At 45.5% G+C, this 72,089-nt stretch overlaps 1 protein-coding gene across 1 annotated transcript; it reads right to left on the bottom strand.

Moving 5' to 3' along the window:
• Nucleotides 1-26,404: 26,404 nt before the first annotated feature.
• LOC123483326 (alpha-actinin-3-like) lies at nucleotides 26,405-67,923 on the bottom strand. Its single transcript, XM_045213130.1, has 23 exons — nucleotides 67,599-67,923; nucleotides 43,655-43,769; nucleotides 43,171-43,290; nucleotides 42,884-42,970; nucleotides 39,870-39,957; nucleotides 39,288-39,366; nucleotides 38,883-38,964; nucleotides 38,554-38,639; nucleotides 38,098-38,190; nucleotides 37,583-37,813; nucleotides 36,693-36,840; nucleotides 33,628-33,778; nucleotides 33,335-33,443; nucleotides 32,672-32,812; nucleotides 32,230-32,412; nucleotides 31,464-31,598; nucleotides 30,404-30,583; nucleotides 29,197-29,343; nucleotides 28,795-28,860; nucleotides 27,351-27,509; nucleotides 27,137-27,213; nucleotides 26,883-26,971; nucleotides 26,405-26,843 (listed from the first exon to the last, which is right to left on the bottom strand). Exons 1-22 carry the CDS (start codon nucleotides 67,731-67,733, stop codon nucleotides 26,890-26,892), a joined length of 2,694 nt encoding a protein of 897 aa, XP_045069065.1. The 5' UTR covers nucleotides 67,734-67,923; the 3' UTR covers nucleotides 26,405-26,843; nucleotides 26,883-26,889.
• Between the last annotated feature and the right edge of the window lie 4,166 nt (nucleotides 67,924-72,089).

The following is a 72,089-nucleotide window of genomic DNA, read 5'->3' as shown; positions in this document are numbered from 1 at the left end:
GGGTATGGGGTTAGGCATAGCTGTTGCTGGGACAGCAGCATTAGCAGGAGGAATAAGAGGGGGGATAGTAGGAGCTGCTGCAGCAGAGGATGCAGAGACACCAGGAGAGGCAGCAGAGAAAGCAGCTGAGGCAGTCTGGGAGGAGGGTAAGGCAGTCTGGGAGGAGGGTAAGGCAGTCTGGAAGGGGGGTAAGGCAATCTTGGAGAATGCTGAAGGTATTATAGACAAAGTAAGATATATGTCAGAGGGGTATGGCAAACTGAGTTTGAGTGATGGAAATTAGTAGCAAGAGCACTCTAGGTATTCAGAAAACAAAGGTGAAATGAGTGAAAGAGTGATAGCAACGTGTGTTTCAATAGTTTACTATACACACCAGTCAATACTATACACACCAGTCAGTACTCTACACACCAGTCAGTACTATACCACAGAAGAAGAAAAAAATTAAAACAATAAAACGTTGTGTCTTGTGAAAATTAAGTGACCGTTCAAACAAATAAAAATTTTTTCAGACAAATCAAATGTTAGAACATGTCATTGTTTTAACAAAATTACAGTAGCAAATGTTTAATTTCAATGTTTTAACAGAATTACACTAACAAATGTTTGATTTCAATGTTTTAACAGAATTACAGTAGCAGATGTTTGATTTCAATGTTTTAACAGAATTACCCTAGCAAATGTTTGATTTCAATGTTTTACAGAATTACAGAAGCAAATGTTTGATTGCTATTTTCTAATGATTAAAATTAAAATAATTTCCTTTCAATGTAAATGATGTAATGAGTAAAATAAAAAATACCACACAAAAAGAACACATTATACTGTATATAACATGCATGATTACATCCCTGTCTCTGGAGACACAGAGAAGTGGCTCATCAAATCATATTTACCACAATGTAGATTTTATATCAAGGTTTCCCTTTTCACAGCTTAATAGCTTTTTGTTTATTGTAATTGTAGTCAGTGACATCAGCTTAGTAGCAATTACCAGCGTTGTGGAAATACTAAGGTTATTCACTCAAAAATCTTCCTGTTTTTTTATGATCACTATGGTATTCTCTGTATTTACTATTTTTTATGATTAGGTATTTAGGACTGTGGACTGGCATGTATTCCACACTCTATTGATTGAATTACTTGCAAAAACAATAAAATAGCTAGTTGTTCACAATCTGTTGGATATTCATGTGTACACACAATAATTTATTTAAAAGCATAAGAGGTATTTAGAGCATATTAGAGTTTGACTTATTCAGTATCTTGTTCAGGGCAACTCTATCTCGAAGGCAGAAACTCATGTGATAGTTTAAGTTTAGGCAAGAAATGTAATTGGTTGAGTTTATGTAAGCAATTCCAGTCATCCTGCTATAAAAGCAGATCTGCCTCAGGGGCAGAAAATGAATGTGATTGGTTAAGTTTAGGCACAGGGAACCCACGTGATACCCCCCTCACCCACCACCAACCTAGCCTGGGCAGTTGTGTAAAGTACTTAAGTAAAAATACTTTAAAGTACTACTTAAGTCATTTTTTGGGGGTATCTGTACTCTACTTTACGATTTATATTTTGGACAACTTTTACTTTTACTTTACTACATTCCGAAAGAAAATTATGTACTTTTTACTTCATACATTTTCCCTGAAACCCCAAAATACTCATCACATTTTGAATGCTTAGCAGGACAGGAAAAGTAGGAAATATTTGATTTCAATGTATAACCGCGATCGATAATAGACAGTACTGTGCATCCGTCTTCATCGACCTGGCCAAGGCTTTCGACTCTGTCAACCACCGCATTCTTATTGGCAGACTAAATAGCCTTGGTTTCTCAAATGACTGCCTCGCCTGGTTCACCAACTACTTCTCAGATAGAGTTCAATGTGTCAAATCAGAGGGCCTGTTGTCTGGACCTATGGCAGTCTCTATGGGGGTGCCATAGGGTTCAATTCTTGGGCCGACTCTTTTCTCCGTGTATATCAATGATGTCGCTCTTGCTGCTGGTGACTCTCAGATCCACCTCTACGCAGACGACACCATTTTGTATACATCTGGCACTTCATTGGACACTGTGTTAACAAACCTCCAAACGAGCTTCAATGCCATACAACACTCCTTCAGTAGCCTCCAACTGCTCTTAAACACTAGTAAAACTAAATGCATGCTCTTCAATCGAACGCTGCTGGCACCCGCCCACCCGACTAGAATCACTAATCTCGACGGGTCTGACCTAGAGTATGTGGACAGCTACAAATACCTAGGTGTCTGGTTAGACTGTAAACTCTCCTTCCAGACTCACATAAAGAATCTCCAATCCAAAGTTAAATCTAGAATCGGTTTCCTATTTCGCAACAAAGCCTCCTTCACTCATGCTGCCAAACATGCCCTCGTAAAACGGACTATCCTACCGATCCTTGACTTCGGCGATGTCATTTACAAAATAGCCTCCAACACTCTACTCAGCAAATTGGATGTAGTCTATCACAGTGCCATCCGTTTTGTCTCCAAAGCCCCATATACTACCCACCACTGTGACCTGTACGCTCTTGTTGGCTGGTCCTCACTACATATTCGTCGCCAAACCCACTGGCTCCAGGCCATCTATAAATCACTGCTAGGCAAATCCCCGCCTTATCTTAGCTCATTGGTCACCATAGCAACACCCACCCGTAGTATGCGCTCCAGCAGGTATATCTCACTGGTCATCCCAAAGCCAACACCTCCTTTGGCCGCCATTCCATCCAGTTCTCTGCTGCCAATGACTGGAACAAATTGCAAAAATCTCTGAAGCTGGAGACACTTATCTCCCTCACTAACTTTAAGCATCAGTTGTCAGAGCACCTTACCGATCACTGCACCTGTACACAGCCCATCTGAAATTAGCCCGCCCAACTACCTCATCCCTATATTGTTATTTATTTTGCTCATTTGCACCCCCGTATCTCTATTTGCACATCATCTCTTGCACATCTATCATTCCAGTGTTAATACTAATTGTAATTATTTTGCACTATAGCCTATTTATTGCCTTACCTCCATAACTTGCTACATTTGCACACACTGTATATATATTTTCTGTTGTATTTTTGACTTTATGTTTTGTTTTACCCCATATGTAACTCTGTGTTGTTGTTTTTATCGCACTGCTTTGCTTTATCTTGGCCAGGTTGCAGTTGTAAATGAGAACTTGTTCTCAACTGGCTTACCTGGTTAAATAAAGGTGAAATAAAATAAAAAAATTAATAAAGAAAAATTACAAAATATGTTTTACAGAATTACAGTAGCAAATGCCTTGATTGATATTTTTAAATGATTAAAATATTTCCTTTCAATGTAAATGGTGTAATGATTAAAATGAAAACGAAAACTCAAAAAGAACACATTATATATACAGTACATTTTCCCTGAGACCCAAAAGTACTCATTGCATTTTGAATGCTTATCAGGACAGGACAAATTGTCCAATTCATGCACTTATCAAGAGAACATCCCTGGTCATCTGCCTCCGATCTGACTCACTAAACAGGCATGCTTCCTTTGTAAATGATGTCTGAGTGTTGGAGTGTGACCCTGGCTTTCAGTAAATAAAGAAAAAAAACAGAAAATGGTGCCGTTTGGTTTGCTAAATGTAAGGAATTTGAAATGATTTATACATTTATTTTTATTTTTGATACTTTAGCATCAAAAGTAAATGTATTTGCTAAAATATAAGTATATTTAAAACCAAATACTTTTATACTTTTAGTCAAGTAGTATTTTTCTGGGTGACTTTCACTTTTACTTGAGTCATTTTCTGTACTTTTTCCACCTCTGGCCTGGTGGAACCAGCCTGATCGCTGTGGTTTCTTTGGGGGGGCTTGCCTGTTTTGCATGTTATTTTGGCATTAATACGTGTCAGTAAAGAAACGAAACAATCATTGTGTTAATAAAGTCGCATACAAACATGGTCTTTTTTTTGCTTTCTTGAGTAAGGCAGCTCCAAAATGCAGGTATTTCAGCCAAGCTCATTGCTCATTGGGCAGCCAGTGGAAAATACGGAGTGTAGGTGTTGGTAATGTTCTCTATTGTCTGAGTAGCCAGGCGCTAAAATAAAACGTAGTTCTATATTTGACACTTGACGTGCTGAAGGGCTCGCCTCTCCCATTTCATCAATGGTTTAAAGGAGCATATACCCACGTGGATGATTGAAAGATGAACTGAGGTCTGTTGTCCTTGGGTCAAAATTACCCTCCACTGTGTTGAACCAACTTTTATTTTAAAGTTGTTTGCCAACCGACATATAAAGTCCACAGAAGAAGAAGAAGACAACGACGACTCCTACTACTACTACTACTAATGAAGGAGGAGAAATTACTAGAAACTAACCAGGTTTCCCCTTTTATCTGTGGATTAATTGTCGAAGTAGAGAACACACAATTTTGTGTGACTTAAAATGGGTCAAAATTCTACAAAGATCCAGAAAAAAAGGACTTTGAGCATTCCAGGTAAAATAACAACCCAATGTTTATATCCCAGGACAAATTAGCTAGCAACAACAAGCTAGCTAGTTAAATGTCTATGAATGATTAATGTGTTTCGACCTGTCCCAAAATTAATATAGTTGATTGGCAAAATGTTGGATCTATGCGTGCAGGAGGTTTGGGGGAGGTTTTTCTCTGAAGCACAGGGCATCAAATAAATGCAGCAACTGATCTGTGATACTATGCCTAATTGTATCAAAACAATTTTAATAAACGAGGCAAAATATAATCTTCATCAGATTACACTATACCTTTGTCTTTAAATAGCCAAGGCTTATCCAAAATAGTAATACAATATTTATAATCACGTACTTCTATTTCTAAAACAATTATCTACACATGCATATTAAGGAACAGTAATTAATATGTGTGCAGTTTTTGTCAGGATAAACGTGTATGCGGTGAACGAAGTCAAGCGCAGGACACCGAGAAACTGGCAGATGTACTTTACTAATAACCGTAATGAAAAGTACAAAACAACAAAACCTCCAAAACAGGGAGGAACAATAATCGCAATACACAGTCCTGCTGAAAACAAACGGAGAACAATCACACACAACAAACTAATGACAGACAGGGGTTATAAAGGGAAACCATACAACACTAATGGGAAACAGGTGTACACAAAGCAGACCAATCTAGATGATTGCTGAAACCTAGATCGGTGGCAGCCAGTACTCCGGGGACGACGAACGCCGAAGCCTGCCCGAGCAAGGAGGAGCAGCCTCGGCTAAATCCGTGACAGTACCCCCCTTGACACGCGGCTCCAGCCGTGCGCCGACCCCGGCCTCGGGGACGGCCAGGAGGACGCGATGCAGGGCGAGTCGGATGACTCCGGTGGAAATCCCTCAGCATGGAGGGGTCTAGGATGTCCCTCCTAGGGACCCAGCACCGTTCCTCCGGACCGTACCCCTCCCACTCCACGAGATACTGCAGGCCCCCCATCCGACGCCTCGAATCCAAGATGGAACGGACTGAGTACGCCATAGCCCCCTCGATGTCCAATGGGGGCGGAGGAACCTCTCGTACCTCACTCTCCTGGAGTGGACCAGCTACCACCGGCCTGAGGAGAGACACATGGAACGAGGGGTTAATGCGGTAATTAATTGGCAGTTGTAATCTATAGCATACCTCGTTCAATCTCCTCAGGACTTTAAATGGCCCCACAAACCGCCGACCCAGCTTCCGGCAGGGCAGGCGAAGGGTCAGGTTTCGGGTCGAGAGCCAGACCCGATCTCCCGGTGCATACACCGGAGCCTCACTACGGTGGGGATCGGCGCTCGCCTTCTGCCGCCTGATGGCCCGTTGCAGATGGACATGCGCAGCGTTCCATGTCTCCTCCGAGCACCGAAACCACTCGTCCACCGTAGGGGCTTCGATCTGGCTCTGATGCCAAGGTGCCAGAACCGGCTGATAACCCAGCACACACTGAAAAGGCATAAGGTTAGTGGAGGAGTGACGGAGTGAGTTTTGAGCTATCTCCGCCCAGGGGATATATACCGACCACTCCCCCTGCCGGTCCTGGCAATAGGACCTCAGAAACCTACCCACATCCTGGTTAACTCTTTCCACCTGCCCATTACTCTCGGGGTGAAAACCTGAGGTAAGGCTAATCGAGACCCCCAGACGTTCCATAAACGCCTTCCAGACTCTAGAGGTGAACTGGGGTCCCCGATCAGACACTATATCCTCAGGCACCCCGTAGTGCCGGAAGACGTGTGTAAACAGGGCATCAGCAGTTTGAAGGGCTGTAGGGAGACCTGGCATAGGAATGAGACGGCAGGCCTTTGAAAACCGATCCACAACAACCAAGATCGTAGCGTTCCCCATGGGAGGGGGGAAGGTCCGTGACAAAATCCACCGATAGGTGAGACCATGGCCATTGTGGAACAGGTAGGGGTTGTAATTTCCCTCTGGGCAGGTGTCTAGGCGCCTTACACTGGGCGCACACCGAGCAGGAGGAAACATAAACCCGCACGTCCTTAGCTAAAGTGGGCCACCAGTACTTCCCACTAAGGCAGTGCACCGTCCGACCAATACCCGGATGACCAGAGGAGGGTGACGTGTGAGCCCAATAGATCAATCGATCACGAACCTCGAGCGGCACGTACTTCCGATCCTCTGGACATTGTGGGGGAGTAGGATCGGTACATAACGCCCGCTCGATGTCCGCATCAACCTCCCACACCACCGGTGCCACCAGACAAGACTCCGGAAGTATGGGAGTGGGCTCAATGGACCTCTCCTCTGTGTCATACAGTCGGGACAGGGCGTCCGCCTTAGTGTTCTGTGACCCTGGTCTATAGGTGAGTTTAAATACAAATCTGGTAAAGAACATGGCCCACCTTGCCTGGCGAGGGTTTAGCCTCCTCGCTGCCCGGATGTACTCCAGGTTACGACGGTCAGTCAAAATGAGAAAAGGGTGGTTCGCCCCCTCAAGCCAATGTCTCCACACCTTCAGGGCTTGGACTACAGCCAACAGCTCCCTGTCCCCCACGTCATAATTACGCTCCGCCGGACTGAGCTTCTTAGAGAAGAAGGCACAGGGGCAGAGTTTTGATGGCGTACCCGAGCGCTGAGATAGTACAGCACCAATCCCTGCCTCGGACGCATCCACCTCGACTTGGAACGCCAAAGAGGGATCCGGATGTGCCAGCACCGGAGCCGAGGTAAACAGGTCCTTCAGATGTCTAAACGCCCTGTCCGCCTCAGCCGACCACTGCAGACGCGCCGGACCCCCCTTTAGCAGGGAGGTGATGGGAGCTGCTACCTGTCCAAAGCCCCGGATAAACCTCCAGTTGTAATTGGAAAAACCCAAAAAACGCTGCACTTCCTTCACCGTGTTGGGAGTCTGCCAATTACGCACGGCTGAAACGCGGTCAATCTCCATCTCCACCCCTGACGCGGACAACCGATGCCCCAGGAAGGAGATGGACTCCTGGAAGAACAGACACTTCTCTGCCTTCACATACAGGTCATGCTCCAACAGTCTACCAAGCACCCGACGCACCAGGGACACATGCTCGGCGCGTGTAGCGGAGTATATTAGAATGTCATCAATATACACCACTACACCCTGTCCATGCAAGTCCTGGAAAATCTCGTCCACAAACGATTGGAATACTGAAGGAGCATTCATTAAACTGTATGGCATGACAAGGTACTCATAGTGACCCGAGGTTGTACTAAATGCTGTCTTCCACTCATCTCCCTCCCTAATGCGCACCAGGTTGTACGCGCTCCTGAGGTCCAATTTTGTGAAGAATCGCGCCCCGTGCAATGACTCCGTCATACTAGCAATCAGAGGGAGAGGATAGCTGAACTTGATTGTGATCTGATTGAGACCACGGTAATCAATACACGGGCGTAAACCACCAGCCTTCTTCTTCACAAAAAATAAACTTGATGACACAGGGGAAGTGGATGGCCGTATGTATCCCTGTCCCAGAGATTCGGCGACATATGTCTCCATAGCCGCCGTCTCCTCCTGAGACAGAGGATACACATGACTACGAGGAAGCGCAGCGCCTACATGGAGGTCTATCGCACAATCCCCCTGTCGATGAGGTGGTAATTGAGTCGCCTTCTTTTTACTGAAAGCGAGCGCCAAATCGGCATATTAAGGTGGAATGTGCAGGGGGGAAATTGGTTCGGACTTTCCACCGTCGTTGCCCCTACGGAAACACCTACACACCGCCCGAAACACTGATCAGACCATCCCTTGAGAGCCCTCTGCTGCCATGAAATGTTGGGGTCATGTGACATTAACCAGGGGAGTCCCAACACCACGGGAAACGCAGGAGAGTCAATCAAATACAACTGTATTATCTCCTCATGGCCCTCCTGCGTCTTCATCTTAAGTGGTGCTGTGACTTCCCTAATCAATCCTGACCCCAAAGGACGGCTATCTAGGGCATGGATGGGGAAAGGCACATAAACGGGTACAATAGGAATCCCTAACTTTTATGTGAACTGGCGATCTATAAAATTCCCAGCTGCGCCTGAATCTACTAGCGCCTTATGCTGGGAATGAGGAGAGACCTCGGGAAACATAACAGTAATACACATATGCGCACCAGAGAGCTCTGGGTGAGTTGGGTGCCTACTCACCCAGTGCGCTGCCTACCGCCTCGAATCCCAGGAGACCCTCCCCAGCACCGACCAGCAGTGTGTCCTCTGCGGCCACAGTTGGTGCAGGGGACGGCCTCCCTCCTGGCCACTCTCCTGGTCTCCCTAGCACCAGCACCTCCGAGCTCCATAGGGGTCGGCTCAGAAGTGCTGGGGGATGGAATGGACGACCCTGAATCCGGACGTCCGCGGGTAGCCAACAGGGTATCCAGGCGAATAGACATGTCCACCAGTTGGTCGAAGCTGAATTTGGTGTCCCTGTAGGCCAATTCCCGACGCACGTCCTCCCTCAGGCTACATCGGTAGTGGTCGATGAGGGCCCTCTCATTCCATCCCGCGTTGGCAGCCAGCGTCCGGAAGTCCAGCGCGAACTCCTGTGCGCTCCTCCTCCCCTGCCTGAGGTGGAATAGACGCTCACCCGCCGCCTTACCCTCTGGTGGATGATCGAAAACTGCCCTGAAGCGGCGGGTGAACTCCGCATAGTTGACATTAGCGGCGTCTATTCCCCCCCACTCGGCGTTGGCCCACTCCAGCGCCTTGCCGGACAGACAGGAGATGAGGGCGGACACGCTCTCGTATCCCGAGGACCCCGGAGGAGAAGCGATGGGTAATGCCGATGGTGGTGGTATCGTAGGAGGAGGTGTAGGCAGACCCCCTCTTTCCCATCGCTCCATAGTGCTCACTACCCGTTCCATGGCGGTGCCGAGAGCCTGGATCATGGCCGCTTGTTGTTCAACGCGTTCCTCCACTGATCCAGCTGGCACCGCCGCTCCTGCTGACTCCATGTGAGGTGTGTGATTCTGTCAGGATAAACGTGTATGCGGTGAACGAAGTCAAGCGCAAGACACCGAGAGACTGGCAGATGTACTTTACTAATAAACGTAATGAAAAGTACAAAACAACAAAACCTCCAAAACAGGGAGGAACAATAATCGCAATACACAGTCCTGCCGAAAACAAACGGAGAACAATCACACACAACAAACGAATGACAGACAGGGGTTATAAAGGGAAACCATACAACACTAATGGGAAACAGGTGTACACAAAGCAGACCAATCTAGATGATTGCTGAAACCTAGATCGGTGGCAGCTAGTACTCCGGGGACGACGAACGCCGAAGCCTGCCCGAGCAAGGAGGAGGAGCAGCCTCGGCTAAATCCGTGACAGTTTTATGCAAGAAGGGGAAGTGAAAGCTAAGATGTTTTACAGACTCTAGCAACTGTTTCAGTGTTCATGATGAGACAATTTACATTTTACATTTTAGTAATTTAGCAGACGCTCTTATCCAGAGCGACTTACAGGAGCAATTAGGGTTAAGTGCCTTGCTCAAGGACACATCAACAGATTTTTCACCTAGTCGGCTCGGGGATTAGAACCAGCGACCTTTCGGTTAAAATATGTCTGGCAGGATATGAGAAGTCATGTGATTACGTGAACTACAGAGAGGACAAACCAAACCAAGAAAACAAAAAGGGCAGAGGAGGAGATGCGTCCGTTTTCTTAAATGTCTCACTTCAGCACAAACATACTCCATTAGCCATGTGCTCTCATCAAATGAAGCCGGTACATGCTCAGATAAAACCTGGGATCCACCATGAATGGAAACCTTGAAATGATCTTCTGTGCATCATGAATGTATATAATTGTTAAATATTACCTACAATATCTGATTTAATCTGAACAATATTTAATCTCAACAATACATGCAGAAGGCTATTTCATCTCAACATCTATAAATGCAATTCCTTGTAAATTGTGCACCGATAATTCATTTTAAAAGCCTGTTATGTTAAATGAAGTGCCCTTTAATATACACTACCAGTCAAAAGTTTGGACACACCTACTCATTCAAGGGTTTTTCTTTATTTGTTTGCGCAACTTGGAGAGGATATAGCACCGAAGAGATGTACCGTCATTCTGTACTCCTCCAATCTTTTGTTAGTGTCACCATCTGGCCACCATAGGAATTGCAGGAAGTCTAAGTCATCTTCATGGACACGTACTTGATGGAACATTCCTTCGATATCTGCCATCATGGCAACGAGGTAGGGAAATGGTCTGTCTGCCCAATATAAAGGATCAAAACTGGTAGAGGAATAAAAATAGCATAAATAGGAAAGTATACCAGTTTCATTTGAGGACCAGGATGTTGACAGCTGTGCCATAAAGATTGCAAAATAGTTGTGAAGATATTTTTTATGTACCGATTCCATGGTACAGGGTATATGAGTTGATATATAAAACGACACAAGATTCAAGACTTCATGCTTTTCAGCTAAAATTATTGTACAGAATTCTTGCCACCAACAAAATGTTGAATATTTGGGGCATGCAATCATCGCAGCTCTGCAGATTTTGTTATGAAGATACAGAATCAATAGACCATTTGTTTTGGTACTGCCCCCAGGTAGCCTGTTTCTGGTTACAGTTTCAGAAATGGCTGAAAATGCATAACATTGATCTAAAATGGACCCTAGAAATAGTATTGTTGGGAGATCTGGAGAGACCGGGTCAGTCAATTACTAATATACTAAATGTATTTATCTTTAACTCGCAATCTGTGGATTCTATTCGATTAGATATATTGAAATTGTATGTTAAACATCACAGCATAGTTGAAAGATATATGGTGTGTAGAAATCCGAAGAGGGTGGCCGGCAGAGATAGGTGGGATGGGCTTAGGGAAGCTGAGGGTTGGGATGTGGAATTGGAGACAAGTGGGAGTAGAGTTGCTGGGCGGGGGATAGAATGATGGTCAAAGAAAACAGTGGTGGCTGATGGGTCTCTGGTTCGGGTCCCCGTTTTTGACCATATGGGAGACTTGTCGACGTGTGCCCTTGAGCAGGTCGTTGACCTTGGTTGCTTCTGTGGGTCGCTCTGGATGGAAGTCTTTTAGATGACTAATATGATGTAGATGTTGAGCGGCTTCACTGAAAGTAGATTGTATGTTTTAAATATTCAATAAATAAATATATATTGTGACGTCACGAGAGGCTACACAGCTTTCAGCGGGGTTGCTCAAGTAGTGCAAGGAGACAAGGTTCAAACAAAACAAGGATTTTATTATAGGTCTTGGGAAATTAACGAAAATATAACAAAATTCTGTTCTCTTGTGGCTCTTTAAGGGTTAACAGTTCAGGGATGTCTCTTCCACATCCAAAGTCATAATTCTCACTCGCTCAGATAACTTTTCCCCAGCCTTACTGTAGTCCACGTTGCAGCTAGTGGCCAACCCAGCAAAAAGTCCTTCCAAATGTCTCTCACGTATTTCCACCGGTGCATATATCCAAAGGTGAGTATTTCCCAAAGGTAAGTATCTCCAAATCCTTGTATTCCTCATGGAAGTGGACGTGCAGCACTCTTGTCCTCCAGAGAGCCCAGGTTGGAGACTGTGTCTCTTCACCCCCCCACACACTCCCTCAGTGTGTCTCTTCCCTTCCCAAACCTTCAGCTCATCAGCTCCTCATTTGTTTCAGCTGCGTGGGAAGATTGGCCATAGAGGGGTGGAGTTCCCGACCATACCAGCAGATGGAGCCATAGCTGTCTGGGTTTGCAGCCACCTCAGGGGGATGTAACGTCCCTCCAGGACACAGCCTCTCGTGACATCACACATCCCCCCTCCTCGGGACCGACGTCCTCGTCGGGGTAAAGGCAGCGAAGAAGGCATCACGCCGGGAGAGGGCGTCCGCATTGCCGTGGTGCTTGCCAGACTGCTCTCTCTTCAACTCCTCCAACTCTAGGACCAGGGACTCAGCCTCCTGTTGTCTCTCCTTGAGTTTCTTACTGAACGCATCAGCCTTGGTTTTAGCAGAGTTTAGCTTCTGTTGAGCAGCTTTCAGTTCCTTCTCTCTCTCTGCCTCCGCATTCTTCATCTTGTTCTCCAACACCTTGTACTTCTCCTCTGCCTTCTTCTGGACCTCCTTACTACTGCGCAGGGTCTCCTCACACTCCTCGATGGTCCTGCGCAGCCTCTCCAGCTCCTCCTGTTGCTTAGGGAAGGAGCTCTGTTGGAGTTTAGCCTGGAGGATATCTAACTCTTCTGTCTTCATGTCTAACTGTTGCTTTAACAAACGATACCTCTCAGCGGTCCCCTTCAGACCAGACAGTTCTTTGTCCAGATTCTGTAGCTCCGTCTCTGTGTCGGTCTGGGCACCTGCCATCCCTATCAGAGCCCGGGCGGGAGTGAGTAACTCGGAGGATTGCACCGAGCCTTCCCAGGATGAGTCTTGCCTCTCCGTTTCCGAGGTACTCGGGTTATCCTCTCCTGAGACTCTCTCCAGAGTGGGTAAAAGGCTGGGCAGTCTCGTCCAATTAGGACAGGGACGGGGAGGGAATCAACCACCCCCGCCGTCGTGTGTATGGTTCCCCGTGTGCTGGTCATTGTAAGTTCAGTAATGGGGTATTCTCTGGTGTCCCCATGGACACAGGAAACTGGGAGGACTTTCCCCGGGGGTCAGACACGTTGGGCCCACCAAATCCTTACGCACCAGGGTGGCCCGGCTACCAGAATCCAGTAAGGCCTCCACATCATGGTGATTCACAGTTACCGGGCAGGTGGGGGGTCGATCTGGGCCGCCATCTACGACTCCCAAGAGCGAGGCAAAACGGTGTGTGGGTGCTGAGCTGGAGGACTCCGCAGTGGGCATAGGTTCATCGGCTGGTTTCCCACACTGCCAGGAGATATGTCCCATCTCCCCACACCGGTAACACTGTCGAGTTTCCCCCCTCCTGGTGTACTCTTCTTGGACCCGCCTGGTTTCTGGCTCCCCCTGGAGCCGGGATAAGTCCTGACGTGGCTGGGTTCGAGACCTTGGGGTCCTTTGGACGGGTTCTTCCCATTTGTGGTGGGGCCGCACTCCTGGGGTCTTTTCGGGAAGCATTCAGCATCTCCGCTGTGGCCTGGTACTTTTCCACAGCTTCCACGGTCAGATCAGCCGTGGTCAAGGCCTGTTGACTGATGAACCGTTTTGCCTCATAAGGCAGGGCGCGTGAGGTAACGATCCACCACAACGGCCTCCACCACCGCCGCTGCTGTATTCCTCTGCGGATCCAGCCATTTCCTTGCGATTCGGACAAGTTCATGCATCTGCGCCCGAGGAGGTTGGTCTGGTTGGAAGGTCCAGCTGTGAAAGCGCTGGGCCATACCAAACTTTGTGAGTCCATATCTGCTGAGGATCTCAGACTTCAGGGCATCATAGTCAGTAACCTGGTCAGGGCCCAGGTCCCGGACAGCATTCAGCGATTCCCCGGTTAGAAAGGGGGCTAACAGACCAACCCACTGTTGCTTGGGCCAGGCTTCCCCTAGTGGCCGTGGCCTCAAATGCATGCAGGTATGCCTCAATGTCATCGGTAGCTCCCATCTTAGATATAAAGTCACTTGCCTTTATTGGGCGGGTATTTTGGACAACCCTCTGTCTCTGCAACTGCAATTCCTCTGCCTTCAGAAGGTTGGCTTTCTTTTGCTCCTCCAAGAGAGCCACGTTTGCTTGCATCTGGGCTTGCTGGCCAGCAACAAGGGCTTTCAATATGTCCTCCATTTCAGTCGGCGGGGAGCCTACGGCCAACTTGGAAAACTGGGTGATCAAACCTTCGGTATCCTCCTCTGACATGCACTATTAACGCTTGAGCGTGCCCGTTTTCTCCACCATCTGTGACGTCACGAGAGGCTACACAGCTTTCAGCGGGGTTGCTCAAGTAGTGCAAGGAGACAAGGTTCAAACAAAACAAGGATTTTATTATAGGTCTTGGGAAATTAACGAAAATATAACAAAATTCTGTTCTCTTGTGGCTCTTTAAGGGTTAACAGTTCAGGGATGTCTCTTCCACATCCAAAGTCATAATTCTCACTCGCTCAGATAACTTTTCCCCAGCCTTACTGTAGTCCACGTTGCAGCTAGTGGCCAACCCAGCAAAAAGTCCTTCCAAATGTCTCTCACGTATTTCCACCGGTGCATATATCCAAAGGTGAGTATTTCCCAAAGGTAAGTATCTCCAAATCCTTGTATTCCTCATGGAAGTGGACGTGCAGCACTCTTGTCCTCCAGAGAGCCCAGGTTGGAGACTGTGTCTCTTCACCCCCCACACACTCCCTCAGTGTGTCTCTTCCCTTCCCAAACCTTCAGCTCATCAGCTCCTCATTTGTTTCAGCTGCGTGGGAAGATTGGCCATAGAGGGGTGGAGTTCCCGACCATACCAGCAGATGGAGCCATAGCTGTCTGGGTTTGCAGCCACCTCAGGGGGATGTAACGTCCCTCCAGGACACAGCCTCTCGTGACATCACAATATACAGTACCAGTCAAAGGTTTGGACACACCTAGTCATTCCAGGGTTTTTCTTTATTGTTACTATTTTCTACATTGTATAATAATAGTGAAGACATCAAAACTATGAAATAATACATATTGAATCAAGTAGTAACCAAAAATGTGTTAAACAAATCAAAATATATTTTATATTTGAGATTCTTCAAATAGCCACCCTTTGCCTTGATGACAGCTTTGCACTCTTGGCATTCTCTCAACCAGCTTCACCTGGAATGCTTTACCAACAGTCTTGAAGCAGTTCCCACATATGCTGAGCACTTGTTGGCTGCTTTTCCTTCACTCTGCCGTCGGAATCATCACAAACCATCTCAATTGGGTTGAGGTCAGGGGATTGTGGAGGCCAGGTCATCTGATGCAGCACTCCATCACTCTCCTTCTTTGTAAAATAGCCCTTACACAGCCTGGAGGTGTGTTGGGTCTTTGTCCTGTTGAAAAACAAATGATAGTCCCACTAAGCCCAAACCAGATGGGATGGCGTATCGCTGCAGAACGCTGTGGTAGCCATGATGGTTAAGTGTGCCTTGAATTCTAAATAAATCACAGACAGTGTCACCAGCATAGCACCCCCACACCATAACACCTCCTCCTCCATGCTTTAAGATGGGAACTACACATGTGGAGGTCATACGTTCACCCACAGCACGTCTCACAAAGACACAGCAATTGGAACCAAAAATCTCAAATTTTGACAAATTTCCACTGGTCTAATGTTCATTGCTCGTGTTTCTTGGCCCAATCAGGTCTCTTCTTATTATTGGTGTCCTTTAGTAGTGGTTTCTTTGCAGCAATTCGACCATGAAGGCCTGATTCACACGGTCTCCTCTGAACAGTTGATGTTGAGATGTGTCTGTGACTTGAACTCTGTGAAGTATTTATGTGGGCTGCAATTTCTGAGGCTGGTAACTGCAGCAGAGGTAACTCTGGGTCTTCCATTCCTGTGGTGGTCCTCATAAGAACCAGTTTCATCATAGTGCTTGATGGTTTTGCAACTGGACTTGAAGAAACTTTCAATGTTCTTGAAAAGTTCTGTATTGACTGACCCTCATGTCTTTAACTCATGTCTTTAAGTAATGATGGACTGTCGTTTCTTGCCATGATATGGAAATGGTATTTTACCAAATAGGGTTATCCCCCCACCATGTCACAACACAACTGATTGGCTCAAACACATTAAGAAGGAAATAAATTCCATAAATTATCTTTTTAGAAGGCACACCTGTTAATTGAAATGCATTCCAGGTGATTACTTCATGAAGCTGGTTGAGAGAATGCCAAGAGTGTGCAAAGCTGTCATCAAGAAAAAGGGTGGTTGTTTGAAAAATCTCAAATCTCAAATATATTTTGATTTGTTTAACACATGTTTGGTTACTACTTGATTCAATATGTATTATTTCATAGTTTTGATGTCCTCACTATTATTCTACAATGTAAAAAATAGTAAAAATACAGAAAAACCCTTGAATGATTAAGTGTGTCCGAACCTTTGACTGGTAGTTGGTATATATAATAACTCTAATGAATTTATCCTCTGCAGCAGAGGTAACTCTGGGTCGTCCATTCCTGTGGTGGTCCTCATGAGAGCCAGTTTCATCATAACGCTTGATGGTTTTTCAAACTGGACTTGAATAAACCTTTTAAGTTCTTGAAATTTTCCGGATTGACTGACCTTCATGTCTTAAAGTAATACATTGACTGTCAGAGGCCTTTGCTTATTTGTGCTGTTCTTGCCATAATATGAACTTGATATTTTACCAAATAGGGCTATCTTTTGTATACCACTCCTACCTTGTTACAACACAACTGATTGGCTCAAACGCATTAAGGAAAGAAATTCCACAAATTAACTTTTAACAAGGCGCACCTGTTAATTGAAATGCATTCCAGGAGACTACCTAATGAAGCTGGTTGAGAGAATGCCAAGAGTGTGCAAAGCTGTCATTAATGGCAGCTACTTTGAAGAATCTCAAATATAAAAATATATTTTGAATTGTTTAACACATTTTTGGTTACTACATGATTCCATATGTATTATTTCATAGTTCTGATGTCTTCACCATTATTCTACAATGTAGAAAATAGTAAAAATAAAGAAAAACCCTTGAATGAGTAGGTGTGTCCTAACATTTGACTGGTACTGTATATTTAAAACCAAATACTTTGACTTTTACTCAAGTAGTAAAAACCCACCCATTGTTTTTGAGATGATTCTGATTGGACTGGCCATTTTCTAACTTATTCCAAACGCTCATCTATTGGAGAAAGGACAAACTGATTTGTGAAGTGAAACATAATGGTGGACGCAGTGATCAGGCTGTTTCCACCAGTCTACCATCAAACTGTCTCCTAGCAAGGCCTTTTCTAATTTTCCTATTTTCACTCTCAGAGGTTGCTGTAAGCTCCACCAATTTACTGTTTTATTTTCATCTAACCAATCACATTAATTCTGCCCTTGAGGCAGACCTGCCCTTAGAACAAGATTGAATAAGGAAAACTCCACTGAGCTATATAGAAGTCTAGAGTGTTGGTTGCCATGTCTGTCATGGCTATACAGTGCCCCCTACTGTCATCATTGATGTATAGTGATACCTACTGTAATCATTGATACATAGTGATATCTACTGTCATCATTAATATATAGTGATATCTACTGTCATAATTAATACATAGTGATATCTACTGTCATTATTGATATATAGTGATATCTATTGTCATCATTGATAAATAGAGATATCTACTGTCATCATTAATATATAGTGATATCTACTGTCATCATTGATACATAGTGATATCTACTGTCATCATTGATATATAGTGATATCTACTGTCATCATTGATACATAGTGATATCTACTGTCATCATTAATATATAGTGATATCTACTGTCATCATTGATATATAGTGATATCTACTGCCATCATTGATATATTGTGATATTTACTGCCATCAATGATATATTGTGATATTTACTGTCATCATTGATATATAGTGATATCTACTTGTTATATGACACTCTACCTTGGTTTCTTCTGACTCTAACCTGAAAGTGTTCAAAAGCATCACCTCCACCATCTTCTTCTGCCGGTTTGGTTGAAATATAGCCTACAATCAATTTAACACAATGGTTGTGATGCAACTGATATTTTTGTCATGCATCGAATAGTTTATCTGTACAAAAATAATTACAATACCATAGTGCTGTGTCTCCACAACACTTAATTATTGGTGTGCAGAAGAACTCTCTGTTGTATCGCAACCGTTGTATCAAATGTGTGGTAGGTCAGTTGAACAACCTGAGGGTCCGTTGTGTGTTTACACATTCAATGTAATACACAGTGTCTTCCTGGTCCTGTTAAGACTGAGTCTGAGCGTCTGGTTGAGGTGCTCTGCTAATGTCCACTGATACTGTATTTCTTCTATATACCTATATACCTACTACACTCTGGGTTTCATATTATATTTTTGTCCTTGAGTGTTTATGCTAAATAACAAGTCTCAGTAGTCTTGAAGGCTCAGTAGGCAGTTTTTCTGTTATCATCTCACCCAGACATAAAACTATTTGATGATGTCATAAATGCACCTTAAAGTTTGATCATGTGATTAACACTAGTAGACTATATATACAAAAGTATGAGGACACCCCTTCAAATTAGTGGATTCGGCTATTTCAGCCACATCCGTTGCTGACAGGTGTATAAAATCGAGCACACAGCCATGCAATCTCCATAGACAAACATTGGCAGTAGAATGGTCTTACTGAAGAGCTCAGTGACTTTTAACGTGGCACCGTCATAGGATGCCACCTTTCTAAGAAGTCAGTTCGTCAAATTTCTGCCCTGCTAGAGCTGCCCCGGTCAAATGTAAGTGCTGTTATTGTGAAGCAGAAACGTCTAGGAGCAACAACGGCTCAGCCGCAAAGTGGTAGGCCACACAAGCTCACAGAACGGGACTGCCAAGTGCTAAAGTGTGATGCGCGTAAAAATTGTCTGTCCTCGGTTGCAACACTCACTACCAAGTTCCAAACTGCCCCTGGAAGCAACGTCAGCACAATATCTGTTAGTCGGGAGCTTCATGAAATAGGTTAGTATGGCCGAGCAGCCGCACACAAGCCTAAGATCACCATACGCAATGCCAAGCGTCGGCTGGAGTGGTGTAAAGCTTTCCACCATTGGACTCTGGAGCAGTGGAAACGCGTTCTCTGGATTGAGGAATCACGCTTCTCCATCTGGCAGTCAGACGTGATGAATCTGGGTTTGGCGGATGCCAGGAGAACATTACCTGCACAAATGCATTGTGCCAACTGTAAAGTTTGATGGAGGAGGAATAATGGTCTGGGGCTGTTTTTCATGGTTCGGGCTAGCCCCCTTAGTTCTAGTGAAGGTAACTCTTAACACTACAGCATACAATGACATTATAGGCAATGCAGCACTTCCAACTTTGTGGCAACAGTTTGGGGAAGGCCCTTTCCTGTTTCAGCATGACAATGCCCCCGTGCACAAAGCGAGGTCCATAAAGAAATGGTTTGTCGAGATTGGTGTGGAAGATCTTGACTGGCCTGCACCGAGCCCTGAACTCAACCCCATCGAACACCTTTGGGATGAACTGGAACGCCAACTGCGAGCCAGGCCTAATCGGCCAACATCAGTGCCCGACCTCACTAATGCTCTTGTGGCAGAATGGAAGCAAGTCCCCGAAGCAATGTTACAAAATCTAGTGGAAAGCCTTCCCAGAAGAGTGGAGGCTGTTATAGCAGAAAAGGGGGGACCAACTCCATATTAATGCCCATGATTTTGGAATGAGATGTTTGACAAGCAGGTGTCGACATACTTTTGGTCATGTAGTGTATTTAGTCTGCTACAAATGTCAGACATTTTGAAAAAATTAAAAGTGTAGGAGGAGTCTCACAACAGAGATACTGTAAAGATCCATTCAGTTAACAAAGTCAGAAATTTTTTAAACCCACTTTATCTGTACTTTATAAACACTTTCTCCACTCTTTTGGATCAAAATAATATTCACATTTTCACTCCCATGCAGAAAAACATTGCACTTGACTGTCGTCAAGCATGGAGAGTGAGTATTATTCATTGCTTGCAGTTCTTTTAGAAATGGTGTAATGTAGTTTCATTTTTGTTAATCAACTTTTAAGCTCTAATTCTGATGAGTGTTTTAATTAAAATAAAATAGTTAAGTAATGACCCAGGTATCGTTTAGGCCATTCCCATTTTATAAACGTTTAACGGATATGTTTTGGAAAAGTGAGAAGAGCAGCGAATAAAATGTTAAAATGAAAGGAAAGTTGAACCCCTTTGTAAAAATAATAAACAAGCTTAATACAACACCTAGTGACCTTACCAAGAGATTTTAGCCTTTCGGTATAATGGTTTTGGAATGACTTACAGGACCAAGGTTAAGTCCAAGTCAGGATATCCCCCTAATGAACTACACTGGTGTCAGGAGTTGAATAGCACCATTGAAAGCATGTCCTGGCCAAGTTTTAGACATTTTTCAGAGGCATAGTTCTGCCATTTTTCATCATTTATATGCTAGCTGAAATACACTGGCTTCAGAAAGTATTCACATCCATTTACTTTTTCCACATTTTTTGTGTGTTACAGCCTGAATTTTAAATGGTTTAATTTGAGATGTTTGGTCACTGGCCTACACACAATACCCCATCATTTCAAAGTGGAATTACTTTTATTTTATTATCTTTTTATTTTAACAAATTAATAAAACATTAAAAGCTGAAATGTCTTGAGTCAATAAGTATTCAACCCATTTGTTATGGAAAGCCTATATAAATTCAGGAGTAGAAATTATAAGTTGCATGGACTCACTTTGTGTTCAATAATAGTGTTTAACAAGATTTTTGACTGCCTCATATCTATACCCCACACATACAATTATATGTAAGGTCCCTCAGTCGAGCAGGGGATTTCACACACAGATTCAACCACAGGGAGTTTTTCCAATGCCTTGTAAAGAAGGGCACCTATTGGTAGATGGGTAAAAAAAAAAAACAGACATTGAATATCCCTTTGAGCATGGTGATTAATAACACTTTGCAAATAATTATTAATTACACTTTGGATGGTGTATCAATACACCAAGTCACTACAAAGATACAGGTGTCCTTCCTAACTCTGTTGCCGGAGAGGAAGGAAACCATGTGGCGCAGCGGTCTGAGGCACTGCATCTCAGTGCTAGAGGCGTCACTACAGACCCTGGTTTGATTCCAGGCTGTATCACAATCCGGCCGTGATTGGGAGTGTCACGCTCGTCGAACAGAGAGGACCAAGGCGCAGCGTTGCGGGTGAACATATTATATTTATTCAACTGATCACACGATCAAAACAATAAACGATAACGTGACGTCTATGGTTAAACACAAACCGAAATGAACAAGAAACCACAAAACACAAAGTGCAAGACAAACAGTTAAATATGGCTCCCAATCAGAGACACCCAGCTGACACTCGTTGCCTCTGATTGGGAGTCACTCAGACCAACATAGAAAAATAAACATAGACTTACACACCCTGGCTCAACATAACATAGTCCCCAGAGCCAGGGCGTGACAGTACCCCCCCCCAAAGGCGCGGACTCCGGCCGCGCCAAACAACCACAACAGGGGAGGGACCGGGTGGGCACTCCGCCTCGGCGGCGGATCCGGCTCCGGACATGACCCAGGCACGGGTTGTGCTGGACTGACGACGCCCACCCCTGGCTTGATGCGTGGAGGAGGAACGGGCCGGACCGGGCTGACGAAGCGCACCCCTGACTTGGTGCGGGGAGCAGGAATGAGCCGGACCGGGCTGACGACGCGCACCACTGACTTGGTGCGGGGAGCAGGAATGAGCCGGACCGGGCTGACGACGCGCACCACTGACCCGGTGCGGGGAGCTTTGACGGGCCGGACCGGGCTGGCGACGCGCACCACAGACTTGGTGCGGAGAGCAGGAACGGGCCGGACAGGGCTGACGAAACGCACCATAGACTTGGTGCGGAGAGCAGGTACGGGCCGTGCCGGACTGACGACGCACACCACTGGCTTGCGTGCGAAGCTTGGATGGGCCGGACTGGGCTGGCGACGCACCACAGACTTGGTGCGGAGAGCAGGAACGGGCCGGACAGGGCTGACGACGCACACCACTGGCTTGGTGCGGGAAGCTTGGATGGGCCGGACTGGGCTGGCGGCGCGCACCACAGACTTGGTGCGGAGAGCAGGAACGGGCCGGGCTGGGCTGTCGACGCACACCGTAGGTTTGGTGCGGGGAGCAGGAATAGACCGGACCGTACTGGGGACACACACCACTGGCTCTACACCGGGATCTGGAACGGGCCGGACCGGACTGGCAACACACGCCAGTACCTCTCGCCGTGCCTCTACACCTTCCATCCCCTCTTCTACCAGTGGCCCCGTAACCTGGCGGCCTCCTCTGCAACTCCGCTGGACCGCTCCATAGCGGCCTCCTGCTGCCCCGACGTCGTGAGCCCCCCCCTAAAAATTTTCTGGGGGTCTCTCCTCCCCGTGGGCCAGGCCTCCATCATTCTCGCCCACCTCTCGCTCCTCTGTCTCCAACCCTCGTCACTCAGCTCCTCAATGGGCTTGACCCAGTCGAAGCTGCCACGGAGATCTATTAGCGATGGCTCCTGGACACGTTGCTTGGTCTGGTCTTGGTGGTTTCTTCTGTCACGCTCGTCGAACAGAGAGGACCAAGGCGCAGCGTTGCGGGTGAACATATTATATTTATTCAACTGATCAAAACAATAAACGATAACGTGACGTCTATGGTTAAACACAAACCGAAATGAACAAGAAACCACAAAACACAAAGTGCAAGACAAACAGTTAAATATGGCTCCCAATCAGAGACACCCAGCTGACACTCGTTGCCTCTGATTGGGAGTCACTCAGACCAACATAGAAAAATAAACATAGACTTACACACCCTGGCTCAACATAACATAGTCCCCAGAGCCAGGGCGTGACAGGGAGTCCCATAGGGCGGCGCACAATTGGCCCAGCGTCGCCCGGGTTTGGCTGGGGTAAACCGTCATCGTAAATAAGAATTTGTTCTTAACTGACTTGCCTAGTTGAAAACAAAAACTGCTCAGTGAGGCCAATGGTGACTTTAAAACAGTTACAGAGTTTAATGGTTGTGATTGGAGAAAACTGAGGATGGATAAACAGCGTTGTGGTTACCTAACTGACAGAGTGAAAAATATTCCTGTTTGCAACAAGGCACTAAAGTAAAACTGCAAAAAATGTGGCAAAGCAATTTACTTTATGTCCTGAATACAAAGTGTTATGTTTGAGGCAAATCCAGTACAACACATTACTGAGTACCACTCTCCATATTGTCAAGCATAGTGTTGGCTGCATCATGTTGTGGGTATGCTTGTAATCATTAAGGACTGCAGAGTTTTTCAGGATAAAAATAAACAGAGTAGAGCTAAGCACAGGCAAAATCATAGAGGAAAACCTGGTTCAGTCTGCTTTCCAACAGACACTGGGAGAGAAGTTCACCTTTTAGCAGGACAATAACCTAAAACACAAGGCCAAATATATACTGGAGTTGCTTACCAAGACGACATTGAATGTTCCTGAGTAGCCTAGTTACAGTTTTGACTTTTGACTATGGCAAGACTTTAAAATGGCTGCCTAGCAGTGATCAACAACCAACTTGATGGAGCTTGAAGAATAAAACAAATAAAAAAGTGCAAATATTGTACAATCCAGGTGTGCAAAGCTCTTAGAGACTTACCCAGAAAGACTCACAGCTGTAATTGCTGCCAAAAGAAAATTCTAACATGTATTGACTCTGGGGGTTTAATACTTATCTAATCAAGATATATTAACTTGTTTAACAAATGTTCACATTTTTCTTCCATTTTGACATTACAGAGTATTTTGTGTAGATCGTTGACAAAAAATGACAATTAAATCCATTTAATCCAACCTTGTAACACAACAACGTGGAAAAAGTCAAGGGTGTGAATACTTTCTGAAGGCACTATAATTCATAGTAATTTTACAGTCTCATTACAATTTACATTTAAACAAGTCTTACAGTTATTTATTGCATTCATTTATTCTTTAATGTCCAGGAATTATCCTGGAAATTGTTTGTACTTCTGAACAGTTGCAACTGGTTTAACTTCAACATTACCGCCACTCCCTTTATGGTGAACAATGGGAAATAAAAACACAACACAAAACTTCACGCAGTAATATAGTTTTCCTTTTTAAAATGTATTCCAACGTCTGTGTCTTTAACTTTGAAAAGGATTGTGTGGAAGCGAGCTCTTGGAGTGGGTGACATAATAGAATAAAGTGACTAGGGGAGGAGGAGAGGAAGGGAGGAGGGGAGGGGAGGAGGAGAGGAAGAGAGGAGGGGAGGGGAGGAGGAGAGGAAGAGAGGAGGGGAGGGTAGGAGGAGAGGAGGAGAGGAGGGGAGGGTAGGAGGAGAGGAAGAGAGGAAGGGAGGAGGGGAGGGGAGGAGGAGAGGAAGAGAGGAGGGGAGGGTAGGAGGAGAGGAGGAGAGGAGGGGAGGGTAGGAGGAGAGGAAAGGAGGATGGGAGGGTAGGAGGAGAGGAAGAGAGGAGGGGAGGGGGGAGGGGAGGAGGAGAGGAAGGGCATGATAGAGAAGACAGATGAGGAAGAGAAAGAGTTCATGCACAGGGGAGTTAGTGATACTGGCTCTGTCCCAAATGACACCCTATTCTCTACGTAGTGCATTTGGCTACTTCGGATCTGGTCAAAAGTAGTACACTACATAAGGAATAGGGTGTAGATTTGAGATTTGCCCAACTTCATGGCTGACATCCTGGAGTTCTGTTTTAAACATTGGTCACTTTCCAGGCTGACTACATAGCAGACGATACACTGCATCAACCAATGGTTGCGTACCACAGTTCAGCACCTATCCAGGCGTTGAGATTTGGCAGGCGTCTGCAGTGTAGTCAGCCATCCTCTCATTGAACTGGACCACATCCTAAAAGTTGACTTGCATAGATACTAAGGCCATACTGGGATTGCCTCCAAAATGGACGAAGACTGGGGCCTAACTATGAGTTCACCATTTCTGATTCTCTCTCTCTCTCTCTCTCTCTCTCTCTCTCTCTCTCTCTCTCTCTCTCTCTCTCTCTCTCTCTCTCTCTCTCTCTCTCTCTCTCTCTCTCTCTCTCTCTCTCTCTCTCTCTCTCTCTCTCTCTCTCTCTCTCTCTCTCTCTCTCTCTCTCTCTCTCTCTCTCTCTCTCTCTCTCTCTCTCTCTCTCTCTCTCTCTCTCTCTCTCTCTCTCTCTCTCTCTCTCTCTCTCTCTCTCTCTCTCTCTCTCTCTCTCTCTCTCTCTCTCTCTCTCTCTCTCTCTCTCTCTCTCTCTCTCTCTCTCTCTCTCTCCCTCTCTCTCTCTCTCTCTCTCTCTCTCTCTCTCTCTCTCTCTCTCTCTCTCTCTCTCTCTCTCTCTCTCTCTCTCTCTCTCTCTCTCTCTCTCTCTCTCTCTCTCTCTCTCTCTCTCTCTCTCTCTCTCTCTCTCTCTCTCTCTCTCTCTCTCTCTCTCTCTCTCTCTCTCTCTCAGCTGAGCGCTGAACTAATTAATGCTCTGTTGGTGTGTGTGTGTGCATGCACTTGAGCTGTGTGTGTGTGTGAGGGTTGCTTAATCTTCTGTGATGATTGCATTTGCATGTTAAGGCCTTTTGCGCTCCCTACATCTTTTCTACCGTAAAGCTGCTCTTTCATTATTTCCCTCTCTGATTGCACTACAGAAGGTATATTGGGCCTATGAGTGCGTCCAAAATAATCCATAAAATACCAGGCTAAATTTGATCATTGACAATTAATGTTAACATAACATTAATGGTTGACAGCAAGTACTACAGTCTGTCTTTCTGTCTGTCTAAGTTGAAGGTGAGCTTGAGACTCACCATGGTATAATATAACTCAACATGTATATCTTGGACAGTTGGGATTCCTACTTAATGCCACCATTATGAAAACGTTGGCACAACGTTACAAGTTTCGATGGAAAGGGAGGGGCGATTTTGGGGGGATGAAGGGATGCTATAATGAATTTGGGTTGTAGGGGTGTATTCAACCATTCAGAATGGACAGCATTTCTACTATAAACACAGCATGCATCTGCATCAATACACAACCAACCAACCTTCTTCAAAAAATATTTAAGCCATTCTACCAAAATATATTTTTATATTCTGAGAGGAGGAGAGGTGTACACTCTTAGAAAAAAAAAGTGCTATCTAGAACCTAAAAGGGTTCTTCAGCTGTACCCATAGTGGAACCCTTTGAAGAACGATGTTTGGTTCCAGGTAGAACCCTTTTGGAACCCATTTTTCTAAGAGTGTAGGGCGGGGGGCTTTGCTCCAATACTCTGCTTTTGTTAAACTATTAATGTATTTGTCTTTCTTATTTGTATGTGAAACGGATTATCGTGTGACACCAGGAATTCTGGCTCAGCAGGCTGTTGGTGCAGTACGGATGACAGTATGGATGACAGTATGGATGAGAGAGGGATAACAGTATGGATGACAGTATGGATGAGAGAGGGATGACAGTATGATTGAGAGAGGGATGACAGTTAAACATTAAGATACCCAGACAGACCTAAACAGGACATGGTGGGTCTCTGAGTTTTGATCTAAGCAAAGCCTCCCAGCCTCTCTGGGCAGTGTGGACAACATGGGGGAAGGTTTAATACGAGGGAAACTTCAGATGACTGAAAGGAGGAGGATAGAGGAAGGAAGGAGGAAAGAGGAGGGGGAGAGGAGGGTTACAAATCGCTTTCTCCATACAGGAGAGAGGGAAGATAAAGGGAGGAGAAGAGGAGGAGGAGGAGGAGGAGGAGGAGGAGGAGGAGGAGGAGGAGGAGGAGGAGGAGGAGGAGGAGAGAGGGTTTACAAGTCACTCTCTCCGTAGAGTGCGCTGGAGAAGGAGATGTAGTCGAGGGCTCCGGCTGGGCCGTCGGCTCCAATGTACCTGGTTATAGAGATACATTATATTACTAGAGAGGTCTAATGTACCTTGTTATAGAGATACATTATATTACTAGAGTGGTCTACGTCATAGCTGATTATCTTTTACGTTATGTTGCTAGGATGCCAATGTCCATTCTAGTGTTGTATGTACTGTAATTCTGTGTACCTGGTCATGCGGCTGATGCAATACTCTGCCTGCTCTGGGGGAAGCTCCCTGCGTAGCTCATCAACCGTGATGTAAGACTGGAAGTGAAGAGGCATATATTTATTTAATGTATTACATTTGTATGTATTTATTTCATTTTACCAGGTTGTCCCACAGAAGTCCAAAGACCTCTTTTTCAAGGGAGACCTGGCCACATTACAATGTTCTAGGTCACCTTGTCTGAGGCCAGGATCTTGAAGGAGGCCATGACCTGATCGGCTGTGTCTGTCTCGGCTGTCTCGCGGGTCATGAAGTCGATAAAAGCCTGGAAGGTGACCACGCCTGTGTTGTTGGAATCCACCAGCGTCATGATGCGGGCAAACTCCACCTCACCCTATTGGACAGGACAACACATTAGAGTAGATTAGAACACCTCACCCTATTGGACAACACGTTAAGAGTAGATTAGAACACCTCACCCTATTGGACAGGACAACATGTTAGAGTAAATTAGAACACCTCACCCTATTGGACAACATGTTAGAGTAGATTAGAATACCTCACCCTATTGGACAACACGTTAGAGTAGATTAGAACGCCTCACCCTATTGGACAACATGTCAGAGTAGATTAGAACACCTCACCCTATTGGACAACAGGTTAGAGTAGATTAGAACACCTCACCCTATTGGACAACACGCTAAGAGTAGATTAGAACACCTCACTTTATTGGACAGGACAACCCATTAGAGTAAATTAGAACACCTCACCCTATTGGACAACACAGAGTAAATTAGAACACCTCACCCTATTGGACAACACATTAGAGTAAATTAGAACACCTCACCCTATTGGACAATACGTTAAAGTAGAGTAGAAAATGTTATCATTAAAGCTACAATATGTAACTTTTTGGGCGACCTGACCAAATTCACATAGAAATGTGAGTTATAGATCTGTCATTCTCATTGAATATAAGTCCAAGAAGTGGTAGATCTGTTCTATGTGCGCTATTTCTATGCTTCCCGTTCTTAAGTTTCGTTTTTGCATCTTTTACTTTCGGTTTTGTACACCAGTTTCAAACAGCTGCGAATACAATATTGTAGGTGATTGGAAATATATTTCACAGCGGTTTATATGGTACAATGATTCTCTACACTTGCTTGTTCTGTCACATAAACTGAAATGAGGCGCACTATTAGAATTTTAGCAACCAGGAAATGGCGGAGCGATTTCTGCATATTGCACCTTTAAATGGTTTGTTATTAATTGAAGCATTACAAATATACAAAGGCCAATATAGCGCAAACACCACCTCACAGTAATGGTCAACTAGCTAGAATACATTACACCTTCATATCATTGTTGAGGAGAACATGTTTAGAAACATGTCATGTATAGAAACTAATGTCATTTCATACTATAACTGTATATAACCAGATAGACTAAAGTCATTTCATATAAAGGGACCATAGGTGGCTGGTGGCACCTTAATTGGGGAGGACAGGCTCATAATAACAGCTGGAGTGGTATAAATGGAATGGTATCAAACACATCAAACACACCATTCCATTCACTCCATTTGAGCCATTATTATGAGCTGTCCTCCCCTCACCAGCCTCCTGTGAAAGGGACTGTTGTATGTGAGGCTACTTCCTGTTGGTAGCTAGGCTACTCACCAGATCGTAACCCATGGAGATGAGACAGGCACGGAAGTCGTCGGGGTCCATCATGCCGTTTCTCTTCTGAAAGAGAGAGAGAACACAACCATCAGTGTTTATGATTGGACATTATGATCAATGACCAATACAATGATCCATTATGTGAATGCTACACGCTAGTGATACAGTATAACTCTGTGAGGAGGAACCACTATAATAGCAAGAAACCACTAAATATTCCAACATTCACACTTACAGTCAGTGCATTCAACTAAAACAACCACATATCACAGTCATTGCAAGTAAAAACCTCCTCAAAATGTCCGTTACCTGGCAAATAGGAGCCAGGAAGAGAGAAAAGACAAGTGTGAGATCAAGAAAAGCAAGTACAAGAACAATAAACTGTTTTAGTTTCTTTACCCTGTCGAAGTGGTTGAAGGAGGCACGGAACTCGTTGAGCTGCTCCTGGCTGATGCCCTTGGCGTCGCGGGTCAAGATCTGGTTCTCCACCTCGTTGATGGTGCGGGCGATGGTGGTCAGGAGCTGCTCCCAGCCCACACGGATATGCTGCCAAGGAGACAGAGGGACGAGGGACGAGGAGAGGGAGAGAAGAAGAGGAAGGGGGATGAAGGGTTTGGATAGTTAGTAAGCGCCATAGTTCTACTAAGTTGGGAGTTAGTATGTGAGTGGCTGGGATGGTTGTAATGTCTAGACCAGGGTTCTTCAATTCCGGTCCTGGAGGGCCGAAACACCTCTGTTTTTCATCCTCTCCTTCTAATCAGGGGCTAATTCAGACCTGGGACACCAGGTGAGTGCAATTAACTACCAGGTAGAAATAAAAAACAGAAGTGTTTCGGCCCTCCAGGACCGGAATTGAAGAACACTGGTCTAGACTAAAGTAGCACAGTAATGTTTATTCATATACATAGGGATCATCTCCGGAGTAGTTTATATGGTGTAAAATAGTTATGTACCTTTACAGCAGGGCTCTCCAACCCTGTTCCTGGAGATCTACTGTCCTGTAGGTTTTCACTCCAACCCTGTTCCTGGAGATCTACTGTCCAGTAGGTTTTCACTCCAACCCTGTTCCTGGAGAGCTACTGTCCAGTAGGTTTTCACTCCAACCCTAATCTAGTGCACCTGATTCTAATAATTAGCTGCTTGATACGCTGATTGAAGTTAGTTACAACTGGGGTTGGAGCACAAACCTACAGGCCGGTAGCGCTCCAGGAATAATTTAGGAAGTCTAGGATACTTGATACAACCTCCATGGTGTAGTTAGTGTGATTATTGTGTAGTTGTGTGTTGTGTAGTTGTGTGTTGTGTAGTGTGTTGTGTAGTTGTATGTTGTGTGTTCTGGTACCTCCATGGTGTAGTTTGTGTGTTGTGTAGTTGTGTGTTGTGTATTGTGTAGTTGTGTAGGTGTGTGTTGTGTAGTTGTGAGTTGTGTTGTTGTGTGTTGTGTATTGTGTAGTTGTGTAGGTGTGTGTTGTGTAGTTGTGTGTTGTGTAGTTGTGTGTTGTGTAGTTGTGTGTTGTGTAGTTGTGTAGTTGTGTGTTGTGTAGTTGTGTAGGTGTGTGTTGTGTAGTTGTGTGTTGTGTAGTTGTGTAGTTGTGTGTTCTGGTACCTCCATGGTGTAGTTGGTGTGCTTATTATCGAAGATGAGGGACTCCTGGCTGAGCTGGTGGTCTCCCTCCAGCTTGTCAATGTTACACTTGTAGTTGATGATGTTCTGTTCATACTGCTTCAGGTTGTTCATCTGTTCCTCTAGAGACCCAGCAATGTCCACAGACACATGACCAATCTCCTACAGAGGGAGAGAGGGAGGGGGGAAGGAGGAGAGGAGAAGAGAGAGGAGGTAGAGAGGTAGAGGGGGAGGTAGAGGGGGAGAGAAGAAGAGAGAGGAGGAGAGAGAAGAGGGGAGGTAGAGGGGGAGAGGTAAGAGAGAGGAGGTAGAGGGGGAGGTAGAGGGGGAGAGGAGAAGAGAGAGGAGGTAGAGGGTAGAGGGGGTAGAGGAAGAGAGAGGGAAGGTAGAGGGGGAGAGGAGAAGAGAGAGGTGGTATGGGGGGAGGGGGAGGTAGAGGGGTAGAGGGGGGAGGAGAAGAGAGAGGAGGTAGAGGGGGAGGTAGAGGGGGAGAGGGAGGTGAGGGGTAGAGGAGGAGGTAGAGGGGGAGAGGAGAAGAGAGAGGAGGTAGAGGGGTAGAGGGGGAGGTAGAGGGGGAAAGGAGAAGAGAGAGGAGGTAGAGGGGGAGAGGGGGAGGTAGAGGGATAGAGGGGGAGGTAGAGGGGTAGAGGGGGAGGTAGAGGGGGAGAGGAGAAGAGAGAGGAGGTAGAGGGGTAGAGGGGGAGAGGGGGAGGGAGAGGGGGAGGTAGAGCAGTAGAGGGGGAAGTAGAGTGGGAGAGGAGAAGAGAGAGGAGGTATGGGGGGAGGGGGAGGTAGAGAAGAGAGGAGGTAGAGGTGTAGAGGAGGAAAGAAAGGGAGAAAGGAGAAAGGAGAAAGGAGAGGGAAACATGATGAGTGTTGAAGGTTTTGTGGTTGAGGAATACAGTACGCAATAATACAACACAACTTTATTCATTTCTTAAATGAAATTAGCTCAGTATCCATTAACTGCACATTTTGGAGGAGGTGGTGAACCCCTGCATGTTCGGGTATGGGGACCCTGTAGTTCTAGCTGTAACTGTACCTCCATCTTGGTCTGGATCCAGGGTCCGATGATGTTGGCCTGGGCAGCGAACTGGCGCCTCAGCCTCTCGTTGGCCTGCTGCCTGGCCACCTCCTCCTGCAGCATCTGGTCCCTGAGAGGAACAAGGTGCCTCACCTACGGAGGGAGACAGGGAAATTGGTCGTCAAAACACTGGTAGAGATGAAACCGTTTTACTCTGTTACTCTACAGACTAACCTAGCCAGGGAATGAAAATACAATTAAAAATACAAACATATCAGGATATCCTCTGCTTCTCAGTGTGTTGTAGTCACAGCATTGGTGTAGGGAATCACTCCTGACAGATTAATACTACTACTACTAATGCTGCTGCTGCTGCTACTACTACTACTACTACTGCTACTACTACTGCTACTACTACTACCACTACTACTACTACTACTACTACTACTACTACTACTACTACTACTGCTACTACTACTACCACAACTACTACTACTGCTACTACTACTACCACAACTACTACTACTACTACTACTACTACTACTACTACTACTACTACCACAACTACTAATGCTGCTGCTGCTACTACTACTACTACTACTACTACTACTACTACTACTACTACTACTAATGCTGCTGCTACTACTACTACTACTACTACTGCTGCTACTACTACTACTACTACTACTACTACTACTACTAATGCTACTACTACTACTACTACTACTACTACTACTACTGCTACTACAATACTACCACTATACTACAGTAGTGTTGTACTCACGGCCTCCCACTTGTTGGTGATGTCCTGGGGTGAGAGGTTGGTGTAAGGGTTGATTCCTGATAGCTTGATGCCGTAGGTCTGAGCAATCTTTACGATCTCACTCTGGATGCCCATGGTGGCCATGCGCTCCTTATCAGCCTCTGGCAGGGTGGCCTTGAACTGGTCATGGGCTGTGATAAGAGACTGGAGAGGAGAGGGGATGAGAGGAAGAGAGGAGGAGAGGAGGAGTGAGAATGGAGGGATACCGTGGGAAGTTGTGTGTGAGAGAGAGAGAGAGAGAGAGAGAGAGAGAGAGAGAGAGAGAGAGAGAGAGAGAGAGAGAGAGAGAGAGAGAGAGAGAGAGAGAGAGAGAGAGAGAGAGAGAGAGAGAGAGAGATGAGACTCCATCACACAGTTAATATTACAGTATGTATTGTACACACAGACAGACCGACACACGTACATGGATCTCCTCGGTGCTGTGGACGATGAACATGTCCTGCAGATCCTCCATGGCTCCATCCATCCAGTTGTTGAAGGGCGCTGCCCTCTTGGCGAACTCCAGGTAAAGCTGGTCAATGGTCTCCCACAGTTTCTCCACACGCTGGAAAACACACATAATATTACTATTACTACTTCTACAACTACTATAACTCCAGGTTTCTCCACACGCTGGGAAAGACCAGGACGAAATGTAACATCAGTACACAGTATCTGCCATCAGTATAAGCCATCACTACTACTACAACTGCTGCTACTACTAGTAACTTGACTAAGCAGTCGCAGTAATACAGGTAATGGCTTGACATGACCCCCACTAGTTGTTATCAGAAGGGTCTCATGGTCAGAAAAACTCCTGACTCATGGTGGCTCAGTTGGTAAGAAGTTGTGGGTTCAATTCCTGCAGGGATCACATTCTCCAACTAAAAGTGTATGTACCTGCTGATGGGTAAGCTGATTTGGATAAGAGTATCTGCTATGTGGCGTAATCAATATAACTACATAAGGTGTTGGATGTAAGTGAATAGTGCAGAACCTCCAGGGAGTCTCTCCTCTTCTGGATGAGGATACCCAGGTTGGCCCACTGTGTGTGTGTGTGTGTGTGTGTGTGTGTGTGTGTGTGTACCTCCAGGGAGTCTCTCCTCTTCTGGGTGAGGGTACCCAGGTTGTCCCACTGGTCACAGATGCCCTGGCAGCGGGTGTTCACTGAGGACGCATCATGGTAGTCCAGCTCACTTGGAGAGGAGGGGAGATGGAGAGAGAGCAGGGGAGATCACAATCACTTCCTCTATTATATACTTCTATCCCTTTTTCTTTATCTGTACTACGTTTATCACTTCTTCCTCCTCCGTTATTCCACACCTCCCTCCCTCTCATCACATCCCTCCCTCCCTCCCTCCCTCCCTCCTCCCTCCTTACTTGAGTTCTTGTGCGATAGCAGCGATCTGTTCCACTCTGTCCTGGTGTGCAGCCAGGTCAGACTCAAAGGCCTCGTGTTTCCTCATCAGAGCCCTGATCTCCATCAGAGAGGCCGACTCATAGTCCTTCATGGACAGCAGCTCCTCCTTACCTGGACACACACACGGACAAGGACGTACACACACACACACACACACACACACACACACACACACACACACACAGTTTATTCCATTTCCCCTCCTCTCTCTCCATCTCCCCTCCTCTCTCTCCATCTCCCCTCCTCTCTCTCCATCTCCACTGCTCTCTCTCCATCTCCCCTCCTCTCTCTCCATCTCCCCTCCTCTCTCTCCATCTCCCCTCCTCTCTCTCCATCTCCATCTCCTCTCTCTCCATCTCCCCTCCTCTCTCTCCATCTCCCCTCCTCTCTCTATATCTCCCCTTCCATCTCCCCTCCTCTCTCTCCATCTCCCCTCCTCTCTCTCCATCTCCCCTCCTCTCTCTCCATCTCCCCTCCTCTCTCTCCATCTCCATCTCCCCTCTCTCCATCTCCCCTCCTCTCTCGCTATCTCCCCTTCCATCTCCCCTCTTCTCTTTCCATCTCTTCTCCTCTCTCTCCATCTCCCCTCCTCTCTCTATATCTCCCCTGCTCTCTCTCCATCTCCCCCTCCTCTCTCTATATCTCCCCTTCCATCTCCCCTCCACTCTCTCCATCTCCCCTCATCTCTCTCCATCTCCCCTCCTCTCTCTCCATCTCCCCTCCACTCTCTCCATCTCCCCCTCCTCTCTCTCCATCTCTCCTCCTCTCTCTCTCTATCTCCCCTCCTCTCTCTCCATCTCCCCTCCTCTCTCTATCTCCCCTTCCATCTCCCCTCCATCTCACCTCCTCTCTCTCATCTCCCCCATCTCTCTCCATCTCCCCTCCTCTCTCTCCACCTCCCCTCCTCTCTCTCATCTCCCCTCCTCTCTCTCATCTCCCCTCCTCTCTCTATCTCCCCTTCCATCTCCCCTCCTCTCTCTCCATCTCCACTGCTCTCTCTCCATTTCCCCTCCTCTCTCTCCATCTCCCCTCCTCTCTCTCCATCTCCCCTCCTCTCTCTCCATCTCCATCTCCCCTCTCTCCATCTCCCCTCCTCTCTCGCTATCTCCCCTTCCATCTCCCCTCTTCTCTTTCCATCTCTTCTCCTCTCTCTCCATCTCCCCTCCTCTCTCTATATCTCCCCTGCTCTCTCTCCATCTCCCCTCCTCTCTCTATATCTCCCCTTCCATCTCCCCTCCACTCTCTCCATCTCCCCTCATCTCTCTCCATCTCCCCTCCTCTCTCTCCATCTCCCCTCCACTCTCTCCATCTCCCCTCCTCTCTCTCCATCTCTCCTCCTCTCTCTCTCTATCTCCCCTCCTCTCTCTCCATCTCCCCTCCTCTCTCTATCTCCCCTTCCATCTCCCCTCCATCTCACCTCCTCTCTCTCATCTCCCCCCTCTCTCTCCATCTCCCCTCCTCTCTCTCCACCTCCCCTCCTCTCTCTCATCTCCCCTCCTCTCTCTCATCTCCCCTCCTCTCTCTATCTCCCCTTCCATCTCCCCTCCTCTCTCTCCATCTCCACTGCTCTCTCTCCATTTCCCCTCCTCTCTCTCATCTCCCCTCCTCTCTCTCCATCTCCCCTCCTCTCTCTCCATCTCCCCTCCTCTCTCTCCATCTCCCCTCCTCTCTCTCCATCTCCATCTCCCCTCTCTCCATCTCCCCTTCCATCTCCCCTCTTCTCTTTCCATCTCTTCTCCTCTCTCTCCATCTCCCCTCCTCTCTCTATATCTCCCCTGCTCTCTCTCCATCTCCCCTCTCTCTCTATATCTCCCCTTCCATCTCCCCTCCACTCTCTCCATCTCCCCTCATCTCTCTCCATCTCCCCTCCTCTCTCTCCATCTCCCTCTCCACTCTCTCCATCTCCCCTCCTCTCTCTCCATCTCTCCTCCTCTCTCTCTCTATCTCCCCTCCTCTCTCTCCATCTCCCCTCCTCTCTCTATCTCCCCTTCCATCTCCCCTCCATCTCACCTCCTCTCTCTCATCTCCCCCCTCTCTCTCCATCTCCCCTCCTCTCTCTCCACCTCCCCTCCTCTCTCTCATCTCCCCTCCTCTCTCTCATCTCCCCTCCTCTCTCTATCTCCCCTTCCATCTCCCCTCCTCTCTCTCCATCTCCACTGCTCTCTCTCCATTTCCCCTCCTCTCTCTCCATCTCCCCTCCTCTCTCTCCATCTCCCCTCCTCTCTCTCTATCTCCCCTTCCATCTCCCCTCCTCTCTCTCCATCTCCACTGCTCTCTCTCCATCTCCCCTCCTCTCTCTCCATCTCCCCTCCTCTCTCTCCATCTCCCCTCCTCTCTCTCCATCTCATCTCCTCTCTCTCTATCTCTCCTCCTCTCTCTCCATCTCCCCTCCTCTCTCTATATCTCCCCTTCCATCTCTCCTCCACTCTCTCCATCTCCCCTCCTCTCTCTCCATCTCCCCTCCTCTCTCTCCATCTCCCCTCCACTCTCTCCATCTCCACTGCTCTCTCTCCATCTCCTCTCCTCTCTCCATCTCCCCTCCTCTCTCTCCATCTCCCCTCCTCTCTCTCTATCTCCCACTCCATCTCCCCTCCATCTCCCCTCCTCTCTCTCCATCTCCCCTCCTCTCTCTCTATCTCCCCTCCCCTCTCTCCATCTCCACTGCTCTCTCTCCATCTCCTCTCCTCTCTCCATCTCCCCTCCTCTCTCTCCATCTCCCCTCCTCTCTCTCTATCTCCCACTCCATCTCCCCTCCTCTCTCTCCATCTCCCCTCCTCTCTCTCTAACTCCCCTTCCATCTCCCCTCATCTCTCCATCTCCCCTCCTCTCTCTCCATCTCCCCTCCTCTCTCTAGCCATCTCTCCTCCTCTCTCTCCATCTCCCCTCCTCTCTCTCTATCTCCCCTCCTCTCTCTCCATCTCCATCTCTCCTTCTATCTCCCCTCCTCTCTCTCCCCATCTCCCCTTCTCTCTCTATCCCCTCTACCTCTCCCCCTCTCCCATCTCCTTTCCCTCTCTGTTATTACCTGAGGTCCAGGACTGGTGTAGGGAACACTTCTGCTTGAACTTCTCAGCCAGGTGGTCCAGTCTCTCCAGACGTCTGATCTCAGTAAGAAGCCACTCCTCATACCCCTTCTCCACCTGCTCCAGACCCTTCCAGGCGTTGGCTATGTCCTGGGGAAGGAGATGAGAGGAGAGGAGAGGAGAGGAGAGGAGAGGAGAGGAGAGGAGAGGAGAGGAGAGGAGAGGAGAGAGGAGAGGAGAGGAGAGGAGAGGAGAGGAGAGGAGATATAACGTGGGTGGTTAGTTGGCTGATAAGGTGTCACAACTAATGTCAAGTTTGTATTTATATTGTATTTATATACAAGTTCAGGTTTTTACTGACATCCACATGGGAGTCAAAGACACTGAAATACATTGATATTACAATACATACGTAAGAAAACATTTAAGTTGAAATCACAAGTGCAATTCATGACAATATGTACATGAATATGTGGTCCTCTGTAGCTTCATGACAATATGTGGTCCTCTGTAGCTCAGCTGGTAGAGCACGGCGCTTGTAACGCCAAAGGTAGTGGGTTCGATCCCCGGGACCACCCATACACAAAAATGTATGCATGCATGACTGTAAGTCGCTTTGGATAAAAGCGTCTGCTAAATGGCATATTATTATTATACATTTACGGGACTCAAAGAGTTTTGTTGATTGATTTGTATAGGTAGGGCATGGTCAAATCTTTATATCTCTTAATCCTGGCCTGTGGAATGAAGAGCTGCTCTACCAAAAGTGGTTGACTCTACCTGATGTTGTGAGGTTATTCTTAAAACTCTCCATCTTCATTAGCTGTGATTTTATGAATGAACTGGGCTACCAATACAGTGCCACGTGGACGTGGTGTGTGACGTCACCTACCGAGACCATCTTTCCCTCGGAGGGCATGAAGGCGGGCCGGTTGCTCAGCCTCAGCTTGGTCTGCAGGGTGTTGAAGTTGATCTCCAGCTGACACTTCTCCTGGACGCGGGGTGGCTTGTGGACGCGGCGGTAGTCCCTGAAGTCTTCCAGCTTCTGCTGCATGGCTCTCATGTGCTGCTCCGCTGTGCGGTTCTCCAGCCACGGGATGGTTTTGCGGATCCACTCCAGCAGCTAGGGAGAGGTCAGGGGTCAAGTGGTTAAAGGTCAGATGTGAGGTTGAAGAAGAGTTGGTTTGTTGGGTTTTTACTTCAGACAGTTCAAAAATACACATATCACCTAGCTCACACAGGTTGTACAGCTCATATACAACACTTTTAACACAATATATATTTTTGATGAGTTTTTCTGCAGTGTGAACTAGGCCTTTGAGAGGTTACATCTCATACTGTTTATCATAAGAAGGTACATAGAGATGCTTCTCTGGGTGGGCTTTGGAAAGTAAAATTAACACTCACCTCACTGGCCAGCTTTTCATACTCCTCCATGAGTTTCTCATTCTCCTGGTTCACAGCCAGCACTTTACAGATCCTGTTAGCTGCTGTCTCAGCCTGAGAGAGAGAGAGAGAGAGAGAGAGAGAGAGAGAGAGAGAGAGAGAGAGAGAGAGAGAGAGAGAGAGAGAGAGAGAGAGAGAGAGAGAGAGAGAGAGAGAGAGAGAGAGAGAGAGAGAGAGAGAGAGAGAGAGAGAGAGAGAGAGAGAGAGAGAGAGAGAGAGAGAGAGAGAGAGAGAGAGAGAGAGAGAGAGAGAGAGAGAGAGAGAGAGAGAGAGAGAGAGAGAGAGAGAGATGGGGGTGAGAGACAGAGACAAGTTTAGACAGAGACAGTAGTGGATCTTAGATCTTGCTGAATAAAATGCAGATGTTGTTATGTGTTCATGTTTGTCCCAGCAGACACAGTGGAAGGTGTGAGTTACCTGCTCAGCACCAGCGAAGGCGTGGTAGAAGCAGGAAACGTAGGTCATGATGGCCTTCTCATCAGGTTTGGGGGTGTTCACAATATCTGAGGGGTCACAGACAAGGGGCGGGGGGGGTAAATTGTCCGGGTGACATGGAAACCAGGTGTTTGATGTGTTTGAGACCATTTCATTCATTCCGTTCCAGCCATTACTATGAGCCTGTCCTCCCCAGTTAAAGTGCCCCCAGCCGCCACTGCTGCAGAGAGTTGGCAGAGACGAATGCTAAGGTTTAAAATTTCCTGAAACACTCCCAAAACTCCCTGGTTTGAAAGAAAAAATTTACTCACCTTCAGCGTCAAGCATCTTGGGGATGTCCAGGTACTTCTCAGCCACCTCAAAGGCAGTGTTGAGGTTACCAATGGGGTCATCCTGTTAGGGACAGACACACAGACAGAGAGAGAGATTTACATGGACACATAGAGAGAAAGATATAGTCCAGTGGTTGTTGGTTTAATTCCCACTGCGACCACCCATACAAAACATGTATGCATGCATGACTCTAAGTCGCTTTGGATAAAAGCGTCCGCTAAATGGCATATGTTATATATATGACTTCTAGATAATAGAGTTCTACAGAAAACAAGATAAAGGGTAATGGAGGTATAGAGAAACGATAGAAAATAGTAAGAGGCCACGACTGGTGTTGACCCTAGTGGACTCTAAGAGGGGAGAGTGAAGGGAGGAGGGCGCACCTTTCTCAGTTTGGAGTAGTCAATGAGGTCAGGTCTGTGTCTGTGGATCAGGGCACACAGTGCCAGGCCATCCTTCCAACTGAATCAGTCACCCACAGGAGGACAGGAGAGGAGGAGGAGAGGATGACCGGGAGGGAGGGAGGGAGGGAGGGAGGGAGGGAGGGAGGGAGGGAGGGAGGGAGGGAGGAGGGAGGGAGGGAGGGAAAAGAAGGAGGGATGAGGAGAAAATCCAGATGGAGAAAAGAGGAGGAGAGAGGAGAGGAGAGGAGAGGAGAGGCATTAGGGAAATGTTGGAGGTAAAGTAGCTACAGGTTTAAAATGTTGAAGGTAAAGTAGCTACAGGTTTAAAATGTTGGAGGTAAAGTAGCTACAGGTTTAAAATGTTGAAGGTAAAGTAGCTACAGGTTTAAAATGTTGGAGGTAAAGTAGCTACAGGTTTAAAATGTTGGAGGTAAAGTAGCTACAGGTTTAAAATGTTGGAGGTAAAGTAGCTACAGGTTTAAAATGTTGGAGGTAAAGTATAAAGCAAGTGAAAGATTAAAGTCAGACAGAGATGACCACAGGGTGGCGCCCCGTGCTCACCTGATGTGGAAGTTCTGAACGTTAACGTTCCTGTAGGGGGCAGTCTTCCTCTGGCACCACAGAAGAAGACCCTCCTTAGCAGAGGTCTCTGCATAGGGGGAGACAGAGGAGAGGCAGGGCGTGAGGCAAGGAGGAGACAGGGGGGAGAGAGAGGGAGGCAGGGGGGAGAGAGGGGGCAGCAAGGAGGAGACAGGGGGGAGAGAGTTTTATCCTAAAGGAGTAGGCTAAATATGCTCCAATAACCCTGTGCTGTGAAGGTGTCAAGCTTAGTGACGTGTGTGTGTGTGTGTGTGTGTGTGTGTGTGTGTGTGTGTGTGTGTGTGTGTGTGTGTGTGTGTGTGTGTGTGTGTGTGTGTGTGTGTGTGTGTGTGTGTGTGTGTGTGTGTGTGTTGTGGAGCATATGCAAAGTGTGTATGTAACTGAGGCTTGAGTAATATTTGAGTAATATGAATGTGTTAACAGTTTGTATTAGACTGAGTGTAGTCTATACAGTAGCCTAGTGGTTCTGCTATAAGTATCATGGTTATTTTGAGTGTGCCACATGTAGAATGTGTCTAAACTGTGAGCCTACGATGCCTTCATGTGTGTGTAATTCTATTCATGTGTTGATGTGTTAGTGGCAGGCATATGTATAGTGTTGTATAGTGCATGTGCTCTAAAATAAATGCTGTGTTAAAAACAACCCAGCTCTGGGTAAATGTGACCCCTTTCAAGAAACTAGGCGTATGTCGCTCGTCACTACCATGCTTCTGTCTATAATATGAGCTGCTCAGTACGTCTGGATAATCCTTTCTACCGCAGCTTTTTTTTAAAGATATCATGACGAACTGAAAAAGTTTTGCAACTGCTCTCAACATTGCTGCTCTGAAGTTAATTGCACTATCAACAAGCTCAGTGGGAAAAAGTTGTGATGGACTACTTTCTGGAGGATGATCATGCCATGCTGACTATCTCTCTGACTGTGAAAATGAATCAAACAGTTGTTTTGAATGCGGTATTAGAGTTGGGATTATGGTTCATTGCTAGCTAGCTAGCTACATGTCTAAACAAAAGACTCCACTATGCAAGTAACCATTTCACTTAGATTTTATTTGATATAGTGTGTTTACCAGAGACGGTAATGTGAAGAACAACATGACCTGCACCAAAGTCAGATTAGGATACAGGCCAAGGACTAGATAAAGTGTATTTTTACTACTACTTTTTGCTACTACTTTCACCACTTTTAGTCTTGAAATCTTTGGTTGTTTACTACACTGTGAATGCTTCAAGAGATGGGTGGGGCCAAGGCTTAAGAGGGTGTGAACAATGCTGAATGGGTGTAGACAAAGAAGAGCTCTCCAATAGGTGTACCCAAACATTCATGGGCCATTTCTCAAAAGTGGGGTTACAAGTACAGTGGGGGAAAAAAGTATTTAGTCAGCCACCAATTGTGCAAGTTCTCCCACTTAAAAAGATGAGAGAGGCCTGTAAATGTAATCATAGGTACACGTCAACTATGACAGACAAATTGAGAAAAGATTTTCCAGAAAATCACATTGTAGGATTTTTAATGAATTTATTTGCAAATTATGGTGGAAAATAAGTATTTGTTCACCTACAAACAAGCAAGATTTCTCACAGACCTGTAACTTCTTCTTTAAGAGGCTCCTCTGTCCTCCACTCGTTACCTGAATTAATGGCACCTGTTTGAACTTGTTATCAGTATAAAAGACACCTGTCCACAACCTCAAACAGTCACACTCCAAACTCCACTATGGCCAAGACCAAAGAGCTGTCAAAGGACACCAGAAACAAAATTGTAGACCTGCACCAGGCTGGGAAGACTGAATCTGCAATAGGTAAGCAGCTTGGTTTGAAGAAATCAACTGTGGGAGCAATTATTAGGAAATGGAAGACATACAAGACCACTGATAATCTCCCTCGATCTGGGGCTCCACGCAAGATCTCACCCCGTGGGGTCAAAATGATCACAAGAACGGTGAGCAAAAATCCCAGAACCACACGGGGGGACCTAGTGAATGACCTGCAGAGAGCTGGGACCAAAGTAACAAAGCCTACCATCAGTAACACACTACGCCGCCAGGGACTCAAATCCTGCAGTGCAAGACGTGTCCCCCTGCTTAAGCCAGGCCCATCTGAAGTTTGCTAGAGTGCATTTGGATGATGCAGAAGAGGATTGGGAGAATGTCATATGGTCAGATGAAACCAAAATATAACTTTTTGGTAAAAACTCAACTTGTCGTGTTTGGAGGACAAGGAATGCTGAGTTGCATCCAAAGAACACCATACCTACTGTGAAGCATGGGGGTGGAAACATCATGCTTTGGGGCTGTTTTTCTGCAAAGGGACCAGGACGACTGCTCCGTGTAAAGGAAAGAATGAATGGGGCCATGTATCGTGAGATTTTGAGTGAAAACCTCCTTCCATCAGCAAGGGCATTGAAGATGAAACGTGGCTGGGTCTTTCAGCATGACAATGATCCCAAACACACCGCCCGGGCAACGAAGGAGTGGCTTCGTAAGAAGCATTTCAAGGTCCTGGAGTGGCCTAGCCAGTCTCCAGATCTCAACCCCATAGAAAATCTTTGGAGGGAATTGAAAGTCCGTGTTTCCCAGCGACAGCCCCAAAACATCACTGCTCTAGAGGAGATCTGCATGGAGGAATGGGCCAAAATACCAGCAACAGCGTGTGAAAACCTTGTGAAGACATACAGAAAACGTTTGACCTGTGTCATTGCCAACAAAGGGTATATAACAAAGTATTGAGAAACTTTTGTTATTGACCAAATACTTATTTTCCACCATAATTTGCAAATAAATTCATTAAAAATCCTACAATGTGATTTTCTGGATTTTTTTTCTCTCATTTTGTCTGTCATAGTTGACGTGTACCTATGATGAAAATTACAGGCCTCTCTCATCTTTTTAAGTGGGAGAACTTTCACAATTGGTGGCTGACTAAATACTTTTTTTCCCCACTGTACACTCACACCCATGCACACACACACTGACCCTCTACGGAGATGTCCTGGATGGCGAAGCGCAGGATGATGGTCCAGATCATTCCCAGGGTCATCTTCGTGTTACCGTCGACGATCTCTGCAAGCCAATCACAGAGCCCCTTCAGAAACCATGGCAACAAAAACTCAGTCTATGCTGACCGACTGATCAGTTGTCTCTCAGATATAATACCTCACTCTATCTTTTAACAAGTATAGAAAAGTACTTCTAGGTCAGAACTCCTTTGTTAAATGGGACTAGAACTACAAATAAAGGATAAATACAAAATGAAGTCTAACCCTCAGCTCCGATGGACACCAGCTTGACTCCCTTGCTGCAGATGAAGTCCAGGGCTTTGTTCACGTTGGCGATCTTGTGGAAACGCATCTTGCCTTTGTCAGGTTTGGGCAGTCTCTCACCTGTATACAATAAAAAACGTTAAACTCCTCTCTGCAACAAAAATGATTGGTGAATTATTACTCAATTAAGAGAGGTCTGTGTCATTCTCCTTTCATTTCAGCTGAGATGCTGCTGTATTTGACCTCATTCCATCTTAAAGTGACTCAATGGTGACTTAGCAGTGACTAAAAGTGACTCAACGGTGTCTTAGCAGTGACTTAGAGACTTTAAGTGACTTAAGAGTGACTTAAGAGTGACTCCACTCCACTGTGACTTAAATGACTTGCCAGAGACTTAATAGTGACTTAAATGACTTAACAGTGACATAATGTGACGTTTTAGAGTGACTTAGCAGTGACTTCAAGTGACAAGAGTCAGACCCACCTGAGATGACCTCCAGCAGCAGCATGAGCTTGAGGCCATTCCTGAAGTCATCCTCGATGTTCTCGATCTGTGTCCCTGCCTTCCTCAAGTGGGAGTTGCACCAAGCTGTGAAAGTCTGGGAGGGAGGGAGGGAGGGAGGGAGGGAGGGAGAGGGCGGGAAGATATGGGCAGAAAGAGATAAAAAGAGAAAGAGAGAGAGAGACAAAGGGAGAAGCAAGGAGACAAAAAAGGGATTAGAGTTGGCAATAAATGAATTAATCTTCTCTCTCAAACAGACAGAGACTGAGCCTCACTGACAATGCCCGACCAGACAAACATACCCCAACTTGAACCCCGTCCCACACTGATAAACAACCGCTTAATAAACAGAAACAAACAAACAAATGCTCTAATCTAAAGTGAAGCCTAATGCACTCCCTTCAAAAGTGCAGACTGGTCAGTGTTTCCTTTCTCCGGGCTGCTCTGGCAGGTCAGAATGAAGTGTCCCATCACACCCTGTTACAGCATTACTGTGCTGCTCTGTGCCTGTGGTCATTAAAAAGGGGGAGGGGTGGCTATTTATGTAAGATCTTCTCTTATGGCATCATGCTCTCTTAGCATCTCTGACCCCAAAATGTGTTAGCTGTTGGTTATAAAAGTGGCCATAAGCCAAAAATATGCATATATTTATTGCTGCGGTCATAATTGTGAAGAGAAATGTTTCAAACAAATCTCGCCCCATGCATTCCTTCATGATCTATCTTATTCAGAGTTTTGTTCTACTAGCTGCATACCTGATCCTGTTTTAGCACTTTAATTTCTATCATCAATTTCTACCCCTCTGGCTGATAAACATGCCCCTTTCAAGCGACTCAGAGTCAAAAACAGAACTAATCCATGGTACTCTCCTGTACTCTCAGACCTCATCTTGATAAGAAATCAAGCCTGGGGCCAAGACTATATAAACTGTCTCGTTAGCTGATTGGCAGCTATTTAGGCAATTGAGAAATAGGTGCACTGCCTCAGTTAAACAGGCCAAATCAAACTACTTCCTTAGCACTATGGCAGACTCTGTTATTAGAAATGGTGGTCATACTGGTCTTAGCCAGTCAGTTGACTGTTCTTCCCATATACAGCCTCCAGTTGCCTCGATGAATGTTCAGTCAATCTCACGTGACTTGGGAAATGGTAGTCAGGGTTTTTCTTTTTGGCAATTCACAGAAACAGAAGTTATTGCCACATTATTAGCTATTGACACCAAGAAGTCATTAAGGGCTGACAATTTGGACCCCTCTTTGCTTAATTATGCAGAGCCCCTCATTGCTGGCTCACTAACACACATTTTTATTTTAACTATAGTATCAGGAAATATTCCAAAAGTGTAGAAAGCAGCTTTTGTGCTACCACTCCATAAAGGCGGGGATAGTGGTGATCTCAATAATAAATTATATTGCAAATGCCTTAGATGATAGAAAGAATTGTGCTGCCATGTTTGTAGACTTGTCAAAAGCTTTTGATACTGTAGACCATGTTATTCTGTTGATGAACCTGTCCTCGATAGGGTTGGGTACTGATGTTTGCAGATGGTTTCATAATTATCTCAATGACAGAACTCAGGCCATTATGGTGGATGGGGTCAAATCTGAGTTCCTTGAGTTACGTAAAGGGGTGTCCTAAGGTTCGATACTCAGCCCATAACTGTCCCGTGTAGCTTAGTTGGTAGATCATGGTGCTTGCAACACCAGGGTTGTTGGTTCAATTCCCATGGGGGACCAGTATGAAAAAAAAGTACTGTAAATCACTCTTGACTAAAATGTAAAAATGGTACAATCTATATCAATAACATTGGTAATGGTGTAAAAAAACAAGTAATATAAATTTGTATCCAGATGATACAATGTGAAAAGGCCAAGCCTTTTTACATTTGAAGTCTGATTTTCAAGCACTGCAGAGGTCAATATTGGATCTAAAGTAAAGTTGGATCTAAAGTAAAGTTAGAGCTAAATGCAAACAAAACTTTTTTCTAGGTCCCATAACTCAGATTTAAATGAATTTGTAACAACTAGTTTAAACGGTACACAAATTGAGCGGGTTCCTTCCTACAAAATATCTTGGTAGCTGGCTTGACGAAAAACGGTCATGAAAAAAAATATGTTACTGAACTGGTGAAGAAGTTGAAGTTGAAGTTTGGTTTCTTTTACAGAAACAAAGCATGTCTGACTTTTGTTAATAGGAAGGAAATTGTCCAGGCCACTTTTATGTCTATTTTACATTATGGGGATATTATTTATACGCATGCAGCAGCATCTACACTTAAACCACTAGATGCTGTTTTCCATTGTGCCCTTAGCTTTACTACTGGTGATGGTTATAGAACTCACCATTGTGTTTTGTATTAAAAAGTGGGTTGGGCCACATTGTATGTAAGGAGAGAGAACCATTTTCTTGTGTTTATCTACTAAGCACTCATGCAAGAAACGTCCTATGTATCTATCATCATTAATTCAATTTATACTTCCAAATAACCAAACCCGGTCTCAGGCTCGGATAACACTGGAGGCCCCTTCGGTCTCCACAGACTTGGGTAACGCTGATTTTAGTTTTTTTTCGGCCTTTATGTAGAACAACTCACCGAGATCTCTGAAATGAGATGTTCTGGCCCCCCTTGGTCAGTTCATAGTAATGACCGGAGAACTCTATGTTGATAAATGTGTCTGTTTTTCTTAATATGTTTTGGAAGTTTGTATATTGCATGTGTTGGATGTATTGATGCAGGGCTCATCTGTAAAAATCTCAGTATGACTTCCCTGTCAAAATAAAGGTTAAATTAAATATATATATATATATTATAATATACACAGTGACACTAAATGCAACTAAAATACTGGGCTAGCACACCCATCCTGACCTCAGATAGTCATTCTGCCTTGACAGCTTTGATTGATTAAATAATTGACGGCTTGATCTGAACGTTAGTCCGCGGTGAGGGGGCGGAGAGAAAGAATACCAGCAGCAGCTGAACGACCAACTACAGAGGAGTGTGTGGGAGGGAGAGAGAGAAAAAAGATTCCATTAATCAGTAATGAAGCATAATGTGTGATTTGAGGCAGAACACAAAGGCAGAGTTCTCTATTAATGCAGTCACAGTGTGTGTGTGTGTGTGTGTATGTGTGTGTGTGTGTGGGTGGGCACTGGGCAGAGCTGAGAGAGAGAGAGAGAGAGAGAGAGAGAGAGAGAGAGACTGGGTGAGAGACAGGGGGAGAAAGAGAGAGAGAAGAGAGAGAGACTGGGTGAGAGACAGGGGGAGAGAGAGAGAGAGAGAGAGAGAGAGAGAGAGAGAGAGAGAGAGAGAGAGAGAGAGAGAGAGAGAGAGAGAGAGAGAGAGAGAGAGAGAGAGAGAGAGAGAGAGAAGAGAGAGAGAGAGAGAGAGAGAGAGAGAGAGAGAGAGAGAGAGAGAGAGAGAGAGAGAGAGAGAGAGAGAGAGAGAGGGAGAGAGAGAGACAGAGAGACAGACAGAGAGACAGGCAGAGAGAGCAAGAGAGAGACAATACTTGAAGGCAGAACAGACTAGCAGCCAGAGGGAGGCCCTGGTCCACATCCCAAATGTTATCCTATTCCCTACATAGTGCACTACTTTTGACAAGAGCTCTATGCGGAGACGGGACCGAAGGAGGACCACGGTCATGTCCCAGCAGGTGTCCACCCCCCAGTCCCTACAGACCAAAACCCACACTACCCTCCTCACATCTACGCGTGACCAAATTTAGACAGGCTCCACATACAGACCACACAGCCTGCTAGAATAGCTAGACCACCAGACCAGAGTCTGCTGGAGAACAGGGGAGGGAGGGAGGGGTAAAGGGAAGAAAGGGGAGGGGAGGGGAGGTAAAAAGGAAGAGGGGGGGTGAAGGATGGGGGAAAGTGGGGAAGAAGAGAGGAGAGGGAGGCTAAATCGGGTAGCCATGGGACACCAGTAGGGACAGCTGAGAAGGCAGGATTCCTAAGACTATCAGAGTCAAATAGGGAGAGAAGGAGAGGGAGAAAGAGGGAGAGAAGGAGAGGGAGAGTAAATTATGAGAGAACGAGTGATGTCAAAACAAAGTACTTTTTTGGTGACCTCAGTTCAACATTTTACATACGATCTTATCCAGAGTGAAATATTTATCTTCATACTGGTCACCCGTGGGAATCAAACCCACAACCCTGGTGTTGCAAGCACCATGATCTACCAACTGAGCAACACAGGACATTCAGATAGATGGTTGTTATTTTAGGATTCACAGAAATGGTGTGAGAACAAAATAACACATTGCCTTTAAACAGGAGACATTGGGATATCCTCCTCTCAAATATAGGAAATCTTTAGAAAGATGCCCGACTTACAATCAAGTGAAGGCCTATTTAGAACAATTGAGTACAAAACACTATTAATTGGACTGAAGAGGTTATACAGCAGAGACCATGGTTACACCAATATCCATCCTAACCCATTATCTCATGTCTTAGCATTGACAGGAGATGCCTGTAGTCAACTAGCGTGCTATGACAATGAACTCACCCCTCTCATCCTCTGTCTCCCCCTTCTTCCCCTTCTGTTCTGTGTTCCCCCTTTTACTCAGTATCCCCCCTATTCCTCTACCCCTTCTCCTCTCAGTCCCACTTCTCCCCTTCTCCTCTCAGTCCCACTTCTCCCCCTCTCCTCTGTCTTCATTGTCTCCCCCTCCTCTCTGCCTCCACTGTCTCCCCCTCCTCTCTGCCTCCACTGTCTCCCCCTCTCCTCTGTCCCCACTGTCTCCCCCTCTCCTCTGCCTACACTGTCTCCCCCTCTCCTCTGTCCCCACTGTCTCCCCCTCTCCTCTGCCTACACTGTCTCCCCCTCTCCTCTGTCTCTACTGTCTTCCCCTCTCCTCTGTCTCTACTGTCTCCCCCTCTCCTCTGTCTCTACTGTCTCCCCCTCTCCTCTGTCTCTACTGTCTTCCCCTCTCCTCTGTCTCTACTGTCTTCCCCTCTCCTCTGTCTCTACTGTCTTCCCCTCTCCTCTGTCTCTACTGTCTTCCCCTCCTCTCTGCCTCCACTGTCTCCCCCTCTCCTCTGTCTCCACTGTCTCCCCTCTATCACTGTCTCCCCTCTCCTCTGCCTCCACCATCTCCCCCTCTCCTCTGTCCCCACTGTCTCCCCCTCTCCTCTGCCCCCACTGTATCCCTCTCTCCTCTGTCCCCACTGTCTCCCCCTCTCCTCTGCCTCCACTGTCTCCCCTCTCCTATATGTCACTTTCTCCCCCTCTCCTCTGCCTCCACTGTCTCCCCCTCCTCTCTGTCTCCACTGTCTCCCCTCTCCTCTGTCTCACTGTCTCCCCCTCTCCCCCTCTCCTCCTCTCCTCTGCCTACACTGTCTCCCCCTCCTCTCTGCCCCCACTGTATCCCCCTCTCCTCTGTCCCCACTATCTCCCCCTCTCCTCTGTCCCCACTATCTCCCCCTCTCCTCTGTCCCCACTGTCTGTCCTCTCCTCTCTCCCCACTGTCTCCCCCTCTCCTCTGTCCCCACTGTCTCTCCTCTCCTCTCTCCCCACTGTCTCCCCCTCTCCTCTGTCCCCACTGTCTCCCCCTCTCCTCTGTCTCACTGTCTCCCCCTCTCCTCTGTCTCCACTGTCTCCCCCTCTCCTCTGTCCTACTATCTCCCCCTCCTCTCTGCCTCCTCCGCCTCCCCCTCTCCTCCGTCTCCACTGTCTCCCCCTCTCCTCTGTTCCCCTGTCTCCCCCTCTCCTCTGTTCCCCTGTCTCCCCCTCTCCTCTGTTCCCCTGTCTCCCCCTCTCCTCTGACCACTATCTCCCCCTCCTATCAGCCACCCCCGTCTACCCCTTTCCTCTGTCTCCACTGTCTCCCCCTCTCCTCTTTTCCCCCTGTCTCCCCCTCTCCTCTGTTCCCCTGTCTCCCCCTCTCCTCTGTTCCCCTGTCTCCTCCTCTCCTCTGTCTCCCCCATCTTCCCCTCTCCTCTGTCTCCACTTTCTCCCCCTCTCCTCTGTTCCACCATCTCCCCCTCTCCTCTGTTCCCCTGTCTCCCCCTCTCCCCCTCTCCTCTGTTACCCTGTCTCCCCCTCTCCTGTCTCCCCCGTCTTCCCCTCTCTCCTGTCTCCACTGTCTCCCCCTCTCCTCTCTCAACTGTCTCTTCTTCCCCACCTCCTCCCCCTCTCTTCTAACTCCTCTACTCTCCCTGTCCCCCCACCCCCTTTCTCCTCGTCCCCACCTGTTGAACCTCCCCTGGACACACACACACACACACACACACACACACACACACACGCACACACACACAGAGTCATCCTGCTAAATGCCTGTCATTACTCAGGGAGGGGGGACAGTGGAGTGGAGGTGCCTTATGACCCTCAGCACAGCTGGGAGGACAAACACACACACACACACACACACACACCTCTCCTCCCATCCTAGGTGTAGCCCCTGACACCACCTGTCCATCCAGAATGTGATGCAACCACTCTAAGAGCCCATTTATGTTTGATCCGAAAATGTAGTCGGAGGGTGTGATACAATCGCAGAGCCTCCGGGGGCATATAGAGGCCAAATTGAGGTCCGTACCGCATCGCTGGTCGCCTCCCAAATGTTGTAATAAAAACAGTTGTAGGAATGAGTGCAGTAGGCCTAATACATTATCACAGCATATTGGCTATATGCCTGGCTTGCCAATATTGTTCTTCTCATACCATATTACATTTCAAAACTTGAGCTTTGATAACAAAATAGATCAGCATAAATTGAAATAATTTGCAATTAATTTGCTTTTTTATTTTACTTGACTGATGGTACTTGCATCTGATGGTCATGGTGCTTTCAAGACAACTGGGAACATGGGGGAAAAGACGTGGTCAAAGCATGACATCAGTGATCTTCAGGTCGGAAAGTCAGAGCTCTAGAAAGATTTCCGACTTGCAATTCCGAGTTGGATGACCGTTCAAACTGATTTTCCAGTCGGATCTCGTTTTCCCATTTGTCTTGAATGCACTGAAGTCGGAAGTCGGAGATTTCAGAATTCCCAGTTCCCAGTTGTTTTGAACACAGCATTATTCTCAGTGGAAGGAGGGAGAGAGCAGCAGAGGCTTCTGAATCACATGCACCTACCGCCAACAGCGCAACACAAATTTTAAAAAAAGGAGCTCAAGCCTTTATCATTGGCTTTTCTACAGAAATGTTTGGTGATCGATTGGGAATGCCTTGAAGATCGACCAGTCGATCGCAATTGACCGGTTGATGACCACTGATCTATGTGGATGTGTTGGGCGGATCTTCTTGTAGACATGGGATTATGAACTATCCCTTTAACACATAGTTGTAAGTCCAAACCAAACGAACCCTGATTATAGCTGTAAGTCCAAACCAAACGAACCATGATCCACCTGGTTGCTAATGCTAACATCCCATCCCAGATTCCATATCTGCTGTTTATATCCTCTTACTAATAACAGGACAGGAGTATTCCTGTATCAGCTCAACTCAACAGCAGGGTAAAAATAGTCTGGCAACAATGTCTGCAGGGCTAGCTGCTGTGTGTCTGTGTCTGTGTCTGTGTGTGTGTGTATTCTATAGTAATGTACTGTCCTGTCCCACCTGTTCTATAGTAATGTGCTGTCCTGTCCCACCTGTTCTATAGTAATGTACTGTCCTGTCCCACCTGTTCTATAGTAATGTGCTGTCCTGTCCCACCTGTTCTATAGTAATGTACTGTCCTGTCCCACCTGTTCTATAGTAATGTGCTGTCCTGTCCCACCTGTTCTATAGTAATGTACTGTCCTGTCCCACCTGTTCTATAGTAATGTACTGTCCTGTCCCACCTGTTCTATAGTAATGTACTGTCCTGTCCCACCTGTTCTATAGTAATGTACTGTCCTGTCCCACCTGTTCTATTGTAATGTACTGTCCTGTCCCACCTGTTCTATAGTAATGTGCTGTCCTGTCCCACCTGTTCTATAGTAATGTGCTGTCCTGTCCCACCTGTTCTATAGTAATGTGCTGTCCTGTCCCACCTGTTCTATAGTAATGTACTGTCCTGTCCCACCTGTTCTATAGTAATGTACTGTCCTGTCCCACCTGTTCTATAGTAATGTACTGTCCTGTCCCACCTGTTCTATAGTAATGTACTGTCCTGTCCCACCTGTTCTATTGTAATGTACTGTCCTGTCCCACCTGTTCTATAGTAATGTGCTGTCCTGTCCCACCTGTTCTATAGTAATGTGCTGTCCTGTCCCACCTGTTCTATAGTAATGTACTGTCCTGTCCCACCTGTTCTATAGTAATGTACTGTCCTGTCCCACCTGTTCTATAGTAATGTGCTGTCCTGTCCCACCTGTTCTATAGTAATGTACTGTCCTGTCCCACCTGTTCTATAGTAATGTGCTGTCCTGTCCCACCTGCTCTATAGTAATGTACTGTCCTGTCCCACCTGTTCTATAGTAATGTACTGTCCTGTCCCACCTGTTCTATAGTAATGTACTGTCCTGTCCCACCTGTTCTATAGTAATGTACTGTCCTGTCCCACCTGTTCTATAGTAATGTACTGTCCTGTCCCACCTGTTCTATAGTAATGTGCTGTCCTGTCCCACCTGTTCTATAGTAATGTACTGTCCTGTCCCACCTGTTCTATAGTAATGTACTGTCCTGTCCCACCTGTTCTATAGTAATGTACTGTCCTGTCCCACCTGTTCTATAGTAATGTACTGTCCTGTCCCACCTGTTCTATAGTAATGTGCTGTCCTGTCCCACCTGTTCTATAGTAATGTACTGTCCTGTCCCACCTGTTCTATAGTAATGTACTGTCCTGTCCCACCTGTTCTATAGTAATGTGCTGTCCTGTCCCACCTGTTCTATAGTAATGTACTGTCCTGTCCCACCTGTTCTATAGTAATGTACTGTCCTGTCCCACCTGTTCTATAGTAATGTACTGTCCTGTCCCACCTGTTCTATTGTAATGTACTGTCCTGTCCCACCTGTTCTATAGTAATGTGCTGTCCTGTCCCACCTGTTCTATAGTAATGTGCTGTCCTGTCCCACCTGTTCTATAGTAATGTGCTGTCCTGTCCCACCTGTTCTATAGTAATGTACTGTCCTGTCCCACCTGTTCTATAGTAATGTACTGTCCTGTCCCACCTGTTCTATAGTAATGTACTGTCCTGTCCCACCTGTTCTATAGTAATGTACTGTCCTGTCCCACCTGTTCTATAGTAATGTGCTGTCCTGTCCCACCTGTTCTATAGTAATGTACTGTCCTGTCCCACCTGTTCTATAGTAATGTACTGTCCTGTCCCACCTGTTCTATAGTAATGTGCTGTCCTGTCCCACCTGTTCTATAGTAATGTACTGTCCTGTCCCACCTGTTCTATAGTAATGTACTGTCCTGTCCCACCTGTTCTATAGTAATGTACTGTCCTGTCCCACCTGTTCTATAGTAATGTACTGTCCTGTCCCACCTGTTCTATAGTAATGTGCTGTCCTGTCCCACCTGTTCTATAGTAATGTACTGTCCTGTCCCACCTGTTCTATAGTAATGTACTGTCCTGTCCCACCTGTTCTATAGTAATGTGCTGTCCTGTCCCACCTGTTCTATAGTAATGTACTGTCCTGTCCCACCTGTTCTATAGTAATGTACTGTCCTGTCCCACCTGTTCTATAGTAATGTACTGTCCTGTCCCACCTGTTCTATTGTAATGTACTGTCCTGTCCCACCTGTTCTATAGTAATGTGCTGTCCTGTCCCACCTGTTCTATAGTAATGTGCTGTCCTGTCCCACCTGTTCTATAGTAATGTGCTGTCCTGTCCCACCTGTTCTATAGTAATGTACTGTCCTGTCCCACCTGTTCTATAGTAATGTACTGTCCTGTCCCACCTGTTCTATAGTAATGTACTGTCCTGTCCCACCTGTTCTATAGTAATGTACTGTCCTGTCCCACCTGTTCTATTGTAATGTACTGTCCTGTCCCACCTGTTCTATAGTAATGTGCTGTCCTGTCCCACCTGTTCTATAGTAATGTGCTGTCCTGTCCCACCTGTTCTATAGTAATGTACTGTCCTGTCCCACCTGTTCTATAGTAATGTACTGTCCTGTCCCACCTGTTCTATAGTAATGTGCTGTCCTGTCCCACCTGTTCTATATTAATGTACTGTCCTGTCCCACCTGTTCTATAGTAATGTGCTGTCCTGTCCCACCTGCTCTATAGTAATGTACTGTCCTGTCCCACCTGTTCTATAGTAATGTACTGTCCTGTCCCACCTGTTCTATAGTAATGTACTGTCCTGTCCCACCTGTTCTATAGTAATGTACTGTCCTGTCCCACCTGTTCTATAGTAATGTACTGTCCTGTCCCACCTGTTCTATAGTAATGTGCTGTCCTGTCCCACCTGTTCTATAGTAATGTACTGTCCTGTCCCACCTGTTCTATAGTAATGTACTGTCCTGTCCCACCTGTTCTATAGTAATGTGCTGTCCTGTCCCACCTGTTCTATAGTAATGTACTGTCCTGTCCCACCTGTTCTATAGTAATGTACTGTCCTGTCCCACCTGTTCTATAGTAATGTACTGTCCTGTCCCACCTGTTCTATAGTAATGTACTGTCCTGTCCCACCTGTTCTATAGTAATGTGCTGTCCTGTCCCACCTGTTCTATAGTAATGTACTGTCCTGTCCCACCTGTTCTATAGTAATGTACTGTCCTGTCCCACCTGTTCTATAGTAATGTGCTGTCCTGTCCCACCTGTTCTATAGTAATGTACTGTCCTGTCCCACCTGTTCTATAGTAATGTACTGTCCTGTCCCACCTGTTCTATAGTAATGTGCTGCACTTGACACAGGCTGCTGATGGTGTGTTTATAAGGTCAACGTGCTCACACTCTGCTCACACACAGGCACGGACGCACACACAGCGGGCTGAAGCACACACTCTGCATTAGTTGGCCAATGTTGTGATGTACACTCTTATGTCTCTGCAATGATGATCACTACAAAGTTAGTGCACTTGTCAGGCTTCACACACACACAAACGCATGAACGCACACACACACACACACACACACACACACACACACACACACACACACACACACACACACACACACACACACACACACACACACAATACAGTGTTTCTAATCCCCAGGCAGTGCCATCCTGATGAAGTCTGATGCTGTGTATAAAAATAGAAGCAGACTTTTCTCTCATTATAAATATAGAAGCCACACACACACACATACACACACATAAAGACACACACATACATTCACACATATACACACACACACACACATACACACACAGACACACACATACACACACATACACACACATAAAGACACACACACATACACACATACACACACACACACACACATACACACACATAAAGACACACACATACACACACATATACAGACACACACACACATTCACACATATACACACACACACACACACACATACACACAAAGACACACACACACGCACACACACACTCTGGACTCTGAGGAGCGTGTGGCCTGCAAACCTTCACACAGTGAAAAGGCAACAGTTCCCCTTTGGCCACACCGCAGTACATTGCTGCTCTCCCAAACGCACAGGTGGGGGGACAATGAGAGAGAGAGAACAATCACTGTACGTACTCACACACACACACACACACTTACACATATTCACAATGCTATGCTATACGCCCCACGGTGACCCCACCTGACCCCTAGTACATCCTAATGTACTACTGAAGCTCAACCTGTAAAGTGTCAACAAACCAACCAACTGACCAAACGACAGACTGTCACGACAACTACATCCATCATGAAAGCCATACCTCAGACAGCACAGTGCTTCACTCCAGGGGTGTATTCACTAGGAACCAAACAGAACCAAACGGAAGCAAATGGAAGCAAACGGAACTCTCGTTTTCGTTGCAAAAAGCAACTGTTTGGACTAATGATTACACCCCAGGTCCATGCCAACTCCACCTATCACTAACAACTCCATCTATCACTAACAACTCCAATATTGCGTTGATTCGATCACAAGTAAAGGGAAACGTTGATAGTGTTAACTAACGGGGAAAACTCTAGAAAGTTGAGTGAAGTTCAATCTCGTGCTTCTCTGCGCACGCTGATATTTCTTCTGCACACCTGCGCAGCTTAGAGGTAACATTGCTTATGGGTATGTATATGAATGTCTATGAGTTCATGTTAAAAGGGCACCTTAACCCTTTTTCAACATCAAATTCAACTATGAGCAGGCAAAAGTTAGTAAAAACTGTCAACATCACATGATGCACACCAGATGATGTCATTGGATGTCACTTTTCTTCTTCTATCTTTTTGACTTGGCCTAGCTGTGCTAGAGGTAACATGTTGTTACAGAGCTCTACCAAATTAAACTCAGAAGTGTGACTTTTCATTGACGCTCTTTCATTTACTATGGACATTTTGCCTTTGTAGCAGAGTCAGATTACTGATACTATTTTGGCCAAGTAAGATCTGTACATTGCGTAAAAACTCAACTCCTGATCCAGTGTTCTTCATCACTGCCTGCACTGTAAATACTGTAGATGTCACCTATTGTTGCACCTGATCTACAGACTCAGTCTCAACTGTTGCTGCTCCATACCAACTAAATAAGATGCTGAGTTTCTTGACAGAGCGACTATAGCCATACAGTAACTGTTTTCTTTTCATTTTTTTTGACAGCTGACAGAAAGAGTTGTCAATACTTATATAACCAATTGTCAGTGGTTACTTGTAATGTATTTATGTGACGGTCAACTCTTTTTCATTGAGTTTCATTAGACAGTATAAGGTAGGGGAGGGGAAGGGGGCTGGGCCATACAACAGGTGTGACAGCATGTGGAGAGATACCCCACCCCCCTCCCCTCCCCTCATCCCTCCATCCCCCCATCCCCTGATGAGGGTTTTAAATATCCCCCTAATGGAGACCTGAGGCCTGAACATGGTTGCCGCCGCCACAGGGACACTTTGGGACGATGACATAAGAGCAGAACTGAGGCCCCTATCCCCCCTGCCCATCCCACCCCACCCCACCATTCCAACCTCCAATTCCAGCAATTCCACTTCCCACGAATCCCAAACAACCATTTCGTCAAACATACTGGGAAAGGAATAACACACATTATCAAATATGTCCTATTTTCAAAATAGATCTTCAAAATAGATTTCAATTCAAATGATGTTCAATGGTGCTGTATACCAGCAAATACAATTGGGTTTTTGAAACCAGTTCCCAATGCATTAGGGCTCGTTTAGACTCACTAGACCTTTTACCAGTGCCGCTTCTTCAAGTCACCAGATTTTCAGATTCCTACAGATCCCCATAGCAACAGGGGTTGAGAAAAGTGTTCATTCATCTCTTGTCTTTTACCACACAAACATACCATGTATGAGTGCTACCAAGTGCATTGATAAAGACTGCAGAGGATACCAAAGACAGAACACTCCTCTCCTCTCTCTCTCTAGCCACTATCCCTCAACCCCTCATTCAACAGAATGACACTAAGAGGTGACCAGGGGCTACTTACAGGCCTGTTAGAGCGGAGAGGCTGATAACACAGAGGCTGCTTACAGGCCTGTTAGAGCAGAGAGGCTGATAACACAGAGGCTGCTTACAGGCCTGTTAGAGCGGAGAGGCTGATAACACAGAGGCTGCTTACAGGCCTGTTAGAGCAGAGAGGCTGATAACACAGAGGCTGCTTACAGGCCTGTTAGAGCAGAGAGGCTGATAACACAGAGGCTACGTCCCAAATGGCACCCTATTCCCTACTGCACTACTTTTGACCAGAGCCCGGGTCCTAGTCAAAAGTAGTGCACTATACCAGGGCCCTTAGGGCTCTAGTCAAAGGTGTGCACTATATAGGGAATAGGGTGCCAGTTGGGATGCATCCAGAGCCTCTGGGGGACAGCATCCTAAACCCCAGGCCTAATATTTCTACATTTAGAAGATCAGGGGCTTTGGCTAGCCATCGCTGCCAGGCTGAATGAGTGCTTGGAGGGCAGCGGGCACACCTCCTCTGCCAGTCCAACTCTGTCTCAGCTGCTAGCCAACCCCTGGGCATGAGGGCTGCCAACGCCAGACAACAGGTGGCACACCTGATGAAGGCATTGAGCCCCCCTCAGTAAAGCCCCCCTCACACTCTCACGTCTGATTACATTTTATTGAATACTTTTTTTACCAGGTAGGTTGACTGAGTGAGAACATATATATTTAAGAGAACAGCTGTGCAGGGACAGAGATGGAAGAAAACAGAGATAGGCCTATAGGTACAACACTTTACTGATACATCAGGATGAAGAATGCTGCACTTTTTCTTTAACTCTGATCTGAAAACAATTATTAGACAGGAAATCTGAAATGGACAAAATGCTACAGGTTTACAAAATGTGATTTTGTGTTTGTGTGTTGCTTATTTATGAGGCTGACCGTTCCAAGCCTTAGTACTGACTGCTATTAAACACACTCACAGTGTTCAATCAAAGTGACAATACGTATGACTATGACCAACACAACACATGGACCGGCATCTGCAGAGAGTCATACCAACAGTTGCACATTACTATCTGACATATTAATCAGCAGTGATTTCCATCCGTTTGCATCAGCGGTTTTATTAAAGGGCAACAGATTAAACACATTCCATTCCATTGTTCTATTCCGATCTATTAAACATAATTCCATTATATATCATTCTGTTCTATTCCATTCCATTTAACATATTTCCATTACATATCATTCTGTTCTATTCCATTCCATTAAACATATTTCCATTACATATCATTCTGTTCTATTCCATTCCATTAAACATAATTCCATTATACTGTATATCATTCTGTTCCGTTCCATTCCAGTGTTTCACTGTTCTATTCTCTGCCTGCAGCTTGACTGAGTGACTCTAAGGTTAAATGTCAAACCCACTGGGCCATCCACTGGTCACTAAAGAACATGGGCTGGGCATCTAGAGCAGTGCATGGCACAGCATTCAGATTGCTTCAAAGGATGTGTGTGTGTGAAAGAGAGAGCGAGAGAGAGAGAGAGAGAGAGGGGGGGGGGAGGCTATGGAAGGACGGGCAGTGAAGGGAGGTTCATTAATGTGGCCTGGGCTCTGTGATTAACGACTGCAGGGGGATAAATTGGTTAAAGAGGGAGTAGGATTTACAGCTGAGCGCCTGTTTTATATGAGGAGGGGAGGGAGGGAGGGAGGGAGGGAGGGGGGAGGTCTAATTTCAGCAGGCGTGTCTCCTGTCAAGAGGGCTAAAACTGCTAGGACCTGTCTAGGATCAGTTCATCCAGGGTCAATGCTAACCTTGACCATTAGGAAGTAAACACAAGACTGATCTTAGATCAGATCATGACCTTCCTTTAGTCTTTTACTTCCTGATGTCATGGGCCCCAATATCCTGAGTCGTGACTCGTGACCAATCACGAATCTCCCATAAACTACAGCCAATCACTGGGACTATACCCAAGCACTGATTACTGTGACATCACCCAATCACAGCTGCTGTAACTGCCAGACTGAGCATTACCATGCTGTCAAATGTGAATGTGAATAATACCAAACCCAATCTAAGAGATAGGCCATTTATAATGTCAGTGTGAATATTACCAAACCCTATGTAAGAGAGGTGCCATTTATATTTTCAGTGTGAATAATACCTAACGCAATGTAAGAGATGTGCCATTTATATTTTCAGATGTGCCATGCCATTGACACAGTATTCCAAGTGTTAAAGAGATTGAACGGGATCTTAAGCACTTAAAATGTGTAACATATTGTATGAATTGTAATCCGTAACATACTGTATCATATGAATATTTTTTGGCAGGATGCAACATATCATATGAAATGGATGACATTGTACACAATTGTGCACCATTTTCAGGAACCCGTTTTGGCTCCTGAACGTTACTTTCAAAACTACTGTCTGAAGTTATAAAAAACCTCTTTAAAGAGAGGTATGACTATAAAGTGTCAGTATAACTGTTGTTGCTGAGTCATAATAACCACCAAACTCCTCTGAGCTCTCAGTTCTGTTCTGTTATGACCTCATAAAACAGGATTCTGACATCAGATTATACACATGCACAAAGGTTTTTACTGCCAAAAGTGGCTTCACTAACAAGAGGGAGACACGCTAAGTATCAGTAGTAAGACCATTTATATCTTAACATCCACAATGAATAATACAGCTATTGTAAGACTTAATATGTCCATATTTGCCTTAGATACACAGAGTAAAGCATGACAGAACTTCCATCCCTCCCTCTATCATCTCTTCTTTCTCGCTGTGGATTGTGACACCTCAGTGTATCCCATTACCAGACCATGGAATACCGGTGTGACCTCACGTCTTACCACTCCCATGGAGGAGGTCCCACAGAACACACACACTCATAAATACACCCACACACACTGACACACACACTCATACACACGTACAAATACTCAGAATGACACACAAACGGATGCTGTTTCACACACACACAGACAGTACACACACACACTCCACAGTACACACTCCACAGTACACACACACACACACAGTACACACAACCTCCACAGTACACACACACTCCAGAGCCTTTCCTGCTGCCTCCCAGGACTCCTAGCTCCACTAAGGTAGTTTATAGAAGCCTCCCTACATGGACACAGCTTCTGGAATAGCAACTGCCATCTGATCTCACTACAGGCTTTCTTTCTCTCTCTCACATCGCCTACACACACACTCTCTGTTCTGTTGGCCAGTTCAGTTCTGTCTTGCATTCACTTGCAGTGCAGGCAGTGTCAACGGCAGTGCAGGCAGTGTACCGACGGACATCTTGTATCCGTGAACAACATATTCTCAAGCAAGTACACTACACGGCCAAAAGTATGTGGACACCTGCTCATTCCAAAATCATGGGCATTAATATGGAGTTGGTCCCCCCTTTGCTACTATAACAGCCTCCACTCTTCCAGGGAAGGCTTTCCACTAGACGTTGGAACGTTGTCATTCTACTGCCACTGTTTGTCTATGGAGATTGTATGGCTGTGTGCTCGATTTTAATACACCTGTCAGCAACGGGTGTGGCTGATATAGCCAAATACACTAATTTGAAGGGGTGTCCACATACTTTTGGCCATGTAGTGTACAATGGAACTCTGGTCCCACATCTGTTTATGCTGCCTTTAGTCCAGTGGTCAAATAGTCAACATAATTTCATGACTCTCATACACACATTGTATAAGCTTGTCACTGGGCTTGTCATAAGAGATGGATGGGACTGTGGGGTTAAAGGGACAGATCAGGGGGCTCATTGGTGGACATCTGGCTAAAGAAAATAATACCATATCTCCCCTAATCTCATTCAGTGTATCCTACCTGCTACATTCTGTATTTGTCCCTTTTTTTGCACTAACTCTCTTGCACTGACTTTAGGTTATTATCCTGCTGAAAGGTGAATTTGTCTACCAGTATCTGTTGGAAAGCAGACTGAACCAGGCTTTCCTCTAGGATTTTGCCTGTGCTTAGCTCTATTCCGTTGATTTGTATCCTAAAAAAACTCCCTTGTCCTTGCCCATGACAAGCATACCCATAACATGACGCAACCACCACCATGCTTAAAAATATGAAGAGTGGTACTCAGTGATGTGTTGTATTGGATTTGCCCCAAACATAATGCTTTGTATTCAGGACATAAAGTTAATTTCTTGTCCACATTATTTGCAGTTTTACTTTAGTGCCTTGTTGCAAACAGGATGCATGTTTTGGAATATTTTTTATCTTTACAGGCTTCCTTCTTTTCACTGTCATTTATGTTAGTATTGTAGAGTAACTACAATGTTGTTGAGCCATCCTCAGTTTTCTCCTATCACAGCCATTAAACTCTGTAACTGTTTTAAAGTCACCATTGACCTCATGGAGAAATCCCTGAGCGGTTTCCTTCCTCTCCGGCAACTGAGTTAGGAAGGACGCCTGTATCTTTGTAGTGACTGGGTGTATTGATACACCATCCAAAGGTGAATTAATAACTTCACCATACTCAAAGGGATATTCAATGTCTACTTTTTTTTATTTGTACCCATCAACCAATAGGTGCCCTTCATTGCGAGGCATTGGAAAACCTCCCTTGTCTTTGTGGTTGAATCTGTGTTTAAAATTCACTGCTCTACTGAGGGACCTTACAGATAATTGTATGTGTGGGGTACAGAGATGAGGTAGTCATTCAAAAATTAATTTAAACACTATTATTGCACACAGTGAGTCCATGCAACTTATTAAGTGACTTGTTAAGCAAAATGTGACTCCTGAAATTATTTAGGCTAGCGATAACAAAGGGGTTGAATACTTATTGAGTCAAGACATTTCAGCTTTTCATTTGTAATTAATTTGTAAAAATGTCTAAAAACATAATTCCACTTTGACATTATGGGGTAGTGTGTAGGCCAGTGACACAAAATGTCAATTTAATCCATTTTCAATTCAGGCTGTACCACAACAAAATGTAGAAAAAGTCAAGGGCTTGAATACTTTCTGTCGTTTTTTTTTTCATTTAGCAGACGCTCTTATCCAGAGTGACTTACAGTTAGTGAGTGCATACATTTTTCATACTGGCCACCCGTGGGAAACAAACCCACAACCCTGGCGTTGCAAGCGCCATGCTCTACCAACTGAGCTACAGTATCCCTGCACATCGACTCGGTACTGGTACTCCCTATATATAGCCATGTTATTTTCTACTCCCTATATATAACCATGTTATTTTCTACTCCCTATATATAACCATGTTATTTTCTACTCCCTATATATAGCCATGTTATTTTCTACTCCCTATATATAACCATGTTATTTTCTACTCCCTATACATAACCATGTTATTTTCTACTCCCTGTATATAGTCATGTTATTTTCTACTCCCTATATATAACCATGTTATTTTCTACTCCCTATATATAACCATGTTATTTTCTACTCCCTATATATAACCATGTTATTTTCTACTCCCTATATATAGCCATGTTATTTTCTACTCCCTATATATAACCATGTTATTTTCTACTCCCTATATATAGCCATGTTATTTTCTACTTCCTATATATAACCATGTTATTTTCTACTCCCTATATATAGCCATGTTATTTTCTACTCCCTATATATAACCATGTTATTTTCTACTCCCTATATATAACCATGTTATTTTCTACTCCCTATATATAACCATGTTATTTTCTACTCCCTATATATAACCATGTTATTTTCTACTCCCTATATATAGCCATGTTATTTTCTACTCCCTATATATAACCATGTTATTTTCTACTCCCTATATATAACCATGTTATTTTCTACTCCCTATATATAGCCATGTTATTTTCTACTCCCTACATATAACCATGTTATTTTTACTCTTTATTTTTATTTGTTATTCACTATGCCAATATTTCAAAAAAATTCACATTTTGTATCTTATCTTTAACTCTGCATTGTTGGAAAAGGACCCGTAAGTAAGCATTTCACTGTTAGTCTACACCTGTTGTCTACAAAGCATGTGACAAATAACATTTGATTTGATTTGATTTAAATCTATGTGTGTATCAGAGATACAGAGACAAGAGAATGGATTCACCATGAGCGCTGAAGAGGAAGTATTTTTTTAATTTTCTCGACCAACACACACACAGACACACACACACACACACCATCAAAGCCTACTTCCTTGGGTTCCCTGCGCAGCGTACAGGCCTTACAGAGAGAGAGAGTATCCACAACAACAACCAGTGATCGTTTTCTTGATGGATCAATATCTACTACTCAAAGATAAGCTCTCAAGTGTCCAAGCCAAGCCCTTGAACACTGTCTGAGGTTGCACCCATAGTGCACTACAGGCCCATAGGGCTCTGAATCTGAATCTGGTCAAAAGTAGTGCACTAAATAGAGAAAAGGGTGCCATTTGTCACGTCTCCTCCCGTTGCTCCCCTCCAGCGCTCTGATTCGCCGGTCTACTGAGCCACCGGTCTGAGCGCACCACCTCGGCAACACCGGAATGGAAACCCAACGCACCCTAATCACCTCCAGCGCACCTGCAACTCATCATCTCATCACCACCCCTATATAGCCCTGGACTGTTCAGTGTTGTGCTGTGTTTGATTGTTAGTGTCATGTCGTGTACTCGCTCTTTGTTGTTCTCTTGCTCAGTGTTAAGTAAACCTTTACATTGTTGATTCCTGCGTCTGCGTCCTACCGCTTCGTATCCTCAGTACTCGTCACACCATTTGGGACACAGCCTAAGAGAGTGATCGTCTTCCTAAGGGAATAAGTCCACTGCGGAGTGGTTCACATCACATAGGCCCCTTTAAAATCAGTTTTATTTTTTGCCTGATTCCGTTTAGTTTTTCCCCAAATTCCTTTTTCTCCGTTTGTTTTTCCAGCTTTCCGTTTCCCCCAGTTTTTTCAGGTTTTCTCTCTCAAAATCATACTTAAAAAAAAGAAAAACAACAAAATTGGATGTTCTCAGTCCACAACCATGCTTAAACCGCATCAGGAGACCACTTTTGAGGTCTGGGATTTTTGTTTTTATGGTTTATTTTTGGGTGTAGTTACCCTTTAATGCAAGTGCCCACCAGCAAGAGAGTGTTGTTTGGTTAGAGATGTTTCTGTAGCGCTCATGTGATTGTAGACTTTGCAAAACAAACGGCCACTGGATTGATGCAAATAATCATTATATCATTCTGCCAGGTACACATAAGCTACTTTGTAGTTAACATTTAATTGAGGGCAGATTTTATAGAGCCATAATTGCATACTCTGGGTTTTCTGCTACGTACTGGCTAGATAGCTGAATAACTGCCTGGCATCTCAGTAGCTCATGCTACCACTATGCTAATCTATATATAACCTATTACATATAATGGCAGCAGCCTCAGCCTCACAGTCTGGGTTTCTTAGGAGAGGAAGGTGTAAGCTTACCATCCACAGGGGAATGGTCATCCCTCGCTGATCATATTAAGTTGACGTCTGTTGTTTCTGAGTGTGAAACTGTGAATAGTCCACATCCTGTCATCACTGTGGTGATGAGGGCCCTCCTTGGCCAACTTAACACTCTGTGGTGTAAATTAAAGTTTATTTTTGTTTCGTTAGGGAGTAAGTTCTTAAAGAAGTGTTCATTAGGCTAATATGTGTTTCAACTTAAAGCTGGAGTGTTGCGTTATATAATATGCTCTGTACATTTTATGTTTTGCCTTAGGGCTTGATTGTAGATGCCTAATAACGTTATAGTAACCTTGTTTCTATTGCATCAGTTACACAGAGCTTGAAATACAGTACAAACTCACAATACACAATCCCTTCTTAGGCTTACTGCACTGTCACATAAAAGTGGTGTATCACATCATAAAATATAGCTTCCTAGCTCTCTATTTGCAGAAAATAATGGTTGTGACAGAGGTACAACCAAAGACAGGACGGGGAGGGGGGGTGAATAGAAATCATTTACACCTTCCTCTCATCCATCATCCTTTCATTCTGAAATCCTTAGGCGGCCAATGCTCAGATACAATATATCACACCACTGTAACATGTTAATGACACTTCTGGCTTGTAAACGTAGTGACAAGAAACCTTGCCTTGAGACCTGAAGACTTGCGTTAGCTCCTCGTGTTAGGCTATTGCCTAGGCTTTAGCTCAGCGGGCTAACACAGTATTGTGGCACTGGTTCGAACCTTGGTCAATCACACTACTTCAACTCTTAGGACCAAGTGAAATATCAAAATCCGACCCTTTACATGAAGGTTATATAGATAAATATACACCCAAAGTCAAAATGTACAAGTCACCGGCAATGGCAATAAACTAAAATGAGTGTGGCGTACATTTCTAATGCTGTATCATATTCAACAGAGTCACAGTGTGTTGACAAACACTTTATTACTGAGCCTGCCTGCAGCCAAGGGTTTTTCCACTGAAATTTGGAGCATGGGGTTAGAACAGGTGCTGAGAGCCTCTTTCAGATACATTTCACCACGGAATGATGCAGCTTTCTATATTTATGATATCAGCTTCTTGAGCTGTTCTTTAAAGTGTGTGTGGGGGGAGGGGGTTTGTGTGTGTGCGTGTGCATGTGCATGTGTGTGTGTGTGTGTGTGTGTGAATGACAGGCACATATCGCTTATGCTCTAAGAAGATAAACAGATAAACAACAACTTGAGAAACAGAGAAGGTGTGAGAAAGACTGTTGGAGAGGGAAATGGCCAGGAGGTAGAAGAGAGAGAGAGAGAAAGAGAGGGAGGGAGGGAGGGAGGGAGGGAGGGAGGGAGGGACGGACGGACGGACAGAAAGTGTTCAGGAGTATTTTTAGGACATGTTTATTAGTGGGTCTGAAATGAACCGTTGGTATACTTCTATACAAGCCCTGTCTCTCCTCTCCTCTGCTCTCTCACTCACCCTCTCTGGCAGATGCCTGACTGGCCATCTGTTGACGTCTCTCACCCTTAAGGCCCTGTGAGCTCCAGTACAGTCACTGTGTGAAGGAAACTTTCACATCATAGCGAGACAGGGGAGTTCCATAGACTCAAACATAGAAAATATATAATAGATTATATTTTCGATGGACTCAAGACCACATATGACTCCATACTTTTCCTAATGAATGTTTGTACGCTGTAAATTATGTACAGTATCTACCTTCTCCCAAGAAGCCAATCAACCCAAGTCGTTATGTAGAATTATAAATAGGTCATAGATGTTTTCAGCTAGAGATCCCAACCTGTATGCAAGGACTACAATCCTCCCACTTCAGCCCACTCCTTTAAAAGTGTACATGGATATTCTACAAAGTGTTGTCAGCAGATTAATTTTTTTATTCTGGTAAATGAATGGTAATTAAGTATACATACGCCTAACCACAGGCCAAAGCCATGAACGCACAAATATAGAAATGTAAGCCTATGACAGCTGACGAACGGTCATGTATGGCCAGTAGCAGTTTGGTCATATGCTCAATGAATTCCCTATTGTAGTATGATTGTCCCCATCCAAGTTTAGGCCAGGCCATAGAGCACAGGCAGGCGAGGCGGGCGTCATCGCTAACTGTCACATCAGCCCATTGACTTTTAGGTTTGACAGCTCGAGCTCATTAAATACACCTGTCAACCCTGTCCGAGTAGGGCAAGGCCAACTGATCCCAAGACAACGGGCGGGCCCAAGACCCCTCACAACTCTAGGTTACATGACACTTCCCAACACTGTTTCCACCTCAAGCACAAAATAATAGTGTACACTCCCTCAGAGAGACAACATGGAGTAGTTTTGAAAGTTTAAAAAGCATTCTGCTTTTATTATATCAACATATTTCTGTACATGTATAGTCCTGCTTTTATTGTGTAGGCCTAACTGTTGACTGGTAGGCATAGGCATAGCTTAGGATTTCTATAATGGGTCAAATTGGGCCTATAGTGCATGGTGACTTGTTGGAAAAGTCGTGCGTAAAAGTCCCTGTTGGTTGTATTGCTTAGTTTAAATGTGTGGGGGGTGGATATATATAAGTGCCTATGGCGGGTAAGTAAGTGAAAGACAACACTGAGAACGTTTCGCGTTCGAAATATCTAACCGCTCTGCTCATAGCTTCCAGAACTGAGAGTGGGCAGGTGCATACGCCAACTCTTTAGCTCAGCGTCCAAGACGCAACCACCCACTCTCTCTCACTCTCTCTCTCTCTGTTGTTTATGCTGTTTCATTTGACAACTTTAATAACTTTTACAGGGGCTTTAGTTGCCTACGTGGCATCCATTTGGTTCTGCCCGTGGGTACTTATCGAACTCATAAAACACGTGGGCAGGACTCAAGCCAGAGACACAAGTCCCCGTAACGCACAACAGCCGCTCCAGCCAACACTCAACCGTTACGGTGACTTGACCCACCCACTGCCCGACCCCGAACGTGGCCTACCTTTCTCTGCTGTTTCTCCCAGGCGGGGTCCAGCAGTAGGTCCCTGTCCCACTCATCCTCTGGCGTCATGTACTGGTGTTCCTCGTCCATCATATAGGAGGTGCTGTACTGCGCTTGGGTTTCGACAGCCATCATCACGCCTTGTTAGGGTTTCTAGTACCCCCCTCTGATTATGTAGAAAATAAACGAGAAGGAACCCTCCTTGGCCTTGAAGACTCGCTGTCTGTCAGGTGTGCTGGTCAGGAGAAAGAAGAGAGGCGGCGGCAGAGTACAGACTGCGGCGGAGGTGCAGCTCCCACTACCAGAAGCTCTGCTTGGCCGGTGCTTCTTTCCAAAAGTAGCACACGTGATCGCACCCCAAAAAGTGAGAACCCGGACGCGCAGGTATCAGATTCACCCTAAAAAGGTGCAATGGGCGGTGTTGTGGTTGGGGAGTTGACCTATCCTGGGGCAAGGAGGACGGTGAGAGGGACGGAGACGTAAATCGCACCGCTTACTGAGACAGTTTGTAAGCAACAGCTTGTGGAGTGCACCTGTTGCCTCTGGTGGGTAGTGCTATCCGGGGTCCTTGGGACATCCGTCCCCTACACCCTATGCTTAACCGCTACCCTTACCCTAAAGGGTAATTCCGCCACTTTTCAACCTCATATTCATCATCTCCAGCACCAAACCAGTGTCTATATATGTGATAACAGCGTGTTTCTGTGGTTAAAAAGATAAGGTCCTAAAAATAATTTTTCTCCCAGGGTAGCATAAAAAGTAAAATTTAAATGTAAAAAACTGTGATTTTCAAAACTTGCAACAAGTTTCTAGCCCAAGGGAGGGTATTTTCTTGCTCCCCAATGTCACCCTGAATCCCATAGTGTTTGAAAATCACTGTTTTAAAAATATTTTAACCTTTCATGATGTCATTAGGTAGAACCTTTGAAAAATATATATATATTCTCCAAAACTTAGAAATGCACCGTTTTCACATACAGTACAAGTCAAAAGTTTGGACACATCTACTCATTCAAGGGTTTTTCTTTATTTTTACTATTTTCTACATTGTAGAATAATAGTGAAGACATCAAAGCTATGAAATAACACACACGGAATCATTTAGTAACCAAAAAAAGAGTTAAACAAATCAAAATATATTTTATATTTAAGATTCTTCAAATAGCCACCCTTTGCCTTGATGACAGCTTTGCCCACTCTTGGCATTCTCTCAACCAGCTTCATGAGGTAGTCACCTGGAATGCATTTCAATTAACAGGTGTGCCTTCTTAAAAGTTAATTTGTGGAATTTCTTTCCTTCTTAATGCGTTTGAGCCAATCAGTTGTGTTGTGACAAGGTAGGGGGGTATACAGAAGATAGCCCTATTTGGTAAAAGAGCAAGTACATATTATGACAAGAACAGCTCAAATAATCAAAGAGAAACGACAGTCCATCATTACTTTAAGACATGCAGGTCAGTCAATACAGAACATTTCAAGAACTTTGAAAGTTTCTTCAAGTGCAATCGCAAAAACCATCAAGCGCTATGATGAAACTGGCTCTCATGAGGACCGCCACAGTAATGGAAGACCCAGAGTCAATAATATGCCATTTAGCAGACGCTTTTATCCAAAGCGACTTGCAGTCATGTGCGCATACATTTTTACGTATGGGTGGTCCCGGGGAACCCACTACCCTGGCGTTACAAGCGCCATGCTCTACCAATTGAGCTACAGAGGACTATCTGTTCAAGCAATAGACATATCTCAACATCAACTGTTAAATAATATAATAATATAATATGCCATTTAGCAGACGCTTTTATCCAAAGTGACTTACAGTCGTGCGTGCATACATTTTTTTTTGTGTATGGAGACTTGCTGCAAAGGAGGAGGCTGTGTGAATCAAGCCTTCATGGTCGAATTGCTGCAAAGAAACCACTACTAAAGTACACCAATAAGAAGAAGAGACTTGCTTGGGCCAAGAAACATAAGCAATGGACATTAGACCAGTGGCAATTTGTGCTTTGGTCTGGAGTCCAAATTTGATATTTCTGGTTTCAACCGCCGTGTCTTTGTGAGACGCGGTGTGGGTGAATGGATGATCTCATATGTATTTCCCACCGTAAAGCATGGAGGAGGAGGTGTTATGGCGTGGGGGTGCTTTGCTGGTGACAATGTCTGTGATTTATTTAGCATTCATGGCACACTTAACCAGCATGGCTACCACAACATTCTGCAGCGATACGCCATCCCACCTGGTTTGGGCTTAGTGTGACTATCACTTGTTTTTCAACAGGACAATGACCCAACCCACCTCCAGGCTGTGTAAGGGCTATTTTACCAGGAAGGAGAGTGATGGAGTGCTGCATCAGATGACCTGGCCTCCACAATCCCCCGACCTCAACCCAATTGAGATGGTTTAGGATGAGTTGGACCGCAGAGTGAAGGAAAAGCAGCCAACAAGTGCTCAGCATATGTGGGAACTCCTTGAAGACTGTTGGTAAAGCATTCCAGGTGTAGATGGTTGGATAATGCCAAGAGTGTGCAAAGCTGTCATCAAGGCAAAGGGGGCTATTTGAAGAATCTCAAATATAAAATATATTTTGATTTGTTTAACACTTTTTGGTTACTACATGATTCCATATGTGTTATTTCATAGTTTGATGTCTTCACTATTATTATACAATGTAGAAAATAGTCAAAATAAACAAAAACCCTGGAATGAGTAGGTGTGTCCAAACCTTTGACTGGTACTGTATGTTGACACTGGTATTGTGCTGGAGATAATTAAAATGACGTTGGAAAGTGGTGGAGTGGCCCTTTAACCATAACCCTTACCTAACCCTAAACTTAAAAGGGACATTTCACAATTTTTCTACTTCTTAATCTCCATTACTACCCCAACATCAACATACACTACATTACCAAAAGTATGTGGACACCTGCTTGTCGAACTTCTCATTCCAAAATCATGGCATTAATATGGAGTTGGTCCCCCATTTGCTGCTTTAACAGCTTCCACTCTTCTGGGAAGGCTTTCCAGTAGATGTCGGGAACATTGCTGCGGGAACTTGTTTCCATTCAGCAACAAGAGCATTAGTGAGGTCGGGCACTGATGTTGGCCAATTAGGCCTGGCTCGCAGTCGCCGTTCCAATTCATCACAAAGGTGTTCGATGGGGTTGAGGTCAGGCTCTGTGCAGGCCAGTCAAGTTCTTCCATACCGATCTCGACAAATCATTTCTGTATGGATCTCGCTTTGTGCACAGGGGCATTGTCCTGCTGAAACAGGAAAGGGCCTTCCCCAGACTGTTGCCACGAAGTTGGAAAGACAGAATCGTCTAGAACATCATTTTATGCTGTAGCGTTAAGATTTCCCTTCACTGGAACTAAGGGGCCTAGCCTGAACCATGAAAAGCAGCCCCAGACCATTATTCCTCCTCCACCAAACAGTTGGCACTCTGCATTGGGGAATGTAGCGTTCTCCTGGCATCCGCCAAACCCAGATTTGTCCGTCAGACTGCCAGATGGTGAAGCGTGATTCATCACTCCAGAGAACACGTTTCCACTGCTCCACAGTCCAACGGCGGCAAGCTTTACACCACTCCAGCCGACGTTTGGCATTGCACATGGTGATCTTAGGCTTGTGTGTGGCTGCTCGCCATGGAAACCCATATCATGAAGCTCCCGACAAACAGTTATTGTGCTGACGTTGCTTCCAGAGGCAGTTTGGAACTCGGTAGTGAGTGTTGCAACCGAGGACAGACGATTTTTATGCGCTTCAGCACTCGGCAGTCCCGTTCTGTGAGCTTGTGTGGCCTACCACTTCGCAGCTGAGCCATTGTTGCTCCTTGACGTTTCCACTTCACAATAACAGCACTTACAGTTAGCCGGGGCAGCTCTAGCAGGGCAGAAATTTCACGAACTGACTTGTTGGAAAGGTGGCATCCTATGACGGTGCCACATTGAAAGGCCATTCTACTGGCAGTGTTTTCCTATGGAGAATGCATGGCGGTGTGCTCGATTTTATACACCTATCAGCAACGGGTGTGGCTGAAATAGCCAAATCCACTAATTTGAAGGGATGTCCACATACTTTTATATATATACTGTATGTGAAAATGTTGCGTTTCTATGTTTTGTAGTAAAAAAGATAGAGGAAGATAAGTGTTCCTAATGACGTCAACCAATTAGTGTACAATCAGGAGGCAATGCCTACTCATAATTGGTTAAAATCACGATGCACACCGATGACGTCAAATCTTCCTCCGTCATTTTCGCACCATTTTCACTTAATGTTGACGTTGGGGTGGTGCTCGAGATGATGAATATGAAGTTTAACATTTCTACTGCAGAGTTAGGATGTCCCAAGGATCCCGTTTAGACGTCCCCGTCTCTCAGGCTCTATACCCCTCAAACCGACTCCAATGATAAACAACACAGACCTCAGATAACTTGAATGTCCATACAGCTACATCTTATCCTAAAGATACAGGTGTGTCATTATGAAT

Source organism: Coregonus clupeaformis, unplaced genomic scaffold (assembly GCF_020615455.1).
Source record: "Coregonus clupeaformis isolate EN_2021a unplaced genomic scaffold, ASM2061545v1 scaf0079, whole genome shotgun sequence".
Lineage (NCBI taxonomy): Eukaryota > Metazoa > Chordata > Actinopteri > Salmoniformes > Salmonidae > Coregonus > Coregonus clupeaformis.
This window is presented reverse-complemented; position numbering and strand designations above follow the sequence as displayed.

What these genes read in the sequence shown, in the direction of transcription:
- LOC123483326 (XM_045213130.1), bottom strand. Translation starts at nt 67,733, where the DNA reads ATGATGGCTGTCGAAACCCAAGCGCAGTACAGCACCTCCTATATGATG. An exon ending in ACTACTCCAAACTGAGAAAG is followed by an intron (nt 38,965 to 39,287) that starts GTGCGCCCTCCT and finishes TGTCCCTAACAG; the next exon opens with GATGACCCCATTGGTAACCT. An exon ending in CCTTCGCTGGTGCTGAGCAG is followed by an intron (nt 38,191 to 38,553) that starts GTAACTCACACC and finishes TCTCTCTCTCAG; the next exon opens with GCTGAGACAGCAGCTAACAG.